Genomic DNA, 68385 nt, shown 5'->3' on the forward strand with positions numbered 1-68385 from the left:
CTCTCTGACTTGGGCACAGGGGACAGGGCAGTACAGGTGTCTGTTTCTCAAGCAGTTGTGAGCAAGTAGAGTGTGTCTCTCCAGACTGTTGCCTGTTTGTGAAAGTGACAGATGCTGCTTCCCTGGCCTCACTGCAGCGGATTAAGTCCATGACTGCCACATGAGTCTGCACCCTGGGTGGGGGAGGGTCCCAGCCTGAAGAATCTTACACTCCCACCCGTGGGCCACAACCCTGCACATTATAGGATCTTGGGGTAAGGACTAAAGTATCCCCCTTGTTGTTTTCTGTCGGGGAGATTCAGAACAGAAACCTGGATGAAGATCCCAGTGTGTGTACACATACAGTAGTACACCTCACGTTCACACACTAGTCCAGGTTGTCCAAGGAACATTGTCTTGAGTTGTGGCGCTTGCACTGTGTGTGTGTGTGTGTGTATGATTGTGCACGACAGCCCCCGATGCCGGTCAGATCAAATTCAAACTTCTTAGGGCATCATCTGAGCCTCCACAGAAGAGACCTTGCAATACAGGGCCAACCTCTGCTCTCAGGGCCTTGCCCCCAACCTGGGCATCTTCCTCCGCATTTTCCTTGGTCATCTCGATGATCTCCCACCACTCCTCTTTCCTCAATGCAGTCTAAACCCAGGCCTTCCTCCTTCTCCAGATTCCTAATGACCCAGAAGCACCCTTTGTATTCACAGTCCAGGCTCTGCACCCAGAATCTTCTCTAAAACCAGGACAGGTTCTGCTCCAGAGTCCAGGCCCAGGTCAGTCAGAGGTTAGGGCCTAACAATGGTTTTCAGGTAAGGAGTGGCCATGCTACCCTGCCTGATTACCTCAGGGAACTCACTGTACTTCATTCATTCACTGATTCACACCATTCAGTAAATATCATTGATTGCAAGGACTCTGTATATGGAGCCACAACCTCCATTCTTCTTCCAAATGTCAGAGCTGGGAATGCTACCTGCTCCAGGATCCATTGAAATTGGGAGGCTGGTGAGTAGGAAGGTTCACCTGTCTCCCAAAGCCACCACAAGCACCTGAGCCCAGAGCTCACCAGTAGGGCAGGGAGCTCATGAGCATCTCACATTCCTGTCTTTGAACAGGCCCGGCTCAACCATCTCTGACAAAGCAGGCTCAACCATGCTCATTTTTCTGGGTTTCCTTTCAGGATACAAATTGAGACCCAGCTCCTCGAAGCCCTCACTGAGCCACTGTGGATGGACTCTCCAGGGGCAGGGAAGAAATGGGGGAGGGTCAGAGCCAGTGAAAGGAAATGGTGCTGGGACAGCTAAGGGGAGCTAAATAGACTTTTAAGGGCAAAACTCACGACCAGGAGTCCAAAGCCCTTGGTTCTGGTACCAGCTTGCATGCTAATGGGCTAAACAAATAATGTGGGTCTTGGAATCCTTATCCGTAAAGGGGTCCCATTGGGTCTGTTGTAAGAGGTAGGGGGCATAGGGGCATCATCATCATTATTAAAAACGGAGGTATGGGGCCTAAGGAAAAAATGGTGAGAGACATATTTGAGGGGAAGACAGACCCATGTGAGGAGACACCATACTCACTCTTTCAACTAACAATTCTCCACAACTGAGTTTCGTGACCATTTCCATCCTGAAGTATCCTAGAAAGTAACCAGTACATGCCAGAGAAGAAAACTACTCCTTTGCACCCATGGATGTCTAAGCATCTTCCGATGTGGCCATCTGTCTCCTGCCCCCAACAGGTCTTGCCCCCATACGTTATAATTATGCACCAGGGCTGTGAAAAGTTCTACCTAGATTGTCTCCTATTTGTTGTCACACTGATGGGGAAAGAGGTTCTGCCTTATGGGCCCTGTATGCAAGGAGGGAACATATACAAACCAGATGGGAGATGGTCCAGAATGGCTGCTGGGAAAAATGGGGGAAAAAAATCTCACTGACATGCTGTCTAGGATGTACAGGCTAACAACCTTTATTGTACACACAGCATGGGCGCAGGTGTGTGCACAACACACACTGTGGCTGAATTCCTTCCTACCACAGCATTACCACAGACACCTCCCATTTTCCCCATAAAAACTGGCAGACAAAAGTGAGGGCTACGAAGGCCTCCAAGGATGCACTGTAACCTGTCAGAGGGTTGACCAGTAGACTCAGGAAAATGGGGGTCTGGAACTCTCCAACATGCACCACTGGACCTCTGTCCAGCATTACCTATAAATCAGGAAGTAGACAGGGAATCTTGTTACCAGCGACTGGAGATGCTGATCAGCTTCCATCCTTGCATGCCAGCCACCCTGATATAGGACGCTTTGTTACCATGGAAGGGCCAAAGAAGGTTTTAGCAGGCTAGCTGACTATGACTATGCAAGGGGAGATCTTTTCTTGTTTTGTTCTCTTGAACCGAGTTTCAAGGATGCTATGCAAGCATTGCTGTTAAATCCAACCAAATGCCTGTGATTTTGATGCACTCACACATCCCTCAACATGCCACTCAGACCCTGCTTCACAAACCCACCCACCTTCTCACCCCAGGACACTCAGGACCCCTACCAATAACAATAACAACAAAAGTAGCTCTGTGCACATATGGCACATTCACATACGTAACTTTAATGTGCACCCTTGTGTGTACACACTATGCTCAGATCTAGTACCCACACACAACGAATGCCTCTACTCAAAACACGTTGCACATAAGAGTGTCACGTGCCAACTGCTGATGCCAGACTCAGCACACGGACCTCCACACAAGTGGTCACTGCCATGCACAGAGCCACAGAGGGCCTCTTGAGTGTACATACAATGAATGGCCAGGGACAGACCAGTACAAATACATATGCCATCTCCCTCTTTATGTATATCAGCCACAATGGGAACCCCTGGTACCCCACCCCCTTAATGCAAACATATGTCATGATTCTACACTTTTGGCTCCTCATTCTGCCAAGACTCCCAAGTCCTGCACACAGTTAGTGTTTCCTGAACATCTCTTGCTACCATGCAGGCCTTATCTTATACACATGCACGCTGCCGCCATGGTCTGCCTCTGTACACACCAGCCTCCCACTGCGCACTGACTCTTCACCCTCCGCTCATACCCTGGATTGTGGGGGGACAAATTCACCTGACAAGATAACAAGAGCCTAAAAGCTACTGACTTAAGAGACTGATTGGGTCTTTCTCTAAATCCAAGATCTACTCCCTGGTTCCCAAGGCCCTGGAACGAAGGAAGAAAGTGGGGAGTGGTCAGCAGATTAGAGCCTTTCTCTTGGGATCATTTACCTGGGACTCAAAAGCTCTAAGGACCTTCTCAGATGAACCCCCCTCCATATCCTCCCCTTTTCTGTTCCTGCTAACCATCCATGTCATTTTCTCTTCTGTCCACACCCTTCTCTCTCAGTGGGGCTGAGTCCACAGCCATGAGCCCTCACTTAAGATCTTCCCCTCCCCCTCCCATACCTCAGTGAACATCCAAAAGGACTTCTCTAGCCAGAAGGAAATAGGGGGTAGCCCCAGACTTCCCAGAGCAGCTTCCCAGTCCCCAGCTGGGAAAAAGAGGGTAGAAATACATGGCATTTGGGGTAGAGGTTAGGCTCTGGTGGGAAGTTAGGGGATTCTTGCCTGAACCCAGAGCTGCTCCCCCTGGCACCCCGTTCAATGCTGATGCTGCAAAAGTGATGAATAAATGAAACTAAGAGAGGGGGTAGAGGACAGGTGACAGGGGAAATGAGTGGCAGGGAGGAAAAGAATGAAAGAAAAAGGAAAGGGGGAAGGGAAAAAAGAGAAAAAGAAAGGAATGTGGTGGAGGGAAGGGAGACAGGAAAAAGAAAACCTGAGAGGGGGAGGAGAACGCTTTCAGTGAGAGGAGGAAGAGAGAAAAACTGGGAGAAAGAGAAGCCAATAAAGGAGATGGAGAGAAGGAAGCAGAGAAAGGACATGAGGGGGGAGAAAAGAGAAGGGAGCAAGGAGACAGGCAGAGGGGTTCCCCAAGTTACCGACTTTGCCCAAAGAGCTAAGGGGAGCACCACAGCTCCCCAGCATCACTCTGGGGCCCTGGAGCTCCACTCTCTACCTCTCTTCCTGCTTGAGACTCACCACCGCCTCTCAGCTCCCCATCCGGGCTGCTTCCTCTTCCCATTTCCCACCCTTCCTGCTGCCCAAGGCACCCTGGTCCTTTCTCTCACCCCTCACTCCCACCCCCAGCCCTTTCACGTTCCCAGTGCCCTTACCTCTCCCCCCCATGCACCCTGCTTGCTTCGGAGCTTCACACAGCATCACCAACCAATATCCTCACCATCACCGCACTAACCGGCCCCCACACCCCCAGGAAAGGAGAGAGCAAGAGAAAAAAAAAAAAAGCAGGCGGTACCGCCACCAGCCCTGACCCCCCTCTCGCCTCATTTTCTCCACAGTAGCCCCTTCCTCAAATGCAGGGTCAAAATGGGGGTCCCACCCAGCCCGGGGAGCCTCTCAGAAGCGCCGAAGCCAGCCAGAGCAGATGCCACCTCTCTCTTCTCCAATCTCGCTCCTTTTTGTGTTCGATGGCCCCAGCAGCGCTGTGTTTTATTTTCATCCTTTTATTAGTATCATTTTTTCCTTTTTCTTTATTTTTTGGCCTGGGGGCGGCAAGATGAAGCACCCATTGCCTGCCTCTTTGCCCAGCTCCCGGGCTGTCTCCGGTTCTTTCTCTAGTCTACGCTGGGCTCCTGCCTCCCTCTTTTTTCTTCTCTGTCCAGGCTCTTGCTCCTCCGTCTTTTCAGCTCCGTCCTCTGCCGAGTGCCCTCTTCTCCCTCTACTGCCTCCTCCTCCACAGCTCTCCTTTCCCCATCTTTCTTGCCCCTTCTCCCCTTTTTTCTACCTCTTCATCTCTCCATCCGCAATTCTTCCCATCCCAACTGCCGCCCCCCCATCTCTCCTTTGGTTCCCTCACTGCCACCACCAGTAAGCCGACTCCCCCCCTCCTCGCCCCCAAATAATAAAAATACCCAGCCAGGGGGCAAAGCCCCGGCGCGGGCGCCAGGAGGGAAGCGAGAGGGCCGGGGCCGCAGCAGCGGCGGGCAGCCGGAGCGCGGTGTGGAGGAGCGGCTCCCGCCCGGCTCCCGCCCGGAGAGCTCTCTGCAATAGGCCGAGCCGGCTGCATTAAGCTTCTTGCAATCAATAAAGCGCGGGTCAGATTATGCAAAGCGCAGATATTAATATGCAAAGTTTTAAAGATTTTTAAATGGAAGGGCGAGCGTGGCGCGGGCGGGCGGGCAGGGGCTGCGAGGGGAGAGGGAGGAAGGGAGGGCGGGCGTGCGGGCGGGCGCGCAGGCGAGCTGGGGAGAGGAGGAGGCTGCCCGCCGCCCGCCCGCCCGGCTGCGCCGCGCCGCCTTGCCTTACCGCTGCTCCCATCGGTAGGCGCCGCTGTCTTCGCCATGCGCGTCAGCTGCACGGCTCCGAGGGGATGGCCGAGGAGGAGCCGCCGCCGCCAACGCTACCCCCGCTCCCGCTCCCGCTCCCGCGCCCGCTCGCTGCCTGCTGCTGGCGCTGCTCTGGCCGCTGCTCCTCGCCTGAGCTGCCGGCGCGAGCCCAGGCGCGCGCCATCCCCGGCTCCCACCTTGTCCCCATGGCAACCCCGGGCCCAAGGATGCTCAGAGAGAGAGCGCGAGCAAGAGAGCGAGGGGGGGAAGAGAGGGAGAGGGAGAGGGCGGGGAGCACAGGGGACACGGAGGCAGGGAGAGGCCCGAGACCCAAAGAGACACAGAGACTTAGAGATATTCGGAGATATGCTTAAACAGAGACAAAGAGAAGAAGGAAGGGTGGGGGGCAAAAGGGGACAGAGAGACCCACAGAGATACCAGAGACATAGAGAGATACAGAGAATACAGAGACAGAGAGGGAAAGGAAGCAGGGCAAGGAGCAGAGAGGGAGTCAAAGGCAAGGAGAGACCCTGATGCCCAGAGACTCACAGACACCCAGAGACAGAGACAGAGAGATGCTCAGTGACAGAGACAGAGAGACACAGAGAAAGAGGAGAGACAGAGTGGTGGGGAACAGAGGGACACTCACAGGCAGGTAGAGGCCCTGAAAGACAGAGACTCAAAGAGACACCCAGAGACAAAGAGAAAGGAAGAAAGGAGAGGGAGAGTAGTACAGGGGACATGGAGGCAGAAACTCATAGAGGCAGAAAGATGTCCAGAGACACACAGAAACATACAGACACACAGGGACAGACTGGGGGGCAGGGAGAACAGATGGGGACATAAAGACAGAGACAGGCACTGAGAACCACAGAGTTACTTAGAGATAAAGAGATAAGGAAAAGAGATCCATGGAGAGAGAGAGAGAGAGAGAGAGAGAGAGAGAGAGAGAGAGAAATGAGAACCAAAAAGACAGCACAGAGGACACACAGAGACAGGGAGATACAGACTATATGTATGTGTGTGTATAAATATAAGAGAGACTCAGAAAGAGACAGAGAGATGTGTCACATAAAATAGACACATAAAAGTTAGACATAGGGGAGAGAGAGAGAAGGATGAAAACGCAAGGCACACTTGGAAAGACATAGAGAGAGAAAGACACAGAGACATGAAGAGACAGTTAAGAGAAATAGAGACCTGCAGAATTAGAGAGATATGAAGAGCCACTGAAAGAGAGAGATACATACAATACCAGAAAGACACCAACAGAGACCAAAAGATACAGAGACAGAGAAGGGAGAGGAGAGAGAGAGTCAGACAAGAAGAGAGGTGATTTGTGGGGCTTAGAAACAGAAATAAACATAAGGATTCTGAAAGAGAATCTAAGAAACAGAGACAGAAAAAATGTGCAAAGAGACAGAGGACAAGTGATAAAGAGATTTTTTTAAAAAGGACATAGTGAAAGGCTGAAAGAATGCACAGACTGAGACTTAGAGAATCACAGAGACATGGACAGAGACTTCAAGAAACAGATAGGAAAGGAGAAACCTGAGGAGATTAGAGAGACAGTGCCAAGTAGAGACAGACACTGGAATAGTTTCTGGTAGGTAGAGATGCACAGGGAGATACAAGACAGAGACAGGGAGAGATAACTGGAGAGTCCAGCATAGAGAATAAGACCTGGAAAAGACATGGAGGGGAGATAAAGAGAGCCCAAAGCAAGCAGGAAGGGGCAAGCTGGGATGAGAGCAGAGCCCTGAAGGGTTACAAAGGGGTCCAGAAGAGCATCAAGAAGAGAGGGGGCAAGTGGAAGAGGGGGAAGAACAGCAGGGAGAAGAGGGGAGAAGAAGGGAAGAAGGGGAAAGAAGAGAGGAAGGCAAAACCCTGTTCAGGGGAGCATCTCCCCTGTGCCAGGCACAGTATGGCTCTGGAAGGGGAAGGAGGAAAGCAGGGCTTCCAGAAAGGGGCCACTGGGCCAGTAAGTTTCGCTCCAGGACGCAGAGGGCGCATGGCTCCCGCCCCCTGCTGGCGGGGGGCGGAGGTGCAGGAAGGAGGATCGGCCGTGGTACCCAGACCTGGGAGGGGGTGTGGGGGGAAGAAGGGAGAAGGAGGAGGAGGAAGACGCGGGCACGCGCCCGCGTAGTCTCGGCTTAGCAGCCGCAGCCGCAGCCGCTTTTCGCTTTGTTACTGGCGACAGCTGCCCCGCGCTACTGGGTGAGCACACGGCACCCTCGTGTTGTGTGAGTGAGAGAAACACGAGAATCACCAACTGCCTACGTGTACAGTGTACAGGGATGGCTCCTGGGACCTACACTGCAAGTGCGTAACAGAAATAAATACAGGAAACACCTACCCCGCGGGCGTACAAAGTAAGTACCTGGCACCCGTGCAGCGTGTGCATAATAGACACTGAAGTACTTACTACTCCCTGTACCGAGCGTCCCTGTGGGACCCACACCGTATACACAACATCAATTAATGCAAGAAATACCCACCCTTGTGCCTACAGAGTAGATATAGGGATTTACCTTGCATGTGCGTAATACCCATACAACCACTTAAGAGCCCCTATGCAAACCACGCTCCACAACGTGTGTAGAGCACAAATAAACACAGGAAATCCCCACCCTGTCAGCCACAAACTAGGCACATGGGATCATCAGTGCACAAATATAAGGGCATAGAACCACCCAGCAGTTACGTATGGAGCAGCTTCCTAGGACCTACACAGTGTGCCCCCATCTCTCCCCCACACCTAAAAAGTAAGCATGCTAACCTAATACACGAATGCAGACACCCATGAGCAAGCAGGTCCTGGGGATCTGCTGTTGTGCATAACCCAACTAAACATAAGAAATACCCACCTCACTTCAGACAAAAAGCAAATGGGGTCCCACTAGTAAGGAGCGAACAACCACACATGGACTACTCACTCTGGAAGGAGCAAGAAGGAGCACTGGAATAAACAATGAATATACCAGCACTCCTGAGCCTCCAATCTGTACAGTAGACCCAAGAGAAGCTGCGGTCACCCTCCATACCTGCTAAAATGGATGTTCCAATACAAAAGCGGGGGCCAAGGATGTCCTGTTTTCTTCTCATCCTCACACCTAGAAAGCACAGAGGGAGATCACTTTCTAAAAATGATCTAGTATGTGATAATTAGGTATATAATAGTTCTAAGCACATGAGTGCCAATGTTAAAGACCTAAAAAGTTCATTTGATACTTGTTAAGTTCATATCGTATATGATGTGTGTTTGGACTGTATAGTGGGTGTCTGAGGGCCACAGCCCATATATGACTGATACTGTTTATACAGAATGTCCATATTGAGCAGAATCTGACATTCCTCACATCCTTTCTGGAGGCAGGTTCAACAGGAGACTCAAACAAGCTCTGGGGGCAGTTTGCCCTAAGTGATCTCCAGCGCTCCACCCAGCCCTGAGTCAGCACCCCAGGAGAGTTGATGCAGTACCTGTACCAAACACCAGGCACTGCAAAAATGTGTGCACAACACAGAAAATGGGTGTGCACTCCCCACCTCTGAAAGAGCCCCAATTCCAGAAGTACTGGAATCCTCTGGGGAGGATATGTGTGTACAAATGGCTAAGAGCAAGCCATCTCTATGTATGGGTGTACACGTACATGGCCCTTCCTGTGTGAGTGAAGTTGTGTGCCAGCTTTTACTCCCTCCTCATTCTGCCTGTTCACATCTGGTGTATGTGAACTGTGCTAAGTGTAATACAAAGCAAGCTGTGGGTAGTCTTAATTGTGTGAGTATCTGAATGCACCTCTTGATGGATGCACACACTCACTAAGCAACATGACTGTTCATGAATCTGTGACCACATATGTATGTGTGTGTGTGCATACTTCTTGGTGTCAGGGTCACAAGTCTTGGTATTCCCTTACAACCCATGAGGATAAATGGAGTAAGATAAGTGAAAGATAAGGGAAATTGAGGCACACAAAGGAGAAGGGGAAGAAACTTGGAGAAGGAAGAGAGTGTTACAGGGAGAAAGGGGGAAAAATATAGTTGGAGTTAGGCACTGTGGCATGCACCAGGGGTCCCAGTTACACAGTAGGCTGAGACAGGAGGATCTTTGAGTCCAAGAGTTCAAGGCCAGCTGGTAACATAGTGAGACTGTCTCAAAAAGAAGGAGGAGGAGAAAAAGAGAAGGAAAAGAAAAAGGGGGGAGAAGAAGAAGAGAACTGGAAGGGAGCTCCTAAAGACAGAGGCAGATGGAGAAAGGGTGTGGAGAAAGAAGGAGAGGCTGGTAGGTGAGTGGGGACTGATGTAGACTAGTGAATAGCAATAAGAAAGCAGGGTGAGGGTATCAAGAAGAGCAAAGGGGCCTGGGGAGAGAGGAAAGGAGACAGGGAAAGGAAAGAGGGACCAAGGGAAATAAATAAGAGAAATGGAGACCTTTCTGGTCTGAATAAAATGCAGAGATTTTCCTCCATAGGAAGGTGTGTGAATGGGGGGCCAAAGAGGGAAAAGGGAAGCAAAGGGGAGAAAGGAAGAGAAATCATAACCTAGCTCCCAGGTTAGGCAGCCAGCTGGCTCCATCATCCTAAAAGGGGATCAGAAAGAAGGCCTGAGGCATAGAGAGAGAGACAGAATCAGGGAAGGTTCTGGAAGGGAACGGGCTGAGGTAGCAATGGAGGGGGTGGCTGAGACCAGGAGTAGGGAACTGAGGTCCAGGGGGAGGGAAGCAGATAAGAAAGGGACAGGAGAGAGGAACTGCTGAGTGGAAGCAGCCAAGTAAATGGCAGAGCATTGGGGTGGCAGGAAGGCCACCAGTATCTTGGACATGGGCCCTTCCTTCCTTATGTACAACCCAGGTTCCAAAGCCTTCCTAGGTTTGGTCTCTCAGAGCATATGGTTCGATTCTATTTAAGAAACATGCAAGAGTACCACTATGTGCTTAGCACCACACTGTGAGTTGAAGAAACAAAAGGTAAATGAGGTCCAACTCTGCCCCCACAGAAATCCTGTTCTGGAGAGAGAAATAGCACAAAATACACATTGCTCATGCACGTGGCAACACATATGAACCTCAAAAAAAGGGAAAGAAGCTAGACATAGAAGACTTCTACTGTAGGACTCCATTTGTATGAAATTCTAGACATCAAAACTATGGTGACAGAAAAGCAGTTCAGTGGTTGAAAGGAGCTGGAGGGAGAGGAAGGGACCTATGGCAAAAGGGTAGGAGGAAACTTTGGGGATTAATGGAAATGTTTTGTATCTTGATTGTGATGGTGGCTACATAATTCTGTGTGTGTGTGTATAAATACATCAAAGAATACAGTTAAAATTGGTAAATTATATCACAATAAAATGGACCACAGTCAGGCACTGGGCACATGCCTATAATCCCAGCATTCAGGAGGCTGAGGGAGAAATACTGAGAGTCTAGCCTGAGCTACATAGCAAGACCCTGTCTTAAAAAAAAAAAAGAAAAGAACATAAATAAAGAAGTCAGAACATCGAGAGGAATGGCATTTACAGAAACCAAGAGGAGGTGAGGGGATATGAAGGCAGGTTCCTGGGAGGAGGCAATGCCTGAGATCAGACCTGGATGATGAGAGGGAGGAGGTAGGGAAGCATTTCCCTGGAGGAGGGATTCCCATATGGGAGCAGGTGAGAAATGAAAACAAGTTCAGTATATTTTGAACACAGAATGCAAGGTGGGATTAACAAGAAATAAGAGTAGAGAAATCAAGGCCTCAAATACAAACCATTGGCTGTTGGAAGTACTATGTTCAATAAACCCCACTTGCATCCCAAAGGTCCATGAGAGGAAAACTCTAGGCAGGACTGGAAATTATGAATCTGCTCTACCCACACCATGAAAAGTGTCTCTTCCCGCTGCCCTTTCCAGAACTTCGTCCTTTCTCCCTTCACTTGGGGATGTGCTCCCACTAGGAACAGCCTCTTTTATGGACGGATCCCCCAATTCCTGCTCACATCTCATCTCCCAGTTTGCTGGTCTGGCGAATCTCTCCTCCCAGGATTCCACGTAGCCTCTGCCCCCTGGTGGCTGAAGTGAGGCATTACTGAGGATGAAGGGACAGCTCCACTGAAGGGACAAGCAGACCATCTTTGCAACTTCTAGAGCCCAGTCCAGGTCACTCCTTTGTGGTTCCTTCTCCCTGACAGCCTGCTGCTTGCTAAATCCAACAAGCACTTTTAATTCCTACCTGACTCTCCTCTGAGCATGTGGCCACAACCATCTTTGAAAAATCCTTTTTTTTTTTTTGGTGGTGGTACTGGGGCTTGAACTCAGGGCCTACACCTTGAGCTACTCCACCAGCTCTTTTTGTGTTAAGTATTTTCAAGATACAGTCTCATGAACTATTTTTCTCGGGCTGGCTTTGAACTGTGATCTTCCTGATCTCTGCCTATTACAGGGGTGAGCCACCAGCACCCAGAGAAAAATCCTCTTGGCATCTAAGGAACCTCACTCTGTTGACTCAGCTACCTGGCCACTCTCTCAGGATGAATCATTCCCTTCCACCACTGCTTTCTCCATTCTTGTAATCTTAAATTTGTCTCTAGTTTCACCCTCTCTCATAAGTCACCTTCTGGATGTTTCCACAACACTTCAAAATCAACACATCCAATCTGATCATGCCACCTGCCCTCAGACTTGGGTTCCCTTTTTCCATGGTGACACCTTCATCCAATCCAGCATTTAAGTCAAATAAATGGTCCTTGCCCTTGACCTGTTCCTCTTTCTTGTGTTCACATCCAATCAGTCTCAAAATCCCATCCAACTCATATATTACTTTAATATTAAAATGAACCTTAGCCAGGTGTGGTGGCACATGCCTATAATCCTAGCACTTGGGTGGCAGAGGCAGGAGGATCTCAAATTCAAGGCCAGCCTGAGTTCAAAAAAGACAAGGGCTTGGCTAGGGACAAAGCCCCCAAGTAGAAGAGTACTTGTCTAGCATGCCAAAGCCCTGTGTTCAATCCCCAGCATCACAAAAAGAGAAGAAAAAGTCCTTCTGACATTGCCAATCATCAAAGACTTTTTCTTATAAAACAGCAATTTCATAGAGTCCAGCTTCATATTTCTCAAATCCACTTACTCTTCTCTTCCTTGCTCCAGTTCCGAATTCAGGCCTCCACAGCTTCTGCCTAGCCCTCTGTATCTGCTGCCTACCTGGCCTCCCAGCCTCCAGTCCTGGCCTTTTTAGTCCATTCTCCATGTTTACCACCATGGTAAGCTTTCTACAATATGGCTCTGATCAAGTCACTCTCCTGTTTCAAACTCTTTAGGGGCCTCTCCTCTTGCCAACAGGACAAAAGCCCAACTTCTTAGCCCATGTTTAAGTCTCTCCACACCCTCCAGTCACTGAGTACAATGCTTCTATACTCCAGTCACACCAGACTGCCTTGAATCTGTCTCCTCTTACCTCCTGGCCTTCCGACACATCCAGTTTCCTATAACTGGAATGCCTTTCCAACTTTTTCCTCCTGACTAACTTCTGTTCAATTTCAAGAACCAGCTCAGTCAGGCACTCGTGGCTCATGCCTATAATCCTAGCTACTCAGGAGGCAGACATCAGAAGGATCACTGTTCAAAGCCAGCACAGGAAAATAGTTCACAAGACCCTATCTTGAAAACACCCAACACAAAAAAGGGCTGGTGGAGTGACTCAAATAGTGGAGCACCTGCCTAGCAAGCCCTGAGTTCAAACCTCAGTGCTGCCAAAAAAAAGAAAAAAGAATCAGTTTATTTATCACATGTATTATGAACCTCCTATGCACATATTTCTCCATTCAGTACACACAGCTTGCAGACCCATATATATACAACCTACATGAAAGGTGCTGGAGACAACAAAGGTGAATGGGATCCAGTTTTTGCCATGAAGGGTTCATGGTCCAGGGCAGGTTGTGGTAGTACATGCCTATAATCCCTGCTATTTGGGAGGCAGAAGTAGGAGGATTCAGATTCAAGACTGGCCCTGGGCAAATGTGTGAAATCCTATTTGAAAAACAAGCTTTAAAAAGGTAAAAGAACTGGGGTTATGGCTTACATGATAAAGCACTTGCTTAGCAAGTATGAAGCCCTGGGTTTAAACCCCAATACTGCCAAAAAAAAAAAAAAAGGTCCAGTAAGAGGGACAAATGCATACAAAAATCACAACAACACAGTGTTCTGGGACACAAAACTAGCCTGTTGAGTTTTAAAGGGGAAATAGTCTCAGAGTGGGGAGGAAGACATTAAAATCAGAGGACAGCATGAACAAAAGCATGCAAATGAGGGTGAGTGGGTTGAATGCAGGCGTTTGGGGTTGCCAAAGCCTAAACTTAAGAAAAAGATGCTGCTGTGCTGTTGAGGAGGCTGGCTGGGTCTGCCCATTAAGCTTCTTTTGATCTCAGAGGCCATGGGAAGCTATGGAAGGTTTGCATCCAGAGAAGCTTTGTATTTTGGAGAGGATGCATTTGAGGGGATAAGAATGAAGACAAGCAAAATCAGAAAGCTATTGCCGTAGGCTAGGCAGTGGCCACTGCAATGATAAAGTCCATATAATTTCACTGGTGTCATGGACATGGAGGAGGCAACAGGTTTTAAAAATCTTGAGGCTAAGATGTAAGGGAGAGAGAGGGTGGCATCAAAGAAGATGGCCATACTTCTCACTTGGACGCCTGAGTAGTGGACGGAGAGAACAGGAAGCACGGAATTTGCTCAACTAAGTTCTTTTTTTCTTTTTGGAAGTACTAGGGCTTTAACGCCTTGAGCTTTCTAGGCAGTCACTCTCCCACTTGAGCCATACCTCTAGCTGTTTCTTGCTTCAGTTATTTTTCAGATAGGGTCTCCTGCTTTTTGCTAGGGCTGGCCTCAGACCTGTCACCTCCCATGTGGCTGGAACCACAGGTGTGCACCCCCATAACCAGCTTATTCCTTTGTTTTTTGGTGGTACTGGGGTTTGAACCTCAGGGCTTCACACTTGCTAAGCAGGTGTTCTACTGTTTGAGTCACTCCACCAGCCCATGTCCAGCTTACTGATTGAGATAGATTTCAATAATTTTTTACTCAGGTTAGAATAGAACTGTGATCCTCCCAATCTCCACCTCCTGAGTAGCTGGGATTACAGGAGTGAGCCATGTCCCCAGTTAACTAAGTTCTTTTTACTAAAAAAAAAAAAGATGAAAAAAGAGGCATCTTATGTCTGAGATGCCTATGGGACATGTCCTATTTGCAACAGAATTAGATTGGTTCTGCAGTCTACATTAGGATATACTCATGTGCATAGTATCTTGGAGAGAAGTCTGGGCTGAAGATGTGGGTATCATCAGCACACAATAGACAAGTGAAATCATGGGAGGTGATGATGTCTTTCAGGAAGAATATGTAGAATATGAAGGGTGATATGGACCAAGAAAAGCCAGAGGAAAAACCAATTTCAAAGGTAAGCAGAAGAGAAAAAGTCCCGAAGTGGACCAGAAAAGAAGCTGTCAGGGAGGAAGGCAGAGAACCACAAGCATACTACCTCAGAAGGGGTCATAAGCAGCCTCTTAGAAATCTCAATGCCCCCAACTTCCTGGTATTCATGTCCTTGTGTGATGCCGTCCATGTAAATGTGGGCTGTACCTAGTAACTCACTGTTAGTGAATAGAATGTGATAGAGATGGTGGGATATCACCCACTATGGGGGGCTGACAGAGTGGCTCAAGTGGTAGAGTGCCTCCTAGAAAGTATGAGTCCTTAAGTTCAATCCTCAGTACTACTGGCAAAAAAAAAGATATGAAGAGCCAGGTTTGGTGGCACATGTCTATAATTTCAGCTATCAGGAGGTAGCACGAGACTATTTGAAAAACAAATTAAAAGTAAAAAGACTGGGGGGCTGGTGGAGTGAGTCAAGCAGTAAGAGCATCTGTCTAGCAAGCAGGAGGCCCTGAGTGCTGAAAAAAAAGAAGAAAAGGACTGGGATGTGACTCATATGGTAGACCGCTTGCTAGGCCCTGATGGCATCCACCTGTAATTCCAGAGCTCAGGAGGTGGAGGCAGGGGGATAGACAGTTCAAGGCCAGCATAGGTTACATAGCAAAACACACCTCCAAGAAAAAGACTATGGGAAGTGTCTGGAGTATAGCTCAGTGATAGAGCACTTGCCTAGCATTTGTGAAGCCCTGGGTTCCATTCTCAGCACTGAAAAAAAAAAAAAAAAAAAGACTATAGAGTTCGTGTGTGTGTGTGTTTCCCTTCTCTTCCTCTCCTTCCTCTATTTCTGTTAGATCACTCACTCTGGAAGCGAATATGTTGTGCTACTCCCTAACAATTGAGGCCACAGCCCCTCAGCTAAGCAGCTGCTCCTGATCCACAGAAACCATGAGGTAATAAATGCTTGTGGTTTTCAGATACTAAGTTTTGGGTTGATTCATTATGCAAAAGCCATGGAAAGAAAGATTTCCAAGAGTGAGGTACTGATCAGGAGAGTTAAATACTACACATAATGACTGATACTGTCTTTGGATTCAACAAGAGAAGGTCATCAACACACTCAATGTGAATGATTTCAGGAGCTCAGACTCAGATAGGAGGTGGAGACTGGGGCTGGTAAAAGAGTGCTGTGGATGTTCATTGCTTCTGCCTGCCCAGCATCCATTTCTCCATTGTCTATAACGGCTCTGACTTTTCTTTGAGTAACCACCACGGCCTACCGAACACATTTCCATGAGACTGTCCATCAAGAGGCCCAGCTGTCCACAGGCCAAGAGGAGGCCACATGACTCAAGTTGCACAAATCAGAAGCTCTCTCTGGAATTTGAATAGTGGGCTTACGTGACAGGAGGCCCAAACCTGGCTGTGGATGATTCATGCTGCAGTCGGGCCCCTAAGGAAACTGCCATTCCTTCCTTCTACCTTGATTGCTGCTACTGCCCTGGTTCCGGTCTTTTCTGAAGCTGGTTCTTGAGTGTCACCCTCATTTCCTTCTAATAAATTCCTTGCTTGTTTAATTTAGCAGAAATTAATCTCTGTTGCTTGCAGTCAAAGAATCCTAACTCATACCTCTTCTTTCAAGAATTTGAGACGAGATGAGGAGGACAAAAGACAAGCACTAAAGGAGAACAGAGTAGAGGGAGGTAGACTTTCGGGGAGGTGTGAGTTTTTAAGATGGGAGAAATTTGGATATATTTTTGGCTGGCTGAGAAGAAGCAGAGAGGCGAGGATTAGAAACTGAGAAGGGAGGAATGACAAACTAATCTGAGGAATCATGATGGGATGAACAATGTATGGAACAGAGCACAGAGAGATGAAGAAAATATGGGTGTGGCCAGGCAGGGTGGCTCACACCTGTAATCCTAGCTACTCGGGAGGTGGAGATCAGGGGGATCAAGGTTTGAGACCAGTCCTGGCAAAAAGTTAGCAAAACCCCATCTCTACCAATAAAAATCTGGGTGTGGCAGTATACAACTATGCTCTCAGCTGCATGGGAAGTATAAATAGAAGGACTGAGGTCCAGACAGACCTGGGCATAAGAGCAAGACCCTACTTGAAAAATGACTAAAGCCAAAAGGGCTAGGGGTGTGACTCAAGTGATATAGTGCTTGACTAGCAAGAACAGGACCTGCGTTCAAACCCCACTAACACACACACACACACACACACAAAGGTATAGATACATGTAGGCTTGAATAGGAAATGGAAGGAAATCTTGACTGATTTGCCTCAATTTTATCTGTTGAGACTAAAAGGGCAGGTTTGGGATAGATACTCAGGGAGAGTAGTGACTGAGAGGGAGGATGACCAAGAAGTTGGACTGGATCAGTATGTGCCTCCTTGCCACCATTTTTCTCTGAACTAAACTCAGCCCCCTGGACCAGGGCTGGACCATTCTGGCAGATGAAGCAGAAGGTTATGGGTGTAAGGGATTCAAGAGTGCATGCTAGTCATTTTCCATTTAGCCTCCAGGCCCATCCCTCACCCTTCTCCACCCATATGTACGGCATCATCCAGGCTCCCTTGCCCTTTAACTTTCAATTACATTCTCCCTAAGAGAAGCACTAGCAGAGTGGGACAATAAAAGCATTCTAAATAATTCTACTCCAACTCTGCTCAGTGGCTATACAGCGTGCTCCACAACAACTTCTCAGGCATATTCCATTGCTCTGACAGAGCTCCAGTAATACCATTTCTTTTCCTAGCCCATTCAGACTGAGGGATGGCCACAGCTTCCTACTGCCTTAAGCCGCCTTGTTGGTTCCCTCAACCCTACACATCTCTGCAAATAGTCCCTTCATTAAATCATCTTCTAAATCCCAGCTATGGTACTTTCTATTTCCTGCTGGGACTCTGACTATTAGAGAGTTAGTGAGAGAGATCAGATAGTCCACTAAGACTCTGGCTGGGCAGGGATGGGAGAGAAGCCAGGAGGGGTCTGGCAGACTGGCAGACAACAGAAGGATCAAGGGAGTGGAGCTCCCTAGGAGTTGATGCTACAGGTGTGACAGCTGTGAGGGTCCATCAGTCCTGGAAGGCAGGCGCTGGGATCAGAGAGCAGGATACTGGATTTTGAAGACATAAGGACAGAACTGGGTTGTGATTAAAACCAGGTATTTTTAATTTGGGACTCAGAGAGTCCTATCTTAGAATCCTGGCTCTGCCACTTTACTAAATGTGTCACTCAGGCAAGCGACATTACCTGAGTAATGTATGAGTGTGTATCTTCATCTTTAAAGTGAGGATACTAATAGTGACCTTGCAGGTTGTGTGAGGTTGTGTTTTACACATGTAAGGCATTTGGCACAGTGCCTGGCATGTGGTGTAAGTACTTTAAAAATGTTTGCAATGTGTGCTACACTTCCGGGTTATGACTCAGTTGAAGGTGTGGTCATGGGAGTGGATGGCTGGAGTAGGATAAAGGTCACCAGAGATGTAGCAAAAAGAGAATGTGAGGACTGGAATTGTATTCAAGCAGAAGAGCTCCTGCTTTGCAAGCATAAAGCCCTGGCTTTAAACCCCAGTCCCACCAAAAAGAGAGAAAGAGAGAGAGAGAGAGAGAGAGAGAGAACACGTGAGGCTACATAATTGGAAAGATGGATATCCCGAGGCAGTTAAGTATCTCCATAGTACAGGTTGGAATGGAGAAGAAGGGTGGAATACCCTTGCCCACTCTATCAACTCACAGACCTCAGCCCCCTCACTTAAGAATGAGCAGAGGCTGAGCACTAGTGGTTCATGCCTGTAATCCTAGCTACTTGGAAGGCTGAGGTCAGGAAGATCAGGGTTCAAGAGCAGCCAGGGCAAACAGTTCCCAAGACTCCATCTCCGAAATAACCACAGCAAAATGGACTGGAGGTGTGGCTCAAGTGGTAGAGCACCTGCTTTGTGAGCACCTACTTCACAAGTGTGAAGCCCTGAATTCAAACCCCAGTCCCACCGAAAAAAGAAAAAAGAAAGAAAAGAATGAGCAGAAATTGGGCAGGTGTGGTGACACACACCTGTGACCCCAGCTACTTGGGAGGTGGAAATAGAAGGATGGAGATCCAAGGCCTGCCCAGGGCAAAAACTCAAGACCTTATCTGAAAAACAAACTCAAAAAAGAAGTGGGGGTAGAGGGGTGTCCCAAAAGATAAGTACCTGCCTAGCAGGTATGAAGTCCTGAGTTCAAGCCCCAGTACTGCCCCAAAAAAAGAGCCATGAGTCAGGAGGTTTAAGAGTTCAAGATCAGACTGGGGACTTGGCTCAAGTGTTAGAACACCTGCCTAGCAAGCAGGTGCTTGCTAGTACTTGAGTTCAAACCCAAGTACTGATTAAAAAAATGAATTTGAGGCCAGCTTGGGTTACACAGTGAGATGAAAGAGAGAGAGAGAGAGAAAAGAAAAAGGAGGAGGAGGAGGAGGAGAAAGAGCAAGCAGGAATTAATCACTAAGGAGAAGAAAAATAAACCACAATAATGTACTACAACACATTCACCACAAGGGCGAAATTAAAGCATCTGACTACACAGAGTACAGGTGAGAACAGGAATCAAAGAGAACTCTCATTCAATGTTGGTGGGAGAATACACTGGCACCACCACTTTAGAAAAATAGTTTCAGTATAGCAGACAGAAAAAAAGTCCCCTAAAAATGTCTAGACTTAATTCCTGGAATCTGCAAAATAATTTTGAGATGAGAAAATTATCCTGGATTATTTGGGTGCAGAATTTAAATGCAAGCACATGTATCCTTCTAGAGGCAGAGGAAGATTTGACATAGGTAGTAGAAGGCTATGTGACCACAGGGAGAGATTGGAATGATATAGCCACAAACTAAGAGATGCTGGCAGCTACCAGAAACTGGAACCACCAAGGAACAGGTTTTTCCACTAGAACCTCAGGAAGAAGTGTAGCTCTGTTGACACCTTGATTTCAGTCTAGGGAATACTGATTTTAGACTTATGGCCTCCAGAACTATGAGAGAAGACATTTCTGTTGTGTTAAGCCACCATGCTTGTGATAATTTGCTATTGCAGTTACAGGAAACAGTGCAGGCAGTATCTACTAAACCTGAGTGTACTCAAACCCATGTTCAGTAATTCTACTTCTAGATACAGATATAAATATATGCATATACATATTCTGATAGAAATGGATGCATGTGTTCACCAAAAAAAAACATGCACAAGAATGTTCACAGCACCATTATTCGCCACAGCTCTAAACTGGAAACAACCCAACCCAAACATCCATTGAATGCACAAACTAATTGTGGAATAGTCATAAAATGGAATAGCAAAATGAGTCAATTTCAAATAAGCACAACACAGAAGAATCTCACAAACACATGAATGAGCAAAAGAAATCACACAATGGTTCTACTTAAAAAGTTCAAAGGGATTAACTATATTACTAAGATATATAAAACTAGGAAAATATAAAAGTAGAAAGAAAAGGAATTAATTACTGTAAAAGTCAGGGTCATTTTTCCAGCTAGTGGAAGAGAAGTTGTGACCAGGAAGGAGCCCATGACAGAAAAGTTGCTGGGTTTTTGGGGTACTGGAAACTATTCTTAGGTATGGGGGACACAGGTGCTTTGTAACAACATTAACTGTTATGCTTGTCTTGCCTTTCTGAATGTTTTATTTCATAACTAAGGTGTATCAAAGTGGTTGGTGATATTAATTTTTAACAGAACAAACAGGCAGGTAATGTCCTGATCCCTCAAGCCCTGGGCAGTTCCTGCCTCTGCCACTTGCTCAGTCACAGCTCTGGTCCCTGGGCTGTGCCCTGCAGAGTCCCAATCTGGCTCCCACCAGAACAGGGGCCCTCCAAAGTCAGAGCCCAGGCTGGAGTCCCCTTGGGGTTTACAGTGGAGCCCAGGCTGGGCCTGGCACACACAGGCCTCCTGGAACACTTGCTGGCAAGACACTGGGCCTGCCTCATGTCACCTTATATTGTCACCGTGAAGTCTTCTCGCCAGTTCCTGTTCCCCACACAGAATGGTAGCTGATGACTGCCAACCACATGAGGTGGCTGGCTCTACTTTTCCACTTACCCTTCACTCTGTCCATTTGCCTGTCTACATCCCATTCAGGAATACTGAGGCTTTGGAAAGAACTGTTTCTGCCTGGAACACCCTCTCTAGGTTATTCTGTGGAACACTTCACTCTTCAAGAGGTGGCCCTAGGCTACGCTCCTCTGTGGAGCCATGGTCCACCTTCCCCAAAGCCCCACAGGCCCCTGGTTCCTGTAGCCTGTCCACGCCCTGTCCCACAGAATCCTGTTTCACGACTTCAACTTCTGAAGCTCTTTGCTCTCCTGGGCTGTCTTCATAGCCTGGGTTTGACCCACTACCGGGCCTCCAGCGTCTGTAGGTCACCATTGGCGTCTCCCACGCCCTGACAAGACCAGGCACAAGGATTCGAGAAGGTTCTGAGAGTGCTAGGCATTAATTCCCGCCACCGCGGATTTCCGAGCACGCACTGCGCCTGCGTGGCTTCCTTCCGGCTGGCAGGCGTGCACGTGCTGGCCCAGGAGTTGGGCGTGGCTTAAAATGCCGAGGCGGGCGGGGCCCTGAGGGTGGGCAGTGCCTGCGGAGAGGAGCCTAACCAGGGAGCGCAATAAGGCCCAGGTAAGGGGCAAGACCAGCCTCAGCACTTAGCCCAGTAGATGTGAGTCAGGCAGAGGGCAAGGCAAGTGCAGCTCCAATCCTGAGGCAGGGGTAAACTCAACCACAGAAGGGCTTCAAATCCTAGAAGGTTGTGGAAAGCAAGTCTATACTCTTCTCCTGCCAGAGACTCCAGGAGCAAGACCCCATCCTGGATGCCCTTGTTTAGGGTAGAAACACTCAACATTTCAATGTTCATCCCTCAGGCAAGTGACTTCCCTTCTCTGAGCCCACTTCCTATAAAAATGTGGATAAAACCCACACAGGGTGGCTGAGTATTAATAGACCTTGAGTAGACAGTTGAACTTAACTCCCTTCCAGAGACTACAGAAGCAGGGTGAGATCACACAGAAGCTGACTGTTTCAGACTTAGCTCCTGGACAGGACACAACTCCTGGGCCTGCCACTTCGTCCCTGTACATCAACACAGGTGAAGGATCCAGGACAGGCTCCAAGATGTGAGCAGGCACACCCCTTGCCCTAGCAAAGACCAGTCCTTGTGAATCCCTACCCCCAACTCAAGAGCCCTTGCTCCCATCCCCACCATGAAGGAAAACCTGGGTATTGTATATCGCAAAAGGAGCTCCTGAGCCTTTACCCAAGGGGAGAACGGTGGACCTGGCTGTCATAACCTCTGCTAAAACCACACAGCAGCGGGAAGAAGTGTTTGACTTCAGAAAGAGGAAGAACAGAGGTTAACAGAAGGTGAATATCTGGGTGAGATGGGTGGGAGTCATGTGGAGAGGAATACCAGGCAGAGAACTGCTGGTTGCCTATTTTGTGTCCACACCTTGGGGCTCCATCACCTTCTGGGTAGCCGGCTCACCTCACTGAACTAGTTAAAAATCCTGGGAGCCTCATCCCCCAAAACACATAGGAAGAAGGTTGGGAGTGTGTGACTCCTAGGCAGTATTTCTTTCTCTGACAAAAAAAAAAAGAGGCCCAAGTTGACAAGCCTATGGAAGAGGCTGGCAGATGACCCAGCATCCTGCCCAGCCTGTAGTCCTTACTCTGATCATCCCTACCCCCAGCCCATCAAGAAAGAGTCCTAGAGAGTCTCAGTGCCCGCCTACGCCCCCTTTACAGGGCAGTTTTATTGGTGCCATTTATAAAATGTCTTCCCATCAGTCCCTAGTCTTTGCCTCTCCTTTACAAGAAGGTGACTGGTTCTGGCCCTGGCCCCATGGACAACAGCAGATCTTGATCTGATGCTGCCACAAAACCCATGTATTAAGAAAGTCCCAAGTGCAAGTCTATGTCTGGCTCTGGGGAGCAGGGGGAAGGTGAAGAGTTGGATCTGTGTGTGGATGCCAGGCAGAGCTCTGTCTGGCTAGATGTGTGGGCAAGGTAAAGCAGGCCCCTTGGGTACCCCAGCTCCAGGGCCTACTAGTGTGCTGAAGCCCAGGTGGGGTGGTACAATAAGAGATCCTGAGAGAGAAGCCCTTAGGCCAAAGAAGTATGTGGAACAGGGGAAGGCAGGGCTGAAGGATGATTTCAGAGGCAGGTGTGTGGTGTGTGTGTGTGTGTGTGGTGTGTGTGTGTGTGTGTGTGGTGTGTGTGTGTGTGTGTGTGTGTGTGTGTGTGTGTGTATTTTCACACACATATGCACAGACAGCCTAGCGGTAGAGACTCAATGTGCATGGGACTTTGGTGAGTGTGTGACTCCACCTCCCACTTTAGGGAACTGAGGCCTGAGCCCCTGAAGCTGAGAGAGCACACTTAGTTGCTGGGTGGGGGAGTATGGGAAAGGAACTGGGCTGGAAGTGGTTTGGGCCTCAGAGCCCACATCCTGTAGCAGAGGCTGTCAAGGGGCCTGCCGTCCTGGCGCAGTCCTCAGAGCTGCTGAAGTAACAGTCCTCTAGGGGGTAGATGGTTGTCCTCCAGGGGAGAATACCAGGAGACTCGGAGGTGGGGTCAGTCCTACCAGATTCAGGATCAGGAAGCCTCTGTTGGGAACCGCCCCCCCTCCTCCTCCATCAGCAACAGGCGGCGCCGGCCAGCCTCATAGTCAGCCTCGTCCACACTGACCAGCAGGCGGACAGCCTCCCGGCCCACAGCCTCTCTCAGGGCCTCAGTCAGGAACACGCCCCGAAGGGCCTGCAGCAGGGCGCCACTCAGGTAGTCACCCCAGAAGGCGTCCAGATAGGAGAGCTCTGAAAATTTGATGTCACACACCACAGAGCCCAAGTCCCTTGAACGCAGCACAGCAGTGGCTTGCCCAAACACATCCAGCTGCCGTGCCAGTGCCTGGGGTCTTCGGGATGCCACTCCCTGTTCCAAGGCTGGCCCATGCTCACAATACTCTGCTCGAACCCGTAGCCGGATGTCTGCAAGGGAGGAAGGAACTTGTCAATGGGTGCCACCACTCTGCCATCCTTCCCCTCACCGCCTCCTGTAGGTTCCTCCCTCTGCCCCATCCCTTCAAGCAGCCATACCCAATGACCATCAAGTCTTGACACCTATGTACTCAACTCAGTTCAGCCTCACTTGCTACCTTCCCCATTCCCAGCTTGTTTTCCCAAAGTACTTGGGTGCTTGTATCACCAGGTACTACTGTACTTATCACCTGACTCCCCCCACAAAGGGAGCTCCCTGGAGGAAGGGATCTTTTGTCTGTTTTGTTCACTTGTATAACCCAGGGGCACACACAAGGTGCGTGTTATATATTTGTGAACTAAAGGATTTGCTTTTATGCAGCCATCCTGACATGGCCTCTGATACAGTGAGAGTTAAAGGTCAACCAAATTCCCCATCCTCCCAGCAAGCTCCAGGGAGCAAGTGGCCTGAGTGGGTCCAGCAGACACAAGCTGGAAGTGAACTGGCTCTTCTGGGGGTCAAATGCTTTTTCCACAGAAGCTTAGATGGTGAGTGGTAAGCCCATCACTGTAGGCCACTGTGCAAAGACAATGTGAAAAAGATTCCTATTACCACATGGTCATGAAGGATCATCAGGATTGCACTAAACCTGGATTTTCAGCTACAATTAATTCCCATTTTTTGCTGAAACCTGTTTGAGTTGGGATTCTGTCATTTACATTCAACCTACATCTGTTCAGATGAGGTGGCAGCTCTGCACAGGGGACAGGACAGGACTTCTGAGGTCATCCCTGCAAGCATTAATGCTTATTACCTCTCCTCTGGGCTGTCTGAATCCCCGCTGTGAAGTGGACCTGGCAACAGTGCCTCTACACACCCAGTACAAGATTGTCCAGAGGACTAGCTATGTGCTGGAAATAGCAGTTAACACTTACAGAGCACTGGCTGACTGCCAGGCACTCCTCTGAGTGCTTGGATCACATGAACTCATCAAACCCAGAGCGGACCCTGGGAGACAGGCCTTACTATCAACCCAACTTACAGATGAGGAAATAGAGGCCAAGAGAAGTAACCTGCCCAAAGTCATACAGCACACAGTGCTCAATAGGCATTATTTAATCTCCTCTATACAAAAAGTCGACTTCTCTGTTAATGGAACCAACTCGAACCCAGAACCTTTAGGCAATGCTATGTGACCTGAGACAGGTCACACAACCTCTTCTGCTTAAACTGGCACAATTGCTGTTAGGGAAAGCTGTTAAGAGGATAAAAAAAGAGAGACCAACAGATGGAAAGGAGTAAGGTAGTGCCATGCCTGGTGCTCAATGGGTACTCCAAGAATGGCAGCAGTCAACAGCTGTGACATGCCAAGTGCTTGACACGGGGATACCACAGTCAGCCCTGCGGGGCAGAGGCCACCTTCGACAGATGAGGAAAGCGAAGCTGCAGAAGGAGAGGTCTCATGCCAAGGGCTCTTCACCTTTCATAGATGTGGAGACAAGACAACAGAAAGTAGAAGGCAGGTCCCCTGCATCTCTAGACAACTTCTCACCCCAACCACTTCCTCCTCCCACTCCAAACTTCCTCTTTTTGCCTCGAGGGGAACCCCATACTCTCTACTCAAGGCTAAAGGAAGCCTGCCCAGCCTCAGTCCCCATGCCCTCCCATGGCTCTTAGGCTCAGATCCCTCCATCTTGAGCACCAGATAAGTACTCTGGGCCCTTATCCTTGACTCCTGTAAGCATTGAGCTGTGCTCTCACACCACGGGTGAGGTTCTGGGGCTGGGAAGAACAGCACCTGCCCAAGGCCACACATGGCTGGGCACCAGCAGAGGCAGAGCCAGCTGGTGGAGTCCCACAGACCTGGAGGTGAGTCTCAGCTCTGCCACTCTCCGGCTGTGAGGCCTTGGGCATGTGACCTCACCTCTCTGAGCCTGTTTTCCCATCTGAAAAACATAAACAGACAAACAAGAAGTCCTTCCTGCTCAGTGGTCATGAGGATTAAATGAGCCAACTCATGCAAGTGCTGACTCGGGGCCTAGGAAACACAGAAGGCCCCAGAAACAGGAACTGTGATTTCAACACCCACCTCTCTACCCCCATTGTCACTGCCTAGGCCCTCACCTCTCTTGCCTGGGTCCCTAAACCAACCACCTCCTTCATCAGATACCCCAATTGCTGCTACATCCTGCCATACCCCACCCTCCAGCCACAACAAAGTGCTCCCGGTGTCAGCCTCACTCCCTTTACAGACTGGCCTGTCCGCCTCCTCTGCCCAGAACACCCCTACTCATCCATCAAGGCTCATTTGAGGGATCCCACTTCCTGCTCAGCTGATCCTCCCCCAACTTACCCTTTCTTCAGCATGGACGTTACTGGTCCCATATGGAAGTCATCTACCTACCCCTACAGAGTCCCCACCAAGTGGGGGTGTATGGAGGACAGGCCAGGGCAGACTACTTAAGTCTTGCTTAATCTCTCTCACTTAATGAGTATTTACTCAGTGTCAGGAACTCAAGGGTGACATGAGGGCCCTGGCACAGCTGGAACAGGGAGATGTGTTACTCAGAGTTAGGGAGCACTCCTCCATGCCAGGCCCTACCCACAGGCCTTTCCCTATCTTAGCCCACCTAATCCTCAGGGCACTTTCATTGCCCTTCTTACAGATAAGGAACTCCTTCACCAGAGAACAGTCCAACCTCTGATCTGGAGAAGACAGTCCCAGCACAAAGAGTGAGAGTATGGGAAGATCCACCAGGCAAGAGGAAAGGACAACTTTACCCAAATCCCCACTCTACTCTGGCCCTGAATCACAGATTTTCCAAGCAATCTCTCCTTGACCCCATCCCAAAATAACACCAGGTGACACATGGAATCTACTATGGGCTATTAGTACTTCATTCTTTGCATCCACTGACCCTTTGATCCTCCCCACAATCTTATGAGGTGATGCTATTAATTTGTTTTTGCAGATGTGGAAACTGAAGCACAGAGGTTGAGTCACCTGCCCAAGGCCAAGTACCTGGCTCCAGAGCTGGAGATCTTAACTACCCCATCCTGTTCACTGCTTCTCACACAAAGCATCCATAAGTACACAATTAAAAGACATCCTGAGGGTCAGGAGAGAAAATGATACAGACCAAGTTATAATTTAGATAGAAAAAAATCAAAGGTCCTCTCTAGGAAATGACATTTGAAGTGAAACGTAAGGAGGACACAAAGGTTTAGCCAAGAAATCAGGAGAGAAGGGAAGAATGGCCTTCCTGGAAGACAGAAGCACACTCACAAAGACATTCCGGGGGAAAATTAACTTGGGTAGTCACCGCCTGAGGGGCCAGCATAGCCAGAGCATGGTGGAAGGGAACTGGCAGCAGGGTGAGGGAATCTGGTTTCACCCAGCAGCACAGCAAGGGCTCCTCCACAAAACAAGTCTCCCTTGAGCTCTGCAGGGCTACAGTGAGGCTTGTACACAGCTGCACACATAGCACTGAGGCCGTGCCTGGCATGCAGGAAGGACAGGACAGACTCGGAGATGACTCCAGCTGTGGGGTGGAAGTGGCAGACTGGCAGGAAAAGGGCCAGCTATCTGCTGCTCAGGGTGGGAACATGGACTAGAGAGAAGTGGATGGACTCAGTGAGGGCTGAGGTGGCACAAGTACCCAGCACCTATGTGACCTGGGATGGGAGCTGGATGAACTGCCTCCATGTGGCAGCAATGGGGAAATGCTCCCATCTCTAGAGTGGGGGACTCTGTCTTGCTAGAGAGGAGAGCTGCTCATGCTTCCTGCACCCAGGTGCGCACTTGCCCCAGGGGGTCTCTCTTCTGGGACAGAGTGGGATGCAGAAGAGGAAGGACTTCCCAGGGTAATGGGGGGAGCAAGCCTTGTGCTGTGTGTCTGGGAGCCCTGAGATGAACCTCCCTCAGGTCTTCCCTTGGAGAGTTCCTGGATAGGTGGGGTGGGGTGGGGTCAAAGAGGATCTGTACTCCCCAGTGCTGGTAGGGAGTTTCCAGCCAAGGTGAAGAGAAGCAGCCAGAGTCCTTCCATGGAAACACCCTGCCACTGTCACAACCACATCACACCACACCAAGACCAGCACTCCTCTAGAAAATGGTGGGATCCTCTGCAGCCTCCTGACTCCACGCCTGCCTCACTCCAACCTTTTCCAGAGGCACTGTGTCAAACTTGAAGTTCTTCATCACCTCCTGAACTAATGAACAGAGGCAACAGAAGCCACCAACTTCAGAGAAAGATCAGCAGCCATGCCTACCACTGCTTGTGTCCTGGCAGAAGAACAAACACCCCACCACCTAGGAAGTGGGCCTGAAAAATCAAAACATCAAACCAGACTTGGGTTGAGACTCTCCAGACCCAGCTTCCTACTTCCAAGCACACAGGGGAACATGTCAAATCAGCCCTAATACAGGATGCAAACGACCAAATCCAGTCTTTGGGAAACGAGATGAGACAGCTGTTCTCAACAGATACATAAGACGAAAAAGCAAGATGGCAGGAAGCTTAGAGCTGCCAAAGCTTCAGAGAAGGCTTATTTATGAGATAACTGCAACTTTGAGTACTGATGACATATGTGACAGTAAGGACTTATGGTGAAGTATTTTGTTGTCATAATGTTTTAGAGTATTTTTCTCTTTCAGAGATACACAGTGGAACATCTACTCATGAAGTAATAAGATGGCAGGAATGGACCCCACAACAACACAGCTCATGAGATGAGACTGGCCACAGTGTTCTTGGAAATGACTCCGCTTCTGGGAGGAAGTGGCAGGATGATGCACAGCTTGGTGATGGAATAGACCTGGGGGCTGCTAAGCCAGTGATCTATTTTGGTATATTTTCCATAGGAAAAGTTGCAGTGGGGAGAAGCAAAGGTAACCCTGTCATTCACGTCCTCTCCAACTGCTTCCATAATTCAGAACACCTCAAAGCCCAGGCCAGCAGCTGCCAAGGCCCTGAAGATCTGCCCTCACTCCATCTCATCCCTCACCTCCTAACAATCTCTCCCTGCTCCTGCCACCCCATGACACCCCAAGCACACAAACACTCAGGACCTCACTCCTGCTGTCCCTTCAGTACTTCCCCTGGCATCTAAAATTTTTCACTTGGCTTTCTCCTTCTACCAGAAAGCAAGCTCAACAAGGACAGGGGTCTCCCAGCCCTGCTGTGCCTAGCACAGAATAAATGCTCTGTAAAAACATTTGGAACAAACCTGTTTCAACCTAGCCTTGCCCCTATGACTTAAGACTAGTGACTTCCTTTCCTGTGGCCTGTTTCCTCCTTTGCACAATGGGAAATATCACCCCTACCTCAATGGCTGTCTTGAGAATTTGAGGTCAGACAAGTAACACACTCACCACAGTGGCCAATGAGTAACAGGTACAGGTACAGATATCTGTGTAGCTCAGAGGTCCTGTGTCCAAACCCAGGGTCCCCAAATCCCCTTCTCATTGCTCTTAGGCACTTGGGAGTTTAGTCTACTTTGTCCCTCAATGGGGCTGGCTGGGGTCAACCCTACAAGTGTCACAGGTTTGGAGGAACAAGAATGACAGGGCTCTTCCTCAATCTAGTTAGGAGGTGCCTTGTTGCCTCATTTAAAGTGAGCCATCCCCATTTTTCAGAGGGGAAGACTGGGGCCCCATGAAGAGAGCCCCGCCCCAGCCCCACCCTAGCTGGTGAGTCAGCAGTCAGACCTGCTTACCCTGCTGTCAACTCCCAACTCCACCCTTGCTAACAACCTCCTGGCCTCAGGGAAGAGACCTGAAGCCTGGCTTGCCCTGTTCCTGTTGTCCTCCCCAAGGCAGTGACTCCCTCAATCACTCAGCCAGCCTGGTGGCTCTGGCAATTACTCTAACTAGGGTAACAGTCACCACCAGGAAGCCACCCCCTCCAGCTTGGAACTGTGTGAAGACAAGGGCTGGCTCTGTTGCTCTCCTGCCAGCACCCAGTACAGGTATCTGCAGCCTCATCTCTGAAGTGGGGGTAACACCCACTGCCTGGAACTCCTCAATGGGCACTAGAAAGGGCAGGGATGTGCATGCTTTGTCGGTGCAGAAGGCTCTGCAGCTGGAAGCACCCCCAGGCTGGGGTCTGCGGATTTAAAGCAGCCCCATCCATCTTCCCCTACCTAGTTCCACCCTAGCCTGCATGTCACCAGCATCTCCTCAGTCTACTGACCTCTGGCTTCCATAGAGGATATCCTGAACCCTTTCTCTGTACATCCGCCACTCCCTCTGTCATCACCCCACTGGAGACCACCACAGCTCCAGCCTAGTATTACTCAGTCCCAGCCCCTCTGCAGGAGTGCTTGCCCAGGTCCATCTGAGTGCAGGGCTCTGTCGAATCCCTGGCTTTGTGCTTCTTCAGAGCACTCACCACCAGCCGACACTATGTGACATGTTAGTGTATTTCAGGACTAGCTAATTGGCCCACTGTCGTGTAAACTCCTGGGGGTCAGTGACTTCCTTTACAGGTCCAACTTGGTGTCCTTGACACAGTGCCTAGTATGGAGATGGTGCTCAATAATAACTAGGTGGCAACTGCCAGTGGCTCACACCTGTAAGCTACTCGGGACGCAAAGATCAAGAGGACTGTGGTTCAAAGCCAGCCCAGGCAAATAGTCCTTGAGACTGTCTCTTAAAAATGCCCAATGCAAAACAGGGATGACAGAGTGGCTCATGTGGTAGAGTCTAGTAAGCATGACGTCCTGAGTTCAAACCCCTGTGCTGACATAAATAAACACATACATACATAAATACAATAACTAGGTAAAGTAACTGACAAATGAATACTTCAAGGACTCCTCCTATCCTCAGGACAAAGTCTAAACCTCCAGGGCCCTGACATTCCTCATCTCTTCTGCTCCTGACAGACTCAACCCTTACCACATCCTTCTGTGATCACTTTGTGTGTACTGGTCATTCTGCCCAAAGCACCCTCCAGCTCTTCTTCCAGTCTCCTCGAGCTTGTCCTAAAGGTACCATCTCCATAGAAAACCAGGCAGACAGAGGACTCCCCTGCACACCCCAGTGCCCTGGTGTCACACTGCTCATGGCACCTGTCACAACAGTCTGTTGCTCCCCTCCTGTGTTTCCTCTGCAGCCTGGAGGCTCTGGAGGTTCACGGTCCATATCTGATCCATTCTCTGTCCTCAGGTTTACCCAACTCAGAGAATGGAGTAACAAGATGGGGCTGGGGGTGTGCATGACTGTGTCCTCCCTATGGCACCAGGTGGAATGTCTCCAGGATAAAGACTGAGCATGAGAGTCCACAGCAGAGGCCCCCCTCAATCCAACCAAACCTGTCTGCAGTCAGTCCTATGTCCAAAATATTCATTTCCTTGGTCCACCTATTCTTGCCCTCTCCCACAAGACTACCGCAGACCAGACCTCTGCCCTCATGGGAAAGCAGAGCCTCTTCACTCATCTGCTTCACATTACGTAATGTACTTAACACCCTCCTAACAGAGCATGGACTAGAAGCTCAGTGCTGCCCCATGCACCTGACAAATACTGAGTGATTTTCCAGACGGGGTTAAAGTTCCTTTAAAAAGAGGTATCAGGTTGGGTGCAGTGGCTCACACCTGTAATCCTATCTATGAAGGAGGTAGAGATTGGGAGGACAGAGGTCAGCCCAGGCAAACAGCGAGACCCCATCAACCAATAAAAAGGTGGGTGTGGTGGCATGCATATGTCATCTCAGCTGCTCAGGAAGCAAAAATAGGAGGATCATGGTCTAGGCTGGCCCCAGCAAAAAAGCAAGACCCAATTTGAAATATAAGGCCATGACTCAAGTGTTAGACTACCTGTCTGGCAAGTGCCAGGCCCTGAGGTTTTTTTTTCTTTTTTTCAAGCTGGGGTATCAGGATCCAGATGCAGTAGCTCACACCTACTACTTGGAATGAGGAGATCAGGAGAATTGTGGTTGGAGGCCACCTGGATAAAAAGTTATCAAGACCCCATCTCAATCAGTAAGCTGGGTGTGGTGTTTCATGCCTGTCATCCCAGCTATGTGGGAGGCATAAATAGGAGGATCTCAGTTCAGGTCAGTCAGGACAAAAACATGAGGCCCTATGGAAAACAACTGAAGCACAGGGGTTAAGGATGTGATTCACTTGGTAGGACCTGGGCCTAGCAGGTTTTAGGCCTTGAGTTCAAACCACAGTACCACCAAAAAAAAAAAAAAAAAAGAAAGAAAAAAGAGGTATCAGGTCACGTCACTCTCCTACTTTATATACCTTTTGACGACACTGAAATCACAGACTAAAATCCAAACTCAAACTCACTCAGGGACCTACCAGGCCCACCTACCTTGGGCCTGCCTGGCTCTTTTACCCACGCCCCACCATCTCTTCACAACTATCACCTTGGCAATTTTCAGTTCCACTGGCCTGTCATCTGACAGCAAGGTCAGCCCCACAGTGGCAGGGCCTCTCTGCTGACATCCCACCCCAATCCCTGCACAGCAACAATGAGACTAACCGAACCTCACAGCATGTGCTGGGGGTCAGGCACTGTTCCAAGCAGATGATGTGGTTGACTGGTCTTTTCTCTCAACAACTCTGGTGAAAACCACTCTCAGCCTCATTTTACAGTGTGGGAACAAGACCTGAGAAGTTCAGTCACCTGCCCAAAGTCAGACAGCCTACTTAAATGCTAAGACAAGATGTGAATGGGGTCCTTGTTTTTCTCCCCATGCTATATTCCACCACTGCATAAGAAAAGACTGTTGAATAAGCAATCCTTGCAGGTGTCTGCTAGATAAGCAAATGAAATTGAGGCAGTGGGTATTAGGGAAGGCTTCCTGGAAGAAGCGGCATAATTTGATCCTTCATCTGCAGTCAGGATGTGGACAAGCAAGTTGGCAACAGAAAGGGGAAGAATTCTGCTGTGCTGAACCAGTGGCTGAGATCTTGCTGCTCACCTTCCAGGTGCCTCACATGTTAGACAAATGCTCTTTGTTCCACCCTCCAACTCTGTAGCCTGCCTTGGACACTATATGTACATTCCCAAGGCCAAAAGACACCTACCACAGGTCACTTTGCCTTCTGATGTGGGCCTTGCAGGCTCCTGCTGCTGCTGGGGGGCAGCTGAAGCCCCTCTTCGCCGCCGTCTGGCACCACTGCTGGGCCGGCCCCGACTCTGCCGCTGCCGTTTGGTTGCAGGGGAGCCTAAGTAGACAAGAGGGGCAGGCTGAGGAACAAGCTGATGGATGGAGTACTCCAATGGGTGCCCAGGAGGAGCTCAAGGCCACTCTCTTGGGGAGCCCTTGGGGGAGCCCACCTAGAAGGGGCCCTGTGCAGATAATGGGGGGACCATGCACTGTCATCCAGAAGGGGAGATGGGCAAGCCCACTACTCAGCAGGCCCCCCCCCCAGACCTGACCTTAAGAGAAGTCCCTGTGTTCTGACACCAGGAGACAGGTAGGATGATAGCCATTCGAGCATCGTTTATAATCATGAAAACCTGAACACAATGCAAGGGTCAGATAAGAAGAAACAGGAACAGAGTAGTTTCCAGAATAAATCAGTCCAGTGTTGTGGTACCTGCCTATAATCCCAGCAACTGGAACAAGAGGCTGAGGCAGGATAAGAGCATTGTGAGTTCAAGGCCAGCCTGGGCTACATGAAAACCTATCTCAAAAAAAAAAAAAAAAGGAATAAAAATATAAAATAAATGCCTACAGTTTGCTATATTTTGCATAAAGGAGAAGAAATAAAAATATATACATATGTTTGTTATTTTTGCAAGAGTAAACAATGAAATTGGTTACCAATCTACTTGAGGGGCACTGACAGAAATGCCACATCTAAGAATCTTTTTTCAGACTTTAGTTTTGCCTTTTGAGTCATGTAACATTTTTACACACTCAAAAACCTGAAAGAAAACAAAAAGAAACAAACTGTAAAACTAAACACAAAGAGAAACAAATGAACCTAACTGTATACATAAGTGGTAACATGAACACTTGAGAAAAGAATTGTTTCAAGTACTTGGAAGAACATTCTGAGTGCAAGGTCTCAGTGGGATATGATCAAAGAACAAGAGGCACAAACAAATCTTGCCCTTCATTCAACAGATAGAGTCAGCAGTGACACTTTACAATTTTAATGCCACTTTATTATTGTTGTAAAATAAAACAAGTAAATCCACATCTTGATGTTATCAAGAGCCAAAACTTTCAGAATTAAAGAAAAAAGTTTCTGTAATGTTGATTTTGAATTGAGAAATACTGACAGGTACTTTTTAAGGCACAGACTCTAGCTTTGTTCTCCTACAGAGCTGAGTAAAAGTGCATGCTCATCAACAAGGACCTTGATCTCTAAATAGCATGGTCTCTTAAAGAAACCAGGCTCCTTGAGAAACAGGTGATTCTGTGGCTAGGAAAAAAGAAGTTCAAGCTGATCCCAGGACATCTTGCAGTGCCACAAAGTAGTGGCACTCCAAGAATGATGGACATGTCCAGTAACATATCAAAAAAACCCAGAGTCTAACCAATTTGAATCTTGGGAAGAATGATTCATTACTGCAAGATGCTGCTGGTGGCTCACACCTGTAATCCTAGCTACTCAGGAGGTAGAGATTAGGAGGCTTGCAGTTCAAAACTAGCCCAAGCAAAATGCAAAGTAGTTCACAAGACCCTATCTCAAAAAAAAAAAAAAAAAAAAAGAAACTCATTACTATAAAACAAAGTAAATAATGAGTAACTCCATACTGATACTTTAAAAAAGGAGTGAGAGATAGAGTGAAGGAAAGAGAGTGAGAGAAGACACCCTCGAAAGAATTTCATCTACCACAGGTAGAAGAAAAGAACTGTTAAAAATCACCATTTTGCAAACATTAATTTGATAACTGGTTCAGGCCAGATTCACAAGTAGATGCTAAATCCACTGGGTGCACAGCTACTAGCAAACACAATGTGCCAAAGAATCCTTTAACCATATCATTTACACATAACAATGTAAAGAAATGTCCCTTTACACTGTACAAATATGGCAGGAATCACCTCAACAAAATGATTAAACTTCCCCATTCACAAAGAGACTATCAGATTTTAAATGCCTAAATTTAAATGATGTGCTCCATCAGGAAGGAAACAGCATCAACGAAGGAGTATTCCTGCCAAAAACGTGTAACCTGAATCTAACCAAGCCTCCAGGCCCAATTCCCACTCCACAGGAAATATAGGGGACATAGGAAAAAATTAAATGACACCATCAAGAAATAATTGGATACATCCAGAAATAATCAAAACATTCTACACAGCAATCTGGTAGGGTCAATAAGTCAAAAAGGAAACAGGTGGGTGGGAGTATAACCCACTAGAACAGGTGCTTAGCATGCAATGCAGGAAGCCCCCAGTTCAGTCCCTAGAAGGTTCTAGTCTATAGTTAAAGAGATTAAGGAGGCATGACAACTGCATGCATAATGACTCAACCTTGAGTGAATCCTGAAAGTCAAGACAACTTTAAGAGATTGAAAATGAACCATTAGGCTATCAGAAAATTAATATTTTCTTAGGTATGATAATGGTCTCGAAGTTGTACAGAATATTCTAAAGTGATGCCTGCTGATTCAGGGTAAATCGACTGATGTCTGTAATTTATTTACAAACAGTTCAACAAAAAACCTGGAATTACACATACACACGTAAAGCAAAAGTGGCAAAATACTTCTGATCACTGAATGTATATGAAGATGTTCTTTGTATTCATTTTTAACTGCACGTTTAAAATTTTACCTAATTAAAAAAAAACTGAGGAGGAAGAGACTGAATACATTAATTGGGACATGGCAATTAAACCAATTAGAAGCATAAAACATGAATATATCTCAAAAATGCATCCAGCAAAGACAGCCAGGTGCAGAATGACACCCACAACATGATGTCACTTAAATGAAACATGAAACCACGTGAAACTACTCTGCTTGTTGCTTCAGGACACAGGCTTCTTCCTGTAGCAATAATAAACACAGACACACTGCAAGCATGAGACAGAATGACCCCCTCAGGCTACTTCCTTGATGGGTTAAGACCTATGAGGCTTATCAAGGTTCAGAAGGAAGGCAGGAGCACTGCTACTGTGCCCACCCAGTGGGCTCACCTGTGTCCCACTGGCCCTGCTGAGAATCTGAAGAAGTGCTGGACTGCCGATGGTGCCGACAGCTGTTCTCGGTCCTTTGTGAAGAAGAGCTGGAACTGCCATAGCTGTAGCGCTCTGGGGACACTGGGGAAAGAGAATGGAAAGAAGCATTCACAGCCTTCTGGCTCTCCCAGGCTGTCCTCAATTCCCAACCCTCGAAGAATGCCTGAATCACATGGTGCCTAAGTCCCCAGGGTCAGACCCAAACACCCACTCCTTCTCACAGATCTCCTGCCCAGAGATAGCTCAGACACCTCCCAAAAAGGACTCATCACCTCATGGGACTACCCAAGCCACACATACAGCAACTCCAACTGTCAGGGTTATTCTGTCAGCAGTTATGGTCTTGATTCCTGTAGTGGCATCTTAGTCCCCACTGACTGTCCCTTGCTCATTCTGTGGCCCCAAGAAGCAAGCAGGCCTCTCTCTATGCCTAAAATCTCTTCTAGAGCCTGACCCTCAGACATATTTCCCCCAAAACACTATCAGCCAATCCCTAGAGGTGCCCTTCTTGGTTATGCAAATCCCATAGGCTTACTCTAGGCCAGAAAAGCCCATAATCCCCTCTCCCCAACCTAGTCACTGCTTGTCTAGGCAAGGGCCCAACAGCCTAGGTATGCCCCCACCTGACCTGTCCTTCCCTCCCAAGGATCAAGGACCTCAACTCTAGAGACAGGCCAGGTGGGCTTAAGTACTGGCTCCCATATTTTCTAGCAATGTTATCTGCAAGCCCTTTTTTGACATGCCTTCTCACCTCCCTCTCCACCTTTACTTCAGATCGTCTCTGCTCCTGGCCTCTGAGGCTGCTAAGCTCATTCTCACCTCTGGGCTAATGCTTTCCTCTTCACTCTGCCTGGGATTTTCTACCCTGAGATCTGTGCATAGCTGGCAGTGCAGCCTCAATCCAAATGTCATTTTTCAGAAGGATCTTCCTTCACTGGTTACACAGTGAAGGTCCATTCCAGCCTTTCTCCACTTTGTGGTACCCTATCTATCACCTCGTTTTAGTCTTTCTATAACCACATCTGAAAGTAAGTCACTTGCTTATTTGTTTTATTATTTGATTCTTCCACTAATTGCAAATTTCACAGAATAAACATCTTAGCCCATCACCTTATATCCTCTGTGCTCAGCATGCAGGATTCCATTCTCATATGCGGCAAGCTGCTTTTCTGAACCTGATGTTTTCCCTGCATAGTGGGTTCAGTAACAGGACTTCCTTGTGGGATTACTGAGAGGCTATAAATTGACAGTTCATAGGAAGGGCTTACCTCTGTGCCTGGCATAAAACAAACCCTCCATATACAGTGGGCATAATTATTATTCCTGATGTGGCCAAATTCCATAAGGTCACTCCTCCCTAATCCATGCCTCCTCCCTCTTGGGTTTCTCATTGATACTCTGGGAAGGAAGACATACTGTCTGATATGACACTGTCCATATCAGAGCACCAGGGGGCCCAGCGGGAGCAAGGCCTTCTCCCCACCCGAAGTCAGGCACCCTCCCATTCAACCTTACCTGGCCGGCGCCGTTTGCGCGCCAGGTGTGGCAGCAGGTCGTGGCGGGACAGCACACGCAGGAGTTGGCCTAGCAACCGGAGGTTGCTCTCGTCGCACTGTCCGCGGCGCTCCAGCTCCAGTAGCAACTCCAGGCCGCTGCGGGCGCTGGCCAGGCCGCCGGAGGCGCCGGGGGCCTCGTCCAAAAGGAAGGCCAGGAGCTCCAGCTCGCACTCGGTCAGCTGCCCGCCCACCACCTCGAACATACGGTGAAGCGACAGCATGCCGTAGTAGTCCAAACACTCATCCTCCTCCCAGCTCGGGGCCGGGGTCGACCCAGACAGCGCCATTCCCGGGGGAGGGGTGCAGAACAAGCTCAGAACCAGGGCCTAGAACCCACACGGCGGGGGAGGAGGCAGTGGTCAGCGACGAGAAGACCCAGTCCCCACACAGGCCAATGCGTGTCCCTAGCGCGGTCGCGCCAGGCAGGGCCGCCCGGACACCCCCAACCGTCTCAGCCTCCCCCTCCTCGGAAGGGAATGGTATCTCCCGAGGTCCCCTAGTAACAGGTCGAGACGCCAGACCCCGCGGGTCCCTGAACAGTCGAGCCGGCAAAGCCCAAACGCCCCTCTCCCGGTGGTACGTTCCGAACTAGCCTCCGACAGACCAAAGTGATAGGTCCTAACTAACCTCGCGACCCATTCCAGGACACCGTGTCTACTGCCCTGTGACTTTGGGTAGTAAATGACCGGACGTGGCCTTGGTTCTATCCAGTAGCACTGTCTGGCTAACCCCAACGCTCCACCCAGGTGGTACCGACCGAAAGTGACCCCCTGCCCCCTACAAGTGGGACCGACCAAGGGAGTCCTTTGCTCCACACAGGTGGTACTGTCCGAACCCAACCCCTCGCTCGATCCGGCCCTCTCCCCAGCGCTCAGATAGTTCCGTTTACCCGCCACCAGTCACCCTTAGCCGTCTCTGGATCCTCACCAGATTTCGGCGTCCGATGACTCCTGGGTGACGGCCGCAGCCACTTGTTTTGGATCTTTCTGGCACCTTCTCTATTATTACGCCTGCGTCACCTCGCTCCTCCTCCTCCTTCCCTCAACTAGCGCAGGTGCGACCGCCACGCCCCTTTGGCGCAAGCGCAGAAGGAGGCCTCGAAACCCCACCCCTCCCGGGCCGCCTGCCTGACTAGTCCCCAACTGTAACATCCTGGCTTGCTTGTATTGCGCTTGCGCAAAGCCGGAGCCTCGCCGCATCTGACACACTCGGTTATAGGATCGGTACTTCTCGTCAGTGATTTAAGCGGCCGGGTTCCTGTTACCCCACGTCAGGACCTGTTGGAATTATTCTTGTCATGAACTACATCCCCCGCCTGATCACGACCTTAGACGTCCACGTTACCACTGTCCCCAACTGCCAGTGACGAAGGACCACAGCCACAACAATCTGGGCTCCCTGGACTCCTATAATCAGGACTTGGACATTCCTCAATTGGAATGTCTCTCACTCCTAATAGCAACCAGAAACCTACTGGAAAACATCATCCAGCAACCCCCCCACCCCAATCTATAAATTTCTTCCCCTTATCAGGACCAAGATTCTCCAATCTCATGTATGGAACTGGCATCTCTTTGCAAATCGCAATAGACCTCTCCATCCCGATATGCACCTTCCAAAGAAGTCCATCATAATCCGCAACCCCCAAGGTTGGAATGGCCCCTCCACAATCCTTTCCCTTGCTGCCCTCCAGGGCATAGTCACCCAGATGCTTCCTCCCTAATCTGTACCAACCATAGCAAGTCTGTCGGGGAAGTCAGGGTTGAGCCTGTGGTGTTGGCGGCTGGTTCCCTGCCTCGGGGCGTTGGGTGTGACGGCCGCTCCGCCCCCCATTTAGGTGACTCAAGATCAGGACTGGCACGTGCTTGAGACAGGTCTCCTTCCCTAGCCGGTTCCCACCTCCTGAATTATCTCCCCAGGAAAGGCGGGAAACCTGGGTCCTGCCTGGGACTGGCTCAGTACTGGCTCTGTTTGGGCTGCAGTGATGACCTCGGAAGAATTTCTCCCTTTCTCTGGGCTTCAGTTTCTCCAGATGGATGGAAATGGTCCGCTATGGAAGCATAGTCCTGGGCTGGACACATAGTAGAGCCCCTTAAGTACCAATCATTAAATCAAATGAGAGGGAAAGGAAAGCAATTTTACAAACTGGTTAGGATTATGTCTATGTTAAAGATAGGTTGTAGTGGGCACCCACGGTGTATAAGGCCCTGTGTTGAACGCTTTTACGTATGTCATATTATCCAATCCCTTCAACGGCCTTTAGCTGGTAGTTGTGATTCAAGACCACTTTACATACCCGTAAAACAAGCCGGTAGAGGGGAAATACCTCAAGTGTGTGGTTTCAAAGCTGTGATCTCAGAGATCCTCAGTCTCATCAGCTATGAAATAACACCTCTGTCTCTCGCCGCCCACTTCATCCTAAGAGCGCTCGTTCCCTATAGGTGCCCATTTCTATTCACTGAACTTTCAAACTCTTAGCAGGAAAGGAGCGGTCAGGGAGAACTGCGCAGGCGCCTTCCCTTGTCCCAGGACCCGCCCACTGGGCACAGATGTGTGCGTGGAGAAACTTGTGGAGCCCCGCCTGAGCATTACTACGCAGGCGCAAAGGCGCGTGCCCTGCGCTGTCGTCTCTCATTGGCTGCCACGAGTAAGGGTGCCGCCCAATGGGAGGCGTGGATAGTGAGGGGTCCTACACGCCTGGAGTCGAGGGTCTGTGTCAAGAGCGGCAGGGGCTGCTGGAGGTAAGAGAGGTGGGTGAGGGCGCCGCGGGGCGGGCGGGGAAAGAGAGTGGCTGGGCGTACAGAGAAGGCGGAGGGAGAAGGAAGGGGACACCAGGGATAGAAGCGCCTTGGGGCCTGTACTTAGGGCAGGAGTAGCGCGGGATGGAAGAAGAGCGTTCCTTCCTGGGTGCTCCTGGAGGCGTTGGTGCAGTGGGTAGGACCCTACGCTAGAGCTCGCTCCCACACCCCTACAGGAGGGGAGCGTCGTAGGAAAAGAGGATTGTGTAGCGGGAAAGTTGAACTTTCAGGGCCCTGGTGGGTTCTTTCCTGGAAGTGCATAATGGAACTAATTGTAAGAAAAGCCCCCGTCCCTCCCTCCAGTGGCTCATAATCCAAGCTTGGGAAAGAGGAATGTTGATGAGAAAAGTGCAAATTTCAGGTCCCTGGGCCTTCTAGAGAGACATTTGTTGAAGGCCTACTTTGTGCAAGCGTTTGTAGCAGACTCTGGGCCTACCTAGCCCTAGGGGAGTTCCCTGTTCTGAGTGGGACTGTAAACAAGGAAAACCGGAACTCTCCACCCCCGTGGTTGACTAGTTCCAGGAAGATCCATTATGGAAAAGCTGTTGTGTACAGAACCCTGGCAACTCAAAATGAGAGATTTCGAATAAGTGGATAAGGAAGGTTTAACTCCAGGGATTTGGAATAAGTGGATAAGGAAAATTTAGGGTCCTGGGCTATGTGTATTGTGGGAATTCACAGTAGGAAAGGAGAGTTGGTCTGGTTAGAAATGAGGTATGTACAGGACTGGTTAAGCTCCCAGAGCCTTGAACTGGTGGAGTGGCTCAGGCGGTAGAGTGCCTGTCTAAACTCTCAGGGCCTCTCTTCCCATAGGAGCCTTATTCATTCACTAAATACCTACTGTGTGCCTGCTGTGTGCTGGGCGTCATTCTTGGCACTGGAAATACCTCACTGATGAACAGGCTAGAATCCCTGCCTTCTGGGAGATTAATATGAGTAACTTATATATACAGATTATAAGCTAAACTCCACCTGCCCTCTGGTGCTAACCAATGTGAAAAAAAGGAAAAGAAGGTGGGGATTGGATTCAGAAGATTGGCTCCAAGACTGGGAGGAGAGCAGTCATTTGCTGATATACTATGAGACCCTGTTATGTGAAGGGGCCTGGGTTGGGTGGAGCCCACACAAGTAGAAAAGGAGATAAGACACACAGAGGGAGGCAAGTTTGAAGGTTAAAACCCCTGTCCCTCGTCAGTGGTTTCATTGGTGACAATGAATTAGACCTACCTGCAAACTCTGTTTGGTGAGGAGCTCAGAGACACCATCCCAAGCTCCTATTTGCTGTGATAGAGGGAGTCCTCACCTTCCTGAAGATGTAAAGATGTCAGAGGCAGCTCCACAAAGGAGGTGCAGGGTAGGAGTTTGCTAGATCGCCAAAAACCACTTTTCTGGAGAACGTCAAGTAATGGCTCTAGCTAACCTTTATCAAATGCCAGGGGCTCTGTGGTCAGTAGTACTTTTAGTCCCATTTTCCAGGTAAGAAAACAGTCTCAGAGTGAGGAAGTAAGCAGTGGAACTCCGATTGGAGCCCAGGGCCTGTGCTCTTAAACACTGTTCTACATCTCCTGGTGTCCGTGTGAGAGGAGGAGAAAAGGTGTTGCACAAAGAGGAAACTGCACAGGCAAAGGTCGGGAAGCTGGAACAGCCATGGTGTGTTCTCAGAAAGGGTGTGATGGGACCTCTGGGAGATGAGAACAGCATGAGAGGCCAGGCTGCTGAATGCTTGCTCTCTCCCGCAGATGCCTGACTGCTGTGGCTGCAGTAGGCTCAGAGGCAGGCTCGTCAAAGACCGAGGCATAAACATTGGACTAAGACTTGATCACTAGAACCTGGTGAGTAATGGGATGAGCAAAGGACCCTCCCCTTGGGTTCTGGTGGATCACTGGCTCCTGTCTGTTTTTCTCCAGGTGCTGCCTTCCCCACAATGGCAGAGGTGGTAGCTGAGGTGGCTGAGATGCCGACACAGTCGCCAGGGGCAGTGGAGCTGTCAGCACCCATGTCAGGGGAGCTGACAGAGATGACAACAGAAGTGACCGAGATGACACCTGGGGAGGCTCTTGCCTCATCCCTCTTCTTCCAGCACCACCAGTTCATGTGCTCTGAGTGTGGCAGCCTCTACAACACACTGGAGGAAGTCCTCTCACACCAGGACCAGCACATGGCTACTGTATCAGAAGAGGAGTCACTGACCACACAGAACACGGGGATGGAGCCAGAGCTAGTGCCAGGCACTGAGGAGGGGCCTTTCCAATGTGGTGAATGCAGCCAGCTCATTCTCTCCCCCAGTGAGCTCCTGGCCCACCAGGACGCCCACCTCCAGGAGTCTGCAAGCCAGATCCAATACCAGTGTGGAGACTGCCAGGAGCTCTTCCCTTCACCTGAGCTGTGGGTGGCTCATCGCAAGGCTCAGCACCTTTCTGCTACAGTGGCTGAGCCACCAGTGCCACCTCCTTTGCCTTCCCCAACACCACCACCTCCACCACCTGAAGTCAAGATGGAGCCCTATGAGTGTCCTGAGTGTTCCACCCTCTGTGCCACTCCTGAAGAGTTTCTGGAACATCAGGGCACCCACTTTGACTCCCTGGAGAAAGAAGAGCGCAATGGATTAGAGGAGGAGGAGGAGGAGGAGGAGGAGGAGGAGGAGGATGGAGAGACAGAGGATGAGGAGGCAGCTACAGAGCTGGCTGATGATGCTGTGGGAGGAGACAAGTCCACAGGTGGCCCGGCTCAGGGCTGTGGAGATTGTCCCCAACATTGTACCGCCTCAGGGGCACGCCGGAGACACCGACGGGCATCCCGTGGCCCAGCATCGGCCACCCACCCCTTCCACTGCAGCCAGTGCCAGCGCAGCTTCAGCTCAGCAAACCGGCTGCTGGCTCATGGGCGGGCCCATGTTGGAGGCACGCATGAGTGTACAACCTGCTCCAAGGTCTTCAAGAAGGCAGCCTCACTGGAGCAGCACCTGCGGCTGCACCGCGGAGAAGCCCGCTACCTCTGTGTGGACTGTGGCCGTGGCTTTGGCACAGAGCTCACGTTGGTGGCCCACCGGAGGGCCCACACTGCCAACCCACTGCATCGCTGTCGCTGTGGCAAGACATTCAGCAACATGACCAAGTTCCTCTACCACCGGCGTACCCACTCTGGGAAAAGCGGGACCCCTGCCACAGCAGCAACAGTCTCCCCAGCTCCAGCTGAGCCTACCCCCCCTCCCCCACCTCCTGCCCCTCCTGCCCAGCTTCCCTGCCCACAGTGCCCCAAGTCCTTTGCCTCAGCTTCCCGGCTGTCCCGGCACCGGCGGGCAGTACATGGGCCCCCCGAAAGACGGCATCGCTGCGGGGTTTGTGGCAAGGGCTTCAAGAAGCTGGTCCATGTGCGTAACCATTTGCGGACACACACAGGTGAGAGGCCCTTCCAGTGCCACTCGTGTGGCAAGACCTTTGCTTCTTTAGCCAACCTCAGCCGCCACCAGCTGACCCACACAGGCGTGCGTCCCTACCAATGCTTGGACTGTGGCAAGCGCTTCACACAGAGCTCCAACCTTCAGCAGCACCGGAGGCTGCACTTGAGGCCTGTTGCCTTTGCCCGTGCCCCTCGCCTCCCCATCACTGGTCTCTACAACAAGAGCCCCTACTACTGTGGGACCTGTGGCCGCTGGTTCCGTGCCATGGCAGGTCTGAGACTGCATCAGCGTGTCCATGCTCGAGCCAGGACTATGACACTGCAGCCTCCTAGATCACCAACTCCTACCCCGCCCCCAGCCCCTGAGCCTCAGCAGACTATCATGTGCACAGAGCTCGGGGAAACCATTGCCATCATTGAGACATCCCAGCCACTGGCTCTAGAGGACACTCTGCAGCTGTGCCAGGCTGCACTGGGGGCCAGTGAAGCAAGCGGGCTGTTGCAGTTGGACACAGCCTTCGTGTGACACCACTGTAGAGCAACAGTGAAAGGGTTTGGCTGCAACAGCAAGTACAGGTACCTCTAGGGGGAAAGAGGACCCTTCTGGCAAGCTGATTTGTTACCCACCATGTGCTAGGATCCACCTGGCCTCTTGTGCCCACTGAGTCCTCAGAACACCCCTGTCAGGTTTCTCTTGTCACCTTTCTCTGCCTGAGGGGAAACTGAAGCTCTGAGATGTGATGTGATCTGTCCTGGCTCACCCTGCTGCATCTCAGAGCAGGGCTTGCCAAGGCTGTTTGGCACTGCATTACCCTGGTGCCTGGCATCATCAGGTAACTAATCATGTGCCAGGTCTGTGCTGGGCACTCTCATATATCTCTTCAGATTCTCTGCTTCTCCCCCAGCTCTTGCTTCCCTGAACTTTGGGGACCCAGGACTTGGCTCTGCATGGTGGACAAAGGCGCTTGACTTTTCTGGGCTACTCTCATCTCAACTTTGACAACATGGAAAGAAATCTATAGGTACTCAGATACTCAGTCTAGACTGGGTGATGCTGGAGACTGAGGAGTGAGCCAGACACGGGCTCCGCCCTCAGGAGACATGCTCAGTCTGGTAGGAGGAACACACACAAGTACAGACAGCTTGCTCTCTGAATGTGTCTCACTGGTTCATTCAGCCTGTGTGTCCTAAGACCTCCCTCTCCTGCTGGGCAGTGCTGTGGGCCAGAGTCAGACTTAATGATTCCCTGGGCTGTGGTGGGATGTGCAGGCAGAGTGAGATCTCAGAGTAGGAAACAGACTTCCATGGGAGGAGACCAAGAGTGAGAGAGACTTCCTAGAGGAAGCAGTCCCTAAATCTGATAGTGGAAAAGAACGTCCCAGGCAAACAGCACCACAAGAGAGGGTAAATTCTTGGTGTATTTGGAAACCATCCAATTACAACTCCAGTGACAGTGAACATTTGGCTGTCTGTTGGTGGCAGGCGCCACACTTAGCACTGTATTATGATCCCAGCAAGCCTGAAATGGACCTCAATGTCATTCCTGTTGTACAGGCGTAAAAACGGGAGACAGAGACTTCCCCAAGGCCTAACAGCTAGGCAGAGGTGCTGTGACATCTGCACCTAGGTGGTTCCTTAAGCCCACGTTTGTATTGTGGCAATGTTCTGGTGATTGAGAACTGAATCCCACCTGGGCTAGGCTCAGAGGGTTCATTCTAATTGGAGGAAAAGTAAGCCAGTGTGACAAAGCAGTTGGATTTGAGGGGGCCTTGAAAATCAAAGGTCTTTGGAGCAGGAAGCGATCCCCAATTTTCTCAGAGGGTGCCTGGGATAATAGACCTTCCCGCCCTAAGTAGATGTAATGATTCTGAGGGGTCAGTGGGGCGGGCTCTACCTGGCCTCTGCAGACCAGGATGCTTGGGCAGCTGAAGCAGAATGCTGCTGAGGCTGGGATTGTCCAGGAGGCCATGCCTTTGAAATAGGGCTGAATAATTCAGGGCAGTGTGGAGAGGGCAGGGCATCAGATCTCCCTGGGGTTAAAGTGAGATGAGTGTCTTATCCCCTTCTGGCAGTGGTCCAGAAGGGGATAAGACAGGCAGACTGGACAGAGATTGGAGAGGTAAGTGGATGGTGAGGGACACTGTCAGTGACCACCTAGTCAACCAGTGGGGAGGAAAGAACCCTAGATTCACCCTTTGCCCAGACCAGCTCTCCTCCCCTTGTCTAATGTATGTGCTCTATGTATCCATTTTACAAACAAGGTGAAATCCAGGCTGGTGTTGAGCAAAGGGAGGGATAGGGCTCATCCTAGCCAGTAAAAATATACTCCCGGCACTCCCTCTGGGACATAGAGCTCTCCCTTTCTAGTCACAAGTGGAATCCAGCGGAGGGTGTGCTCCTTCCCTTCTGGAGCTTCCATCTATTTGCTTGCTTGGCACCATATGGAGGAGGTACCATTTCTTTCTGCCTGATGTCCCAGCATGTTTTAAAAGTGAGGGGTAAAGTAAGCTCTGTCCCAGCCTTCCCGGGGTTGTTACTTCCCAACATCCCTCAGGAGAGAAGCAGGTAGGTCCCCTGCTGAATACGCAGACATGAAGCCCTGTCCATGTCCCATCCCACTGAAAGTTTGAAGGTGGCTAAGTTTTGGCCTGAATGACTCCTCATGATCCAGTCTTTCCCTCCTGGATCCTGGAGCAGCTGAAGTCAGACAGGCCTTTGTTAAGTCTTGGCTCTGCCACTTAAGTTCTGTGTTCGAAACCCGTTGGGTACCCATTCTTCTACGGATCACTGGTGGTGCTCACTCCCATCCCCGCCCCCTGCCTAAAGCAGCAGTGGATGATTTATGCTGGGTCAGAGTGGACTCCTCCCAGGCCTCTGTAGTAGACTGGCTCATCATGATGGGCAGAGGGGAGTGCTAAGGTGCCAGAAAGTTGGGCCCTTAAGTCAGGGCCAGGCCTCACAGAGTTCCCCAGCTTGAGGTACTGTCATTCCTCACCCCAAACAGCCCTTCAAATCCCCCCTCAACTCAGAGGAAACAGGCAGCCAGCCAGGAAGCAGGTTTTCATGCCAATAATTTATTGAACGGCGGTCTGTACACAGGCAAACCTTACTGTGGAAACTAAGATACCAGGGGCTCTCCCCACTCCCCCAGCCCTCCAGGGTGGGCAGAGGAGGGAGGCCTTGGGAGCAGAGGGCAAGAGGGGAGATACAGCTGTAGGAGAAAGGGGCAGGTTGGATGATGCGAATCGACGTTTTCTTTAAGAAAAAAATTATAACAATCTATTTACACCTGGGGGGAGGAGCAAGGAAGGGAAAGGAGATGGGCTGGGCTGGGTCTATTTACAAGGGACACTGGAGGAGGTGGAAGTCAAGGGGAGGGGAGGGTGCCATGGGGGTAAGAGATTCTCATACCCCAAACCCCTGTCCTTCCTTCTCTTCCCTCCCCACAACCAGTTAAAATCCTCTTAAAAAGCCCACCAGAGGTGAGGCTGGTGAGGGAGGGACTAGAGTGGGGGTAGGGACTCATTTACCTCTGTCTCTAGTCTAGGGGCCCAGCCATGGCAGGAGCTTGATGGGCTATGGCCCCCCTTCCCAGCCCCACTTGGGGCTCCCAGATGGACATGGAAGAGTAAGTGGTGGGGCCCTCAAGAAGAGTTACTGAGGGCAGGTGTGGTTTCGGCTGGCTGCCAGTCTGAGCTGGTCTGAGTCTCAGTTAAAGCTGAAGGGAAGGGAGGGAAGAAGTAGATAGTTAGCCCTCACTCTCAGGCTCCACCCCACCCCTGCCAAGAGTAGAAACTGGCTACTGCAATAAAAGTCACTTTTTTTTTTTTTTGGTGCTGGGATCGAACCTAGGGCCTTGTGCATGCTAATAAGCAAGCGCTGTGCCACTGAGCTACATCCCAGCCCCATAAAAGTCACTTTGGATCCAGGAATACAAACTCAAATGCCAAAGGGCCAGCTGGACAATTGGAGCCAGGCTCCATGTAAAAAGGGGCAGAGGGGGCAGGTGGACACAGCTTCCACGGCTATCAGGAAAAGTAGGCCCACTGCTGTAGAGTCTGATTTACTTCCTTTAAACCCTCAGCAAATGGCCCTCAACTTACCTTGTGAGGATGGAGTGAGGGTAGTCGTGCCTGCTGGGGACCTCAAGTGAGGAGGGATGAGAATGGCATTGAGAGACGGTTGGATGGAGAGTTCTAGAGACAGGAATTGACATGCGCAGTCAGGAGAGGCAGGGCATTTAGAAACCCAGTTAGGGTTATGATGGGGCACCAGACAAGGACCCAGCTATTGACAAGGCCAGTTGGTGGACACTTAGCCACAGAACTCAGTAAGTGTAAAAATGAAAAGAGCCTAACAGAAAGCAGGTCAAAGAGCATTACTGAGGCAGCTATGGCACCTCCCTTAATGGTATCTTCCTGAGCCCTAGGCCTGCCTTTCTCCACCTCAGCTCCCCACACCAAGCTTTGACTGCCCTGAAAGCTCCACAGATCCCAAGCTATGCTCTCACCACCAGGACTGAAGTTGAAGAGGGGGGGAAGCGGGCGGTTGTTGGGGAGCTGGGTTCCGAGACACCGCAGTTCATCAAAGAAGCTGTGGGCACAGGCCTCCAGGGGGGAGAGCCTCGAGGATGGTGTGTACTCCAGCAGGCTTGAGCAGAGCGCAATGGCCTCTGGCGGCGTCCGAGATTTGAACACCTGGGGGGAGGGTCACCAGGGTGAACAGTGCAGTGACACCAGCATAATGCACTTACTTCTCTGCCACCATGCCCACAGCAAATACAGCTGCCTGCCTCCCACAAACCCACCTTCCAAATAAGGAAACTGAGGCACAGCCATGAAGAATAATCAGTTTGTATCAGGCAGGTAGCTGTCCCAGGTCCCATGACTGTATGAGCCCTACCGTGAACCTCAATTTCCCTGCCATAAAAATGGGAATCTTGAATTTACCTGTGGGTCTTCAACTTTTAAAATTCCATAAACTTTGAAAGCTGACGCAAGGTACTGACTGGCTCCCTACATAACTTCAAATCCTCTCAAACCATGATTCGGAAGTCAGACCAGTTGTCCTCTAAAGGAACCCACCCTTTGGCCAAGCTGCCTGAGTCCCTAGCCTTGCTCTACCTTTGTCCAGGGATGCGCTTTAATCTGGGGGAACTTGAACTCTGTGTAGTTGGGATTCATCTCTCGGATTTGCTCCCGGGTTGGCGTTCCTAGTACCTGTAAGGAGAGGGAGAGGTCTGAGACAAGGGCCCTATGCCTTAGTCCCATCGTCTGCCCTCCCTGGCCCTGCCCTCACCTTGATGATCTCCACCAGCTGGTCCACTCCACTGTCCCCAGGGAAGATGGGCTGGCCAAGGAGGAGCTCAGCCAATACACAGCCAGCTGACCACACATCTGAAGGGGAATGAGGGAGGGTCAAGGCGGGGCAGATAAGGCCACGAAGCCCACACCCTTGCAAGCACTTCTTTCCCTGTGTCCATCCTGAAAGGTGTCATAAGTCTCACTCAGGTCTGAGAAGAAGCACCCATCCCAAGACTGGTCAGTTTGGTTCCTAAGCTGGAGCCTGACCATGAGCCTTCAGGTTTGCCTGACTTAGTGCATTCCCCAATCTCAGTGTGCTTCCAGCTCCCACTGCCTCTGCTCGGAGACTCCAGTGAACCCTCGAAAGCCTCTACATGAGACCCAAACCTGCCAACAGGCACCTGTGTCCTCTGGGCCACAGAGAGGTAAAACTTAACTCCTGGACTGCCTTTCTCCTCAGCCTCTTCCCTGCCCATGGGAAGAGCTGTGGCTTCCTTTACACCTAAAGATCACACTGCTGTCCTCTTTCAAACCCTTTCAAGCCTTCTCATTTCATATTCATTTCAGCCTTCCCTTCATGTCTGCAAGGTGGCACTGCTGCCCTCACCAACAGACAAGGACACAGGCCCTAGGAGCAGGCCACACCCTCATGTTGGCAAAGCCTTGCCTGCTGGTTCCCCCAAGGTCACTGCCAGCCCCTCCCCTCCAGCTGAGAACAGAGGGATGACTGGGAGGTTCCAGAGCTAGAGTGGACTCTGGAGTCAGGTCAGCCTTCAAGTCCCAGTCCTGCCCCATCCCAGCAGGCAAATGGTCTCATGGCTCCCAGCCTTAGATCACTGAGACTGCTCATCTAAAAGGAGATGTGACAGCATCAGCCCCTTAAGCTTGGGAGGACCAGGTAAAAAACAGTAAGTTTTTATCACCAAGCCTAGCACACACAACCCAAAAAGAACTCAAAACCTGCCAAGACTTATCCCCCAGGTCCCCTCCCTAACTGACCGATCGAGGAGGTGTAATCCGTGGCTCCAAAGATGAGCTCTGGGGCACGGTAGTAGCGAGAACATATGTAAGAGACATTGGGCTCTCCACGGACCAACTGCTTTGCACTGTGAGAAAAGATGGACAGGATAAGTGCAAACCAAAGTATGGGGTCCCTCACCCCCACCCCTAACCCAGGTGCCCCAGGTAAAGCCCCACCTGCCAAAATCGCAGAGCTTGAGGACAGCAGTGTCGGGGTCCACCAGAAGGTTCTGGGGCTTGATGTCACGGTGACACACACCCTGGGAGTGGATGTAGGCCAAGCTCCGGAAGAGCTGGTACATGTATACCTGGGGTAGGCAGGCAGGGAACAGCTGAACTTCAACCTGGCCTGCCCCACACAGCACACTGCTGGCCCACTGTCTGGGTGAAAAGCCTTCCAGGTCACTCTTCCTGACTACACCACAGCCTTTGGTTCTAGCTTTAGTGAACAACACACTCAACTCGGGGCTGTTTCACAGACCACGGCCCCATTCCCAGTTTCTGACTCTGGGACTGGGAAAGGGCATCTGCTGCAAGCCTTCCAGCACTGATGCTGGGCCCAGCCCACGCTGTTGAGAACTGCCATCACACCCCATGGCAAAAACCTGAGGAGTAACACAGACATGGCGGAAGGTCTTGTAACGCAAACCAGAGAACCAGGCACTCAGTTTCCCCTCATCAAAAGTCACAACCCCTTCTCCAGTTCAGTTTTCCTACCTTTTCTCCACCCACAGAGCAGGACCAGTTCACTTTGATCATTGCTGCTTCCCCTGTACCTAGACCAGTGCCTGGTGTATACTAACTGCTCCATTGCTGCACCACATACAAAGCTGCTTCTGGTAACCACCTCCTCCTCTGTCCTGGCCCCTTTGCTAAAGATGCTTCTTTCTGTCCTGACACCTGGTCTCCTCCCAAAAGCCTTTATTGATCCTTCTCATCTCCAAAGCAGGTTGGGATGGGGGGAGCTGCCTGTTTTTAGAACTTTCTGTGCCCCTCTAGTATGGCAGCAGCCCATTAGTTTCATACTGTCCTGTGACAATGCCTATCAACCCCAAAAAATGAGGTCTTTAAGAACAAAGCCTGGCCAGGTGCTGGTGGCTCACACCTGTAATTCTAGCTACTCGGGAGGCAGCAATCCAGGAGGATCTCGGTCCGAAGTCAGCCCAAGCTGTTCATGAGACCCAATCTCGAAAACTACCTAACACAAAAAACACAGCTGGCAAAGTGGATCAAGTAGTACAGCACCTGCCTGGCAAGCATAAGGCCCTGAATTCAAACCCCAGTACTGAAAAAAAGAAAGACAAATTATGAGTCTCAGTCATTTGTCCCAGTATGCCGGCACCCACCCCACAGCCAGAGAACTCCCCTCCCAGGAAGTGAGGCCCAGCAGCCCCAATCATTGTAAAGTCCGTGTCAGCATCAGTCAGTCACCCAAGTGCAAGGGGAAAAGAGGAGCAGCAGGACCGAGTGACTCCAGCAAATGAACACATCCACCTCCCAAGGCAGCAGCTACTGCAGCCTCCGTTCCTCCTGTTACCCCTGGACCTGACTCATTCACTCAGTTCATTTGATTCATTCATTCAGACCCCTCCTGAGGACGTTAACACCTAGAGTATGGGGCCCGCCCAGGGCAATGAGTCTACAGACAGCTCAAAAAGATGCATACTGGGCTCCGCTGGGTGGACACTAACCTTCCATACCACCTGTTCCCCGCCCCCCCCCCCGCCCCCGGCCCCCTTAGAATCTAGGCTCCAAAGGCCTGGATTCTGACTATAGTAAGTCCCCTTCTGAATTCTTGGTCCCCTTCATCCCAACACCACTGGTGCTACTGGGCTCCCAGAGTGAAACAGGTATCTTGTGGCGCCCTCAGACCCCTGGTGATGCTGCTTTTCTGATTCAGCCAGCCCTTGCCTGGCCCACCCATGTTCAGTGAACTCCACGTGAGGAAGGCCAGGGAATACAGAACCTCTAGAGACCAACATAAACTTGGACAGTGAGGGAACCCACAGAAGACAGGAGGCTCTGGAGCCCCTGGCTTTGTGGCCTGGGCCCTAGCAATCTGCCTGCCTGCCTACCTTGACATAGATAATAGGGATGATCAACTTGGCCTTGGTGAAATGGCGGGCCACCCGGTACACTGTCTCAGGCACGTATTCCAGCACCAAATTTAAGTACAGCTCATCTTTCTGTAGAGAGCAAAGGAGAGGTGTGAGGCATTGTGAGGGAAGAGTGAAGAGGGGGAAGGGAAGGTGTACTGGGGAAGAACTGGATCTTGTGGGAAAGGCAGACAGGAAGATGGATGGAACCAGATAGAGACAAACCTCCTACCCGGGACACCCCAAGATCTTACCTTCTCCCCACTGGAGTAGAAAAAGTACCGCAATCTCACAATATTACAGTGGTCCAGCTTCCGCATAATCTGCAGCTCTCGGTTCTTGGGGACAAAGGGAGAATCTTGTACAACCAACCCTCTGCGTTCCCTCCCTAGGGGCAGCCTGCTCAGCCCTCCTCTCATTTCTACCAACAGGCCCAAGGCCCTGGGTGGTACCCCATAATTCCTCATCCCCAGCCCCTTCCTCATATACAAGCTGAAAGCCTGTGAGTTAATCCCAGGCCACAGAGATGTGTCTTCCTCAACCCACCTGTAAATTTTTCAACTTACTGCTGACATTTAAAAGTCAAGTTACTGGTAGAGCGCTTACCTAGCAAGCACAAGGCCCTGAGTTCAACCTCCAGTACCACCAAAAATGAATAAATAAATAAAATAAAGTAAAAGTTAGGTTACTTCACTTAGAAAGCCAGTTCTCAGCTTCTCTTGAAAAAATCAGATGAGGTAGCAACTAAGGCTCACCAGCCTACATGGTATAAGCAAGAGCAGTCACACAGCGACCCTCTGATTCACTATGGTACCCACCGCTCCCTACTGCTTCCCCTCAAGGCATCTAGAACTCTAAATCTCAAATCCTAAATCCCAGTCTTCTAATTCTCAGCTTCCAATTCATGCTTCGGCCTCTCCCCAGAAGGCCCAAACTCAGCATTCATCCTTTCCCTCTCATTTCTGAGAGCTCATCAAGCTCTGGCTGGCGCCTGAAGCTACTCCTGCCCAGACTCAGGCCCTGGTCTAGGCTTCAATGCCAGTCCTCCAAACACCAGTTATCCCTCCAATTCCACCCTGAGCCTCTGTGAGCTCCCAGGGCACACTGCCTAAGTGACAAGAGACACCCGTTCCTCAACAGAGACAGAGCCCAGCATAAAACAAGTAGTATAGTGAGCATGGCGTGGGCTGGGTTCATTCCTGTACTGGAAAAACACCTGAACACACCTGCAGAGCCACACATCAGCCTTGCCAGACTCCTTTCTCCTCCGGAAGAGAGGCCTTGGGAATCACACAGGCCTTTAATGTCTGGGGCACTTACTATGCAAATTTCATTTCTGCTTACTTAGAATGGGAATAACAACATTACCTGCCTTCAGAGAACCCCCAGATAAATTAAAACAAGAACTGGCCTGTCAAGCACTTCTACTGATAAATGCCCAATAATGTCAGCTCTTGCCTCTCGTAGAAGCCACATTCCCGTGTTCCACACAACTCCTTCCCTTCCTTCCTCTCTCCTTGGTCTCCTCAGAAGCCACAGGCTCCAGTTAGTTCCCTTGTGGGGCACTCTCAACAGTCATACCCAGTCCCAAAACTTCATCACCATTTCCCACAAGCTACCTTGAACCTTTTGTCCTGAAGAACCTTCTTGATGGCCACCAGTTCCCTGGTCTCTGCCAGCCGTGCCTGGTACACGACCCCAAATGAACCATTGCCAATCACTTTGATGTCTGTGTAAGCCACCTCTTGGGAGCGCTCTGGGCCTTGACCTAAGGTGGCTACTACTGTGGTCACCTTCCCGCTGTCACCTGGAGAACAAAGGGGACACTTAATCCACTGGTCTTTGCCCTCTGGCCACCACCCTATCCCAGGGCTGTGGGAGGTAGGACAGCTCTGCAAAAAGGTCATGGGTTGGGGGTTGCTTAGGTATAAGACCCTGGATTTGATTCCTAGTCAGTGGGGTAGGAGGAGTGGGCTGAAGAGAAGGGGGCTTCTTTGTCTCTTCCCCATCTCTGAGCAAAGGTGGCTGCCTAGGTCTCACCTCCCCCCAGTGACCTGGAGCTTCCCTCAGGGAGCACTAAATCCTGCCTTTTTCCATATGGTAGGACACCCAAACCTCTTTGCCATTCAACAATTAGCAGTCCCCACTGGACAGGCAATGATGGCTCATGCTTGTAATCCTAGCTACTCAGGAGGCAGAGATCAGGAGGATAATGGTTCAAAGCCAGCCCAGGCAAATAGGTCACAAGACCCTATCTCAAAAAAACCCATCACAAAAAGGGCTGGTGGAGTGGCTCAAGGTGTAGGCCCTCAGTTCAAACCCCAGTATTGCCAAAAAAAAAAAAAGAATAGAAAAGAAAAGAAAAATCCCAATTTCCACTTCTAGGAAGCAGCAAGTCCTGCTACTGGGAGACACGAACACCCTCAGGTATTAAATCCATCTGTTCTGGGCCTGTGGCCTTTGGCCCCTCCTGTAGGGCAGGCCTCACCTACCACCTTCTACTGAAGGAAGCAGTGGGCCTGGGGTGCCCCTACTCTTGTATGCAGGAGCCAGTCTCACAACCTGGTAACTTCACCACTGCTTGTGCAGAAAATCAATGTGCTCTCCTGGTACCAGTACTAGTACCCAGACCCTCACCTTTCAGGGAAAGTCACTTTTACCCAAATACTTTGCATTACAAAAGGCACTGACCTGACCTCTTCACCTGTGTAGCCCAGAGCAGTGCCAAATGCGAAAATAGGGAGCCTAATTTCTGTCCTCACCAGGTTGTGGAGGAAAGCTCCAATTCCCAGTTCCCAGTCTCTGAATGGAGCAAACCTTGGTGCCATTCCCAGGGGACAGTGACCCCTTTCCTTGGGGAAAGTGATGAACCAAATCCACTTTAGGGGCCAGTACTACCTTCTTTTGAAGGAAGACAACCCTGCGCTGCTATTTTTTTCAAAGCCAATGGCACCACACCCCAGAATTATTAAAGTAGAACCTCAGATGCATATTCTATGGGGAGTTAGGACCCACTCGCCCCCACATTCCATTTTTGCTAAAGGAGTCCCCCCAAGCCCTTTTTTTTTTTTTTTAAAGAATAATGACAGTTGAGGGATATGCTGACTCCCAATCTGTCCTTATTTCTAAGTAGCAGTAACTATAATTGCCACCATTGGAGGTATAGCTCCATATATTTTGGGTGGGTAATGACGTCAGACCTTATGTTTAAAACCTGTCCCTGTTCTTTGGACACAGACAGCCCCACTTCTAAGAGATATTCAGTTCAAATCCCCATCCTCTCAAAGAGAGAAAATGCAGAAACCAACCAACCCCCGCCCCCCTTTCTGTGGAGATATTACTGGTCTGTTGGAGGACAATAATCCTAGATCCTCATGCACAAGTGACTATGACCTCTGATCTTGTTCTTTAATGGATGGCAATGTCAGATCTGTTTTTAAGGCTTAAGGACCTCAAGACCTTGGTACTTTAAGAATAGTGACCTGTGACCCCTGTTACTGAGTGTCAGTAATTCTGATCCTAAACTCCGAGATGTTATCCACCTAACTCCTTTCTCTGGAAGAGAGGTCAGATCCCAGTTTGGGGAGGCACAGTGACCTCGAGCTCCTATCTGGGCATATGAAAGAACGTGAGCAACGTTTGAGAATCTTGGAGAACCCAGATCACCACCCCACACCGGCGCCCCTAGTACTCACGGCCCAGCTTCACTCCGGGCGGCGGGAAGCTTGTGCCCGCGCCGGGGCCGCCGCTGCCTCCTCCGCCGCTGCCGCTGGGGCCACCCCCGGAGCTCGAGGCTCCCACGCCCCCACCCATGGCCCCGACTGACGCCTTCCCGCCGCCGGTGCCCCCTGGGCCAGAGGCCGAGCCCCCGGGGCCGCCGCCACCGCCTCCGCCTCCGCCGCCTGGCTCAGCGAATGAGCTGGTCCGCGCCCGGCCCGAGCCCCCAGGGCCGCCTCCCGAAGGCCCGCCGCCGCTCATGGCGCCGAGCGCAGGCCCAGGCCACGGGGCTCGGGCTTCCCGGGCTGCCCCCGCCGCCGCCGCTGCCGCCGCCTCCCCCGGGTTCCGGCCTCTTCCAGGCCGCGCCGCTCCGGCTCCGGCTCCGGCCCAGCGCCCGCCGCGGGGCACCCCGGGAGATGCAGTCCTCCTGTCGTCCGCGCCGTCGTCGCCGCCCTCGGCCCACACTGAGGCCGCGTGGCAGGCCGGGAAATGGAGTCCGCAAAGGTCTCAGAGTAGCAGGCAGGGATGGAGGTTCGCGCTGCACGTCGGGAAATAGAGTACTGGGTAACATCAGACGACTGTGTCGAAGACAGAGCCTGAAGCACTTTGGAAAAGTCACAGCCGCACGCTCACCTCCACTTCGGCAACAGAGAGTCCCTAAGTGTACCTCAAAAATGTAGTCTCAGCCACTCCATCCCTGAGCTGTCTAGGACTGATGCATGCCGGGAAACAGAGCCCAGTCGCTCATTTAGTCTATTGGCTGTAGGTAACTCCCGGAGCCAGGTGCCCTCTGGGAAATCGAGTCAGCGCCTGTCAACCCTCAGCTCTCCGGCAGTGAGGCAAGCCGGGAAATGGACTTGTCGCCACGCCCTCGCCGCATTGCAGGTGTAAAGCGGTTTTTCAAAGCACGCCGGGAAATGAAGTCCCAGGTGGTCCTTAAGCCCCCAAGTAGATGTTGCAGTTCTAGAGATAGGCTGGGAAATGGAGGCACAGCTTTCTTCTGTGTATGCTGAACCGCATTCCCTGCCGGGAAGTGTAGTCAACACCATGGCTTCAGCGCTGTTATGAGCCCTGGTATCTTCTGGGAAATGAAGTTCAAGGCCGCCTCCTCATTGACTTAGGTAGGAGGCGGGATCTACCAGAAACCTGAAGTATGCTGGAAGTAGCACAAAGTGGATCCTGATCCTTTGTAAGGCCAGGCTCAGAGGCTCTCTGGGAGGTGGAGTCCAAACAGGTACCATCGGTAGCGAGTGGGCGAAAGGTTAAGGACGGCAGTTCGCGAGAGAGACTGCAAAGTGTTTCAGTGCTTCCTCCCTGACCCCAAGTTCCTAAGCATGAACCATTAGTGACTGCTAGAAAAAGGAGTCCAAGCGCCTTTAAGTTCCAGGTGACCACATATCTGGAATGAAAAAAAACCCGCCCCCTCCCGGTCCCCGCAAAGATTTGGGAAACAAAGTTCCTAGTGGTGTCTCAGAGCAATTGTCTTCGGAAAGTCTACCTTTTTCTAGCAATGTGGATAGTTCCAGGAAACTGGGCTGAACATAAAAGAGTCCACTCAGCTTTTTGCTTCCTTTCGTTTCCTAAACTACAGGATACTGGAATGCACAAACGAAAGTAGCCCAACGCAAGAAGCAGTCTTGAGTTTTGTGCGCGCATCGTCGCCCCCATTTATTTATAAATAACCGGAAGAAGCGTAACCCTAAAGGACGCTGGGAAACAGAGTTCCTTCGTGTGTCCCTCCCCCGGAAATGCTTAGGACTGAAATGAAAGCGCTCTCAGCCCCTCCTCCAAAGTGGTAGGAAATGGAATTTCTGGGCTTCACTTTAATTCGAACGTGTGTTCGTACTAACGTCCCTGGCCATTCTGAATCTTAAAGTTCTGTCGATCTGTCTGTTCCTGACTGCTGTTCTCAGCAGACACAGAACGGTGACAGGCGATAAAGCTAAAGCCTGTAGGGACTACACTATCCAGAAGGCAAAGCGCGGATACTCGCCTGCGTGTTCCCCACGCACGGGTAGGAGCGGGTATTTCTGGTACCTGTAGTTGGCCAGCCAAATGGTAGCTGCTGCCCTCTGACGGCAGCCCTGAGTTGAAAAGTAAAATTTTGATTTAAGCCCCTGGCATGGGGAACCCAGAGGGGACTAAGAAGGCTTTCAAGAGCGGTAGAGCAAGGCAGAATAGCGGCGTTTACTTAAACGCCAGAAACTGTAAGACATACTTAGTGGACAACCGGTACAAAGGAATTGGGGGTCCGTGGGGGTTTAGAGCAAAAGTCTGAGGAAATCTAATACGGTGTTTGAAAGGGGTGAGAGTGATGGTCGGGGAAGGGCTTGTGTGTTGTTGAGCCTGCCCAGCGGTGGATGCAGCCATGTACCAGGCAGCCCAACCTTGACCTAAAGTAAATTCCAAGAATCCTTCTGGGGATTTAAATTTACAGTGACAGGTGTGAGCGTTCTAGCAGCAGTTTTGATATTCATGTATGATACTGCAGTCAGTCCCTAAAAAGAAAAATAGGGGTGTGTGTGTGAGAGAGAGAAAGAGAGAGAGAGAACGTTGGTGGACGGGTACACAGAGGGGTTCTAAGTGTCTAGGAGGGACCTATGTTGTCTGGAGGTGACTACAGGCCCCTGAGAACAGTTATTGGGGACAAGGGGAGAAAAGTATGAGGGAAGTTACGATGTCTGTAAGAGCTGTGTGGGTGACTGAGAAATTACCGGTGACCAAGCAACCTGAAAGGGTGAGGGAAAGCTGAGAAACACCAGGAAGGCTTTCAGGTTCTGTGTAGGTGCTGGGGAAGGGGTGGGGGCTATAGGTACAAAGAGGAGGGGGGGGGTCTCTGTTGAGGTGAATTAATCTGCAAACTGTCCTGAGAGATCAATGAAGGTCTTTCTGCTTGGAAGCAAGGGTCCCAGAGAAAATGGACAGGGCCAAGGGTGTCCTGCAGGTACATTTCAGGTCTGCACATGGATTTCAGTGGGTGATTAAAGATACAGGGTAACCACTGCGGTTTTCAAGACCAAATGCCACCTGTGACATCCCACACAGCCAGAATCTGGGGCAACGAGTTTGGAGTTTGGTTGGACAGTAGTTTGGCTAGGAAAGTGGTTCTGGAGCTGAGCACTTAGGAACCACGTGGTTAGAGGTGCTTTGAGGGCACTGGGGTTGGCCTGAGGCTACTAGCTGGGGTCTGCTTCCCTCCTGCCAGTGACGACATCTGCCTTTCTCCATCACTCCACCAGCAACTCAGCTGCATCTATGTTGCCAGGAGATATGCCTCATCCCAACTTCCAGAAATAGCCCAGTGGTCCCCACCCCAGGGAATGGCTTACATCACCCAGGAGAGGGAGCAGTTGCTTGCAGTCCGCCACAGGAGCCTCGGTTTCCTGCCAGTACCCCAGCCCTGGATCTCTTTTCTGCCAAGTGACAGTCATCTGGGACCACCCACCCTGGACTGGCATCAGCTGAGGTTTAAATGAGTGGGTAGCAATTGACAGTCAATGTTCCTTCCCCCTCAGGGTTGTGCAGGGTGGGGTCTCCTTGGTGAAGCCAGTCCAACAGGCCCTGAGCTGCCAATTCCCATTGCATTTCCTGGCAGCTGAGTGACCTTGGGGAAACCCCTTCCCCTCTCTGGGCCTCAAGCATCTCACCTGCACTGCCTGGACTAGGCTTGTCTCTGCGGGCAATCCCAGCCTGAATTCCTCCTGCTTCTCTCCTGGACTCAACTGTCCAATCTGGGTTTCTAATTTACAAGCTCAGCTCTCAGACTTATCTCAATCCAGCCATCTTGGCTTTAGGGAGGAAAATTCAGTTGTTTAAAGAACATGGGGTTTGCAGGTAAGTTCAGGCTCAGCTTTAGGGCACTAGACAGGTCATTTAACTGATCCAGTGGTGCTGCTAAGTAAGTACTTAGCACACAGTAAGTCAATCTGTACTCCCTAACATTAGAGAGCAAGGCCTCCCTAACTTGCTGGCTGCAGGTGGTACCGTGGTTAGACATTTCAACAGATAACCAAAGGCCTCCCAGCTTCACTCTGAGCACCCCAAAAGGTATGGGCTGGGTACTAGAAGAAAGGGGGGGAGGGGTCTTGAGGGTGTGGCTTGGACATCAGATGAGATTTCAGGCCTTGTGAGTAGCAAGGGCAATGGGGTGGTGGGGGAACTTCCAAAAACCAGATCATGAAATGGGGGAGCAATGGAATGCAGGGCTGGATAAGCTCAGACCTTAGTCACCACAGGCTTCGAGGTTGACACCCAACAGTAGGAGATAGCTCAGTAGGGCTGGATTTAAACCAGACAGGGTTAGGCCCTCTGGCCACAAAGGAGGGAGGGCAGTCTAGACCTGTCCAAAATGTGGCTGCACCCTGCACAGATCACCACATGCAAAGGTCCAAAGTTTTATTGTTTTGAATACATTCTCCAGTGGCCCCCTACCTCCCTCCCCCACCCTTCATCCCCAATACAGAATAAGGCTTGACCACAGCCCCCCCCCCCAGCCCACCCCAGGGGCCCCAGCTGGGAGGCAGAGGGAGCTTCCAGTTTGGTTTCAGGGCACCCCCTTACCATGTCCCCCCACCCACCTGCCCATGGGCCAGTCCTAGGAGCAGCAAGGGATGGAAGGGTTGGACAGGTGCTGGGGTGGGGAGTGGAGAGCAGGCACTTGTAGATTTGGGGCCCATGGGTGACACCCCTCACCCTCCTCCGCCCCCCAACCCCCACACAAAGGAATTTTTGGTTCATCATAAAATTGTCCCTCCCTCCCCTGCTGTAACCTTGTGGGGTACGAAAAACCCAGGCACTCACAGCCCCTGGAGGGGCAAGAAAGGCAGGGTTGGGGCTGGAGGGGGAGGGTACAACAGGGAGGGAGAAAAGGCTTTCCTTCCTACGATTGTAATAAAAAATTTCCTGGGTATTAAGGCCAAAGCCTCAGTTCAAATAGAAATCCCCAGAATGGAGGTGGCCCTCCTAATGCCCCCCTCCCCCCACCACCACTTTGCCTGGAGTTTAGAAACCCACAGGAATGGGGGACAGCCCCCCAGCCCTGGGCAGCCCCCCACCATTAAAAAAAAATTAAACTTTTATACAAAATGTGGGGAGGGGAAAGGGAGGAGGCGGGGGGAGACTAGAGAGCTGCCCTCACCTCCAGGGCTTTGGAGAGGGGTTAAGGCAGCAAAAGAAGCATGGGGAGTGGGGAGGGCTCATGGGCCCCCTGCCCACAGCTCTCAGGAGTCTCGATGCTCCAAGGAGAGCTGGGCTGTGGCGTGCTGGAGATCAGAGCTCACCCGCCTTGGGGTGAGAGGCCCTCCAGCCTCCCCAGGCCCCTCACCACGCACCTTCTTGTCCTCACCCTCATCCTCAAGGCCCCCAGTAGGAACCCCACCCCCCTCCAGGCGACAGTCTTCACTCCAGCGCCGCTTAAAGCGCAGCTTGAGGGGCATGCACTGGGCTGCCCCAGAGGCCTCGCCAGGCTCAGGCTTGGGGGGTGCAGGTGGGGCACGTGGTGTCTTGAACACCTCCCCATCTTCCTCATCCTCATCACTGATGTCAGTCACCTCCACCTCCTCGGACTCGCCTTCCGAGATGGGCTCCACCTTGATCTGGGGTGGCGGTGGCGGGGGAGCCAAAGCGCCTGCCCCCTCAGCCAGCCCGCCTGGGCCACTGCCACTGGCACCAATGCCACTGCTCTTATCAGTGCCTCCAGGGGCCTTCTCCCCAGCTGCCCGCTGCCGGCGTCCTAGTGGAGGCGGCTGCAGCTTAAATTTGAATGGGGAAGAAGAGGAAGAAGAGGACGAGGAGGCCGAGGAGGGGACTGGTGGGGTCTCAGGTGCCATGGGTGGCAGCGGGCACTTGTCAGGGCGCTGGGGCTGGGGCACCACCAGCCCAGGGTAGTGCAGGAAGGCGCGGGGGCTGAGGTGGTAGTTGTAGACGCTCTGAGTGTGGGCCTGCAGGTACCGTTTCATGTCCTCAGGGCTGAAGGAGAAGTGGGAGCCTCCCCCTGAGCCGCTGGGGCCTCCGCCACCACTGGGGTACATAGGGCTCAGCGTGGGTGAGGGTGTGTAGGCCAGGTGTGTGGGCGTCATGGGCAGAGCTGGGGAGAGCTGAGGGGGTAGCAGGGAGCCAGGCCCAGCCAGAGGTGACACAGGGAAGGGACTGAGGGGCTCGGGGCCACCCCGGGGCCGGGGGTAGACACGGAAGACACCAGGGTCATGGGGCAGGCGGGCCAGTGGAGGCCCTCGGAAGGCACCCAGCTCCGGGGGGCCAGGTGGTCGTGCCCGGGGGTCCTCTCCCAGTGGCTCCTCCAGCTCTGATGTGCCATCACTACAGTCACTAACTGAGCCACGGCCCAGACGGCGTGCTACTACTGCCGAGAAGAGGGAGGAGGATGAAGAAGAGCAGGCCGGCGGTGAGCGGGGGTCCTCGGTGGGGGACAGCACCTCGGAGGGCGTTGAGGGAGGGAAGCGGAAGTGGCTGCCACCTGATGGCACTGGAGGGGCGCTCTGGGGCACTGCACCCCCTGATGGGAGAGAAGAGACTGGGTGTCAAGGCCCCTGGGCTAGCCTGGCCAGACAAACCTTCCCCTCCATCTATGGCCACACCTCCCCACACTCACCAGCCAAGCCCACATCGATGAAAGGGTAATTAACCAGCACCAGTTTGTTGAAGTTGAACTTGTAGGTGAACCGTTTCCCCTTGGTCTTGTGCAGAATGCGTTTGTTGTAATAATAGCTGTGGGTATAGACACACCATTAGGCCATGAGTCCACACTCCCCCATCCCCAGACTCCATACCTTGACCTACCTGCTCACAAAGGGCACCCAAGAACCAGAGACCACATTAGAGAAATGAAGTACCCAAAGGCTGGGGACCAGACTTGTGGCTCCAGGGATGACTATATTCTCTCTCCAGAACACCTCTGGGTTACCCATGGCCTCAAAGAAAGGCAAGGACTTGCCCAAAGTCACACTGCTAGGATCTGGTAGATCTGAGAATCAAACCCAAAGCCTGTTCCCATGGGTCATAGGCTTCCCAACCCCAAGCGCTGTCCCACGTTCTCACCGCAGGGCCCGGCTCAGCTTGTCATAATTCATCTGGGGTTTGCACTTGCGGACTCCCCAGAGCCTGGCCACCTCGTCAGGGTCCTTGATGACGAATTCCCCGTAGTCCCCCTGCCAGGCAATGACGCCCTGGTACTCCTCCTTTCGCAGCAGCTCCAGGATAAAGTGCCACAGCTGAATCTGCCTCGAGCCAGGGGACGACTCCGGCTTGTAGGCCCAATCCGGGAAGGCAAACCCTAGGGATGGGACAGGGAGTGGTCTAGAGTCAGGACGCCAAGTAGGGGGCTCTGGGTCACATCCCAGGGTCCACCTCCTGCCCAGCACTCATCTTGGGTAAATCCCTCTCCCCTCAGTTAAGTGAAGACCTGAATAGAGGGAGACAGTATGTGTCTGTCTGTATGAGGGGGCTAGACAGGAGCTGGGGGGAGGGGAAGCTGGAGCCTGCTCCGGCAACACCGGGAGAAACAGGAAACCACCGTCGGCGGCGGGTCCCGGGGCCAGTGCCAGGGGGCCAGGCAGCAAGCCAGGATGGCGGGCAGGGCTGCCAGTGGGGGAGGGGCAGGAAAGGGCACACGTGGCCAGCAGAATGGGGGCATAGCCCCCTCAGCCCACCCCCACTCCCATTCAGAACCAGTAGTACCCCGCAGCTCTCTGGTCCCCTCCTTAGGAAAACCTATTACCTACACTCCAAAACCTATCAGAGCCCCTACTCCCACCCCAGCAAGGGAAAGGAAGATTTTTTTTTTTTCTTAAAAGGACCAGAAGGGGTGGAGTGGCTGGTTGACGATGAGGTCAGCGCTTGCACACAGAGGCTTCTGTCTTCCCTGGAGAGTGAAACCCAGACTGTCTGAGAGCCCCCCCCACCCCGCACCCCCAGCACTGGACCCTCTGAGTTACACTGCCCTCCCTGGGCCCAGCCTCTGGCCTGACCTGACTGGAGAGCCACCACCCAGGCCTGGCCTGAGCAGGACACAGGAGCTGGAGCTGTCGCCCTCTTCCCACTTCTGCCTTCTCATCCTCAGCTGCTTCCCTGCCCACCTGCCTGCCCACCCCCAGCATTAACCTTGGGTAGAGGTTGGTGGTGGGCTGGCTGGTCCCTGGAGGGGGTGGGCAGCCTGGGGTGGGGGGCTGTGGTTGTTGTCATTTCCCAAACCCCCGGGTAATCAGGGCCCATCAATAATTCAGTACCAGGCAGCCGGTAATGGAGGGGTGGGAGGAGGGAACGGGAAGAAGAGAAGGAGGGGGAGGCAGGGCAGGGGCCATGGTGCCACTAGAGAGAGAAGGCCAAGGTGGATGGCTAAAAATGGGTGGGGTCCCAAGCCCTAGCCAGGCTGAAGGGGTCTGTCTCCTTTGGCCCAGTGCAAGCAGGCACCATGCAGGCCTCCAGGCAAGACTGGACCTCCCCCAAAACTCCACCCCAAGTCCAGAATCCAACCAGGGATCCTTTTCCTTTCAAACACAAGAGATCAGTAGTTCCTGCCCCCACAGGGACCACCTCCTCCAAAAGCAGAGCTCCCTCAGTCTGACAGGGACCCAAGCCCCCTAGCCCTGGCAAGACTTATGTGGTAACACACTCCCCTCCACACCTCCTCAGGACACTGTCCAGAAATCCCAGGCTCAAAACCAGCCCCTCAGGACTGCAGAACATGACCTCCCAGTTGTTCAGGCCCAGAGTCCTGCTAAGCAGCCTGGTCCACTTAGCAGACAGCCTCTTCCAAAGGACCCCACCATCCGCAGCCCTGTCCCTGTCTTGGGAATCCAGGTGTTCAAGCCATCATCTCATTCTGCTAGAGAATGGAGGTCACAGGGTCTCCCTTGGGGCACAGGGGTCTTTGGGAACACATGTGGCCAAGCCACCAGTTCAGTATACCCTGAACCTCTTTCAAAAAGCTTCTGGCGCCCCTCAGGGCAGCCAGCTCCTTGCTACTCCCAGCTCAGCACCAATCTGGCACCCAGACCTAGAGGGGGGCTGAAGCCCCTGAGACATCAGTCTGGGGGTGGAGAGGTATACTGACTTCTACCCTCCCCCCAAAATTAAAGCCACCCTTCCCAGCCCACCCGCCCCAGCCTCCGTGTCCCGGTAACCAGGCAACGTGTGTGCAGCGACAGTCCTGGGAGCGGGGGAGCAGGAGGCTAAAAATAAACTTTGCAGAAGAGAGGGAGTGAGAGAGACTACATGCAACACAAAGGGAACTCGGAAAGGAGGTGGGGGGGCTCTGGAAAGGCCTCAAGCCACATTCTGGGAGCTGTCCCAGGCCCCCGTGTTAGCCCCCTTCCCTAAGCAATAATCCACCCCACCCCACGCCAGGGCCTGGACCCTTGCTGCCACTCCTGGCAGGGACCCTTCCCCACGCCCAGGCCCACACCAACACCGGCTTTCCTCATCGGACACAGCATACACGAGGGCCTGTTCCCCGCTTTGGGGGGGAGAGTGAAAGGGGGTGACGTCAGGGTGTCTCAATGGGGCTCTGTTCCCCAGGCCTTGGAGCCAGGAGCCAGGCACGGGCAAGGGGAGCATGTGTGAGTGTGTTGTATATGGGTCCACGTGCTTAAATCAGGGAAACACCAGCCTACAACCAAGAAAGCTGCAGATGCAGGTCCTCTCCAGTATGGGATCCAGTGAGACAGGGAGAGGGAGAGCAGCTGCACAGAGAGAGGGGTTTGGGAAATGCAGACAGGGATAGGTGGCAGCAGACAGACAGGAAGGGCTGGGATGGCTGGGTCCCAGAAGGCACACCTGGATCCCACAGAGCTGGGCAAGGGAATCTCCCTGACTGTGCAGGCCTGGGTGGGGAGCAGAACTCCTTGGCACCCCCCAACTCCATGTGACTACCCAAACTTTTTTAAGGGACTAAGGGGGTCGGAAGGGATGGGTGGTGGCAGAGGAAGAACACGCCGGCCAACCTCCCGGGGGGCCTCCCCACCTCCCCCACTCCAGGCAGCCCTCCATGGCGCCAGAGCCTGGAAGAAAACAGGAAGTGGGAAACAGCCACGGCAGACGAGAAAAGAGCCGGGATGAAGAATCGGATGGAGGGGCGCGGGGTGGCCGGCAGTCGGAAACACACACCGATGGAAGCCATTTGGAGTACCACCCCCCGCCCCCTCCCCCGCCGCCACCGCGTCTCCCCCAGCCAGAGACTACACAAGACTCGGGCCCCAGACTGAGTTGGGGGAGCAACACAGCCAGTCCCATCAAGCCAAGGCCCACAGCAGAGAGGAAGGACGAACGGGGTTTGTCAGGACACCTCGGCCCCCTCCCCGGGCAAGGGAAGGCTCCTGTTGCCCCAGGGCCCAGTGATCGGGAGCCTGTGGGAGCCCGGGAGTATGTGGGACGCACGTGACTGACCCTACGGCACTCGGCACCCCTGCCCCACCCCCGCCCCCTCCACGGCCCCAATCCCCTGGCGCCGGAGCCCCGTTCGGAGCCCTTTAAGAAGAGCCGCCCCCACCCGCCGAGCAAGGGGTGGGGTGGGTGGGCCGGTCGGGGCACACACCCGCACACAGGAGCCCTAGCCGCGGCCGCCGCCGGGGGAAGGAAACAAGTTTGAACAGCGGCGCCCGGCCCCCTTCCCCCTCCCCCGTCCCCGCCCCGGGCCGGATTCCGACAGGGTAGACGGGCAGGGGGCGGCGAGGACCCCTCCCCCCGCGCGCTCAGGCGCAAAGTCCAGCCCGCGGAGCCCCGGGGGCGGCGGGGGAGGGGACAGGGGAAAGTCCGAGTGGGAGGGGGGTTAATCCCGCTGCCCCCCGCCCGCCAACCGAGGGGGGGAGGGGAACCTTGGCCCCTTAAGGAGGAGCAAGTTGGCGGGGAAGAGAGGGGCGGAGGAAAAAGACGGCCCGTTGAAACAGAAGAGCTGGATCGCAGACGGGGGACGAGGGGGGAGACTCGGCGTCCCCCCCATCTTCCCCACCTTCCTCAACTCCCGGCCTCCGGCGGCGCGGGAGGAGGGTACCCAGGTCTCCCCGGAGCCACCTTAAAGCCGCGCGTTCTAAGGTCGGAAACAAAAAGTTCCTTTTTCGAACGTTCGGGCTGCGCTTTGGAACTTTGCGACTCGGTGCGGGCGGGGGAGCGAGGAGCCGGCGGAGACGGGCGGGGGAGGGGCACTGCAGCCTGGACCCCGAGTCCCGGGCTCCCTACTCACGCCCTCCTACAAACCATCCGTATCCCCCCCGCCAAACCCGGTGAGGGGCACGCGCCGCCGTGAAGGTCACGGGCCGGACCGCGCAGCGCAGAACCGGGATAGCGGGCCCCCATACAGAACCTCCCCCCGCCCCGCACACGTCCCGGCCCCCAGAGTGCAACGTGACAGAGCGGCAGGGAGGGACCCTGCCACCCCCGTGATCCCAAGAGTGGGGGGGAGAGCCTAGCATGCGGGGTCCGGGCAGGGAGCGAAGACCAAGACCCGCAGCACCCACACCACTCAGAAAAGAGCCATGATTTGGGGTCCCAGGCAGCATCCCCCTCTCGCGCCGCGAGAAGCAACAGGTCTCAAGTGTTAGGGGGGTCCCCCAGAACTGGGGATCACTCAGGCTTCCCTAGACCCCTTCAGCCCCCCCCAAAGTTTTTCCGCCAGGTTTCCCTGGGCAACAAGTCTCCCCCACACGTGCTGCCCCCGCCCCCACCTGTGTCCGCCGGGGTCTTCATGCTGTGGGGCCCGGGGCAAGGCGCCCCGACTCCGGGCCGTGGCTCCCGGCGCTCGCGCTGCCCCGTCCCGTCCCGCGCCCGTCGGGCCGCCCTCGCCGCCTCACCCGGCCTCGCCTCTCAAGAGCCTCTCCCCTCCCCGCCGCCGCCTCCCGGGTTAATATCGCACTCCGGGGCCGGGACGCCCACGCCCCCCGGCCGGCGACGTCACCGCCGCGTCGCCATGGAGACACTGCGCCCGCCCCCTCCCAGCGCACTCACACACACGCCCGCCGGCGCGCAGCCACTGAGGATCGGCCGGCTCTGGGCTTAAAGGGGCCGCGCGGCGGGGGAGGGTGGAAGAAGAGGGCGGAGAGGAGATGAGGTCCTGGGGGTCACGACCCTTCTCAGAGGCTCCAAGTCTAAAGATAACTTTAAGTCTTCAGTATTCGCTACCTGCTGGCTCTCCTTTCCTGTCCACTGAGGGCTCCAGAGTTTCTTTTGGGAGCTTTGGAGGAAAAGGACCGGGGGGGGGGGGGAATCATAAATTATTCTGGGGAAGGGGCATTGGCCTTTGGGGAATGGGCAGAATCCTCTCTTGGGGGGGCGGAGTCCGGAGCTTGGAGGATGATCAAGAACACAGCCATTTCCCAGCCAGGATTTACCCAGCCCCCTCAACCCTGTGTCTGAAAGGGGGCAGCTGTCCAGGGGTGGGGTGGAATGGATGGGAAGCATTTTCCAGCATCGGAAATGGGGAGGCGGCTGTGTCCTCCGCTCCTGTGGGGATGGGGTCTTGGCCTTCCTGATAGACCCAGTCCCGCTGGGGAGGAAATGACCAGACAG

At 51.9% G+C, this 68385-nt stretch overlaps 4 protein-coding genes and 1 non-coding gene across 6 annotated transcripts; 2 read left to right on the top strand and 3 right to left on the bottom strand.

The window, feature by feature from the left end:
- Nucleotides 1-23019: 23019 nt before the first annotated feature.
- Nucleotides 23020-38625, bottom strand: Dedd2 (death effector domain containing 2). The gene is made up of 5 exons (XM_020172092.2): nucleotides 38467-38625; nucleotides 37499-37865; nucleotides 35942-36064; nucleotides 32867-33007; nucleotides 23020-23835 (listed from the first exon to the last, which is right to left on the bottom strand). Exons 2-5 carry the CDS (start codon nucleotides 37824-37826, stop codon nucleotides 23444-23446), a joined length of 984 nt encoding a protein of 327 aa, XP_020027681.2. The 5' UTR covers nucleotides 37827-37865; nucleotides 38467-38625; the 3' UTR covers nucleotides 23020-23443.
- A 1516-nt stretch (nucleotides 38626-40141) lies between these two features.
- Znf526 (zinc finger protein 526) lies at nucleotides 40142-44891 on the top strand. 2 transcript variants are annotated; one of them, XM_020172096.2, is made up of 3 exons: nucleotides 40142-40280; nucleotides 42077-42169; nucleotides 42245-44891. In XM_020172096.2, exon 3 carries the CDS (start codon nucleotides 42262-42264, stop codon nucleotides 44260-44262), a length of 2001 nt encoding a protein of 666 aa, XP_020027685.2. In that variant the 5' UTR covers nucleotides 40142-40280; nucleotides 42077-42169; nucleotides 42245-42261; the 3' UTR covers nucleotides 44263-44891. The 2 variants fall into 2 exon arrangements, with proteins under 2 accessions (XP_020027685.2, XP_073913375.1); XM_074057274.1 differs by having other exon boundaries at nucleotides 40200-40289.
- A 1899-nt stretch (nucleotides 44892-46790) lies between these two features.
- On the bottom strand, nucleotides 46791-56213 carry Gsk3a (glycogen synthase kinase 3 alpha). The gene is made up of 11 exons (XM_020172098.2): nucleotides 55851-56213; nucleotides 53775-53962; nucleotides 52410-52493; nucleotides 52135-52245; nucleotides 50237-50367; nucleotides 50039-50145; nucleotides 49035-49132; nucleotides 48860-48955; nucleotides 48247-48433; nucleotides 47840-47932; nucleotides 46791-47454 (listed from the first exon to the last, which is right to left on the bottom strand). The coding sequence occupies exons 1-11, from the start codon at nucleotides 56131-56133 to the stop codon at nucleotides 47381-47383; spliced, it is 1452 nt and encodes a 483-aa protein (XP_020027687.1). The 5' UTR covers nucleotides 56134-56213; the 3' UTR covers nucleotides 46791-47380.
- A 1973-nt stretch (nucleotides 56214-58186) lies between these two features.
- LOC141418352 (small Cajal body-specific RNA 16) lies at nucleotides 58187-58369 on the top strand. The gene has a single exon (XR_012443008.1).
- Nucleotides 58370-60347: 1978 nt separating this feature from the next.
- On the bottom strand, nucleotides 60348-67703 carry Erf (ETS2 repressor factor). The gene is made up of 4 exons (XM_020172099.2): nucleotides 67545-67703; nucleotides 62926-63160; nucleotides 62480-62595; nucleotides 60348-62383 (listed from the first exon to the last, which is right to left on the bottom strand). Exons 1-4 carry the CDS (start codon nucleotides 67564-67566, stop codon nucleotides 61092-61094), a joined length of 1665 nt encoding a protein of 554 aa, XP_020027688.1. The 5' UTR covers nucleotides 67567-67703; the 3' UTR covers nucleotides 60348-61091.
- Nucleotides 67704-68385: the final 682 nt, after the last annotated feature.

Source organism: Castor canadensis, chromosome 16 (assembly GCF_047511655.1).
Source record: "Castor canadensis chromosome 16, mCasCan1.hap1v2, whole genome shotgun sequence".
NCBI classification, from domain to species: Eukaryota; Metazoa; Chordata; class Mammalia; order Rodentia; family Castoridae; genus Castor; species Castor canadensis.

Coding starts and splice junctions, on each gene's coding strand:
- Znf526 (XM_020172096.2), top strand. CDS start 42,262: ATGGCAGAGGTGGTAGCTGAGGTGGCTGAGATGCCGACACAGTCGCCA.
- Gsk3a (XM_020172098.2), bottom strand. CDS start 56,133: ATGAGCGGCGGCGGGCCTTCGGGAGGCGGCCCTGGGGGCTCGGGCCGG. Junction 52,494..53,774: donor TTCAGGACAAAAGGTTCAAG/GTAGCTTGTGGG, acceptor TTTGTCCCCAAG/AACCGAGAGCTGCAGATTAT. Junction 47,933..48,246: donor CTTCAACTTCAGTCCTGGTG/GTGAGAGCATAG, acceptor TCCTGTCTCTAG/AACTCTCCATCCAACCGTCT.
- Dedd2 (XM_020172092.2), bottom strand. CDS start 37,826: ATGGCGCTGTCTGGGTCGACCCCGGCCCCGAGCTGGGAGGAGGATGAG. Junction 36,065..37,498: donor GCGCAAACGGCGCCGGCCAG/GTAAGGTTGAAT, acceptor CTCTTTCCCCAG/TGTCCCCAGAGCGCTACAGC. Junction 33,008..35,941: donor GCAGGGCCAGTGGGACACAG/GTGAGCCCACTG, acceptor TTGTCTACTTAG/GCTCCCCTGCAACCAAACGG.
- Erf (XM_020172099.2), bottom strand. CDS start 67,566: ATGAAGACCCCGGCGGACACAG. Junction 63,161..67,544: donor GAAGACCCCGGCGGACACAG/GTGGGGGCGGGG, acceptor TCCCATCCCTAG/GGTTTGCCTTCCCGGATTGG. Junction 62,384..62,479: donor CATCGATGTGGGCTTGGCTG/GTGAGTGTGGGG, acceptor CTCTCCCATCAG/GGGGTGCAGTGCCCCAGAGC.